This window comes from Toxorhynchites rutilus, chromosome 3 (assembly GCF_029784135.1).
Source record: "Toxorhynchites rutilus septentrionalis strain SRP chromosome 3, ASM2978413v1, whole genome shotgun sequence".
Lineage (NCBI taxonomy): Eukaryota > Metazoa > Arthropoda > Insecta > Diptera > Culicidae > Toxorhynchites > Toxorhynchites rutilus.
This window is the reverse complement of record NC_073746.1, coordinates 299366658-299438746: the sequence shown is the minus strand read 5'-3', so window position 1 is coordinate 299438746 and position 72089 is coordinate 299366658. Positions and strand designations below refer to the sequence as shown.

General features: G+C 40.1%; 2 protein-coding genes, 1 non-coding gene and 1 pseudogene across 5 annotated transcripts; 1 reads left to right on the top strand and 3 right to left on the bottom strand.

Moving 5' to 3' along the window:
* Positions 1–19665: 19665 nt before the first annotated feature.
* On the bottom strand, positions 19666–27800 carry LOC129778424 (CLIP domain-containing serine protease B4-like). Its single transcript, XM_055785314.1, has 4 exons — positions 27589–27800; positions 27199–27525; positions 20335–20437; positions 19666–20286 (listed from the first exon to the last, which is right to left on the bottom strand). Exons 1-4 carry the CDS (start codon positions 27677–27679, stop codon positions 19677–19679), a joined length of 1131 nt encoding a protein of 376 aa, XP_055641289.1. The 5' UTR covers positions 27680–27800; the 3' UTR covers positions 19666–19676.
* An 886-nt stretch (positions 27801–28686) lies between these two features.
* Positions 28687–29318, bottom strand: LOC129774971 (uncharacterized; annotated as a pseudogene).
* An 11274-nt stretch (positions 29319–40592) lies between these two features.
* On the bottom strand, positions 40593–40733 carry LOC129780771 (U4 spliceosomal RNA). Its single transcript, XR_008744025.1, has one exon. It is a non-coding gene; the product is annotated as a U4 spliceosomal RNA (small nuclear RNA).
* Positions 40734–44533: 3800 nt separating this feature from the next.
* LOC129779641 (uncharacterized) lies at positions 44534–62129 on the top strand. Of its 3 annotated transcripts, none has more exons than XM_055787229.1 (2): positions 44534–44615; positions 59902–62129. In XM_055787229.1, exon 2 carries the CDS (start codon positions 61118–61120, stop codon positions 61736–61738), a length of 621 nt encoding a protein of 206 aa, XP_055643204.1. In that variant the 5' UTR covers positions 44534–44615; positions 59902–61117; the 3' UTR covers positions 61739–62129. The 3 variants fall into 3 exon arrangements, with proteins under 3 accessions (XP_055643204.1, XP_055643203.1, XP_055643205.1); XM_055787228.1 differs by having other exon boundaries at positions 44586–44615; positions 59471–62129; XM_055787230.1 differs by lacking the exon at positions 44534–44615 and adding an exon at positions 49101–49138.
* Positions 62130–72089: the final 9960 nt, after the last annotated feature.

Genomic DNA, 72089 nt, shown 5'->3' with positions numbered 1-72089 from the left:
TTATAGAATATTTTTGCTAGTCCCAAGCGTCGTTCTGTGTGTTCTTTGTGCAATTTGGTTGGTTCAGGTCAATCACGGAGAGCAACTACGAATTGTACAGTCTACCCAAGCTCAAGCTCAAGCTCAAGAAAAATGAAAATAGTACATTTTTATCATACGAAAACAAAAATTGTAAAACTTTTCTTAAGTGTGGGGATAGAATGATCACCTGGTGGGGGTAAAATTGACACTTGCACATATCATACAAATTGGGACAGATTTATGCGTAGCTTTTTAATAATTTGTTCCAATTATTTTTGGAATAGTAGGTACATGTATGAATGAAACTGGACATATTCACCTAGATTTGTAAATGAAATTTGCTAATACCTACAAAAACGTAGTAAGGAATGTGTGACATCTATTACGGAGGAATCACCCAACGCGCTCTGCGAAGCCGAATCGCTCTTTCGTTCCCGTTGGTATGTCAAATGGGGCGAAGCTTGTTACTGTACGACTGGATGTGGGTAACGTGCGTGTGTGTGTGCATCAAGTATATGCATACAAGGTGGGATATTACTGTGAGGAACAACAGGCGATATAGGCCAGGTTATTATTATAGCTTATGGTGCCAGACAAGGAACACATAATGCATCGCATAATAATGTATGGTTTTGATTAGTTTCCCAGGATCAAATACAATGTGATATATTTTTTTTAACATTTTCAATAGTTAAGCCACATCATTACCATGTCGGTTGGTGTTATTTATATCCATATCAACCTAAATTCGCACAAGAATACGATTACAACAGTCATCGTGCACAAAACGCTTCAATATCAATCAATGTTACCCTCATTTCATCCCGGAAAGTCACTGCCAAATGCACAAAGGAAAACACCCAAAACAACAGCAGTTCTGCAACGTCAATCCGCACTTTGGCAACAACCAGCTGACGGCCAACTCAATTTAGATAACGCCAATAGTTCAGCTTTTCTATTTGACACATTTTGATGAATCATTCCGGCACAATTTGTTACTGACACGAAAGTAATTTTCAGTATGTGACACACAATGTACCCGATAATCATCGTCAAGTGTTGTTTGCTTGTTGTCCTTCTACATCGTCACTGCTCTGTTTCCCGGCATCCATAGATTACCTTTCAATTGCAGGGAAATCGACCACTTGCTCAACTGTTTGTCAATAAATCAATCGCTTGCCTACTGTCACTCCGATATTGCTCATCTCCATCCCCGCGCCCACTACCACCAATGATACCGAACCGGTAGTAAACTCAATAATAAACAGCCCCATCATCATCGCGATAACGTGACACCAGCTATTCCCGGGCGGCGCTACTCCGAATTGTCACCCGGTCTCCAGGGTCGGTTTTATTGCGAACCGAATGCGCGTGGGAGTCGACCCAGGTGCGACCCAAACAGTCGCGCCCTCACGCCTTCTGCGAAACTCATTTTCACCCTTTTTCCAAACGACAAACACACGTTGATTGCTGTCGCCCTAGTAGGCGAAAAACGGCCGCACAATTTCACCTTTCTTCTATGGCCATCATTACGAGCCATTAGAAGTGGAGTTTTTCACGGCGATGACTCGGATTGCTCGCGTGACATTCGAACATATGAGAAGGGTTGTGTAGATGTGTCACATGCCGTGACACCAAACTTTGCAACAAACAAATTAAGGAGAGCAAATTTTCGCATTTTTTTTTGACGTAGGACTACGTCTTTCATTTCTATACCGGGGTGTAAAACCAAACTTTCGAGAACGAAAGCGTTACGCCGGAGACCGAGATTTTGAGCGTTAATAGCTCTTAAACAACTGAACGAAATGGTATGATAAACACTTCATTTGAAAGATAAAATGTCTACGCGTCATATACTTGTTACTTTTTGATCCAAAAACTTGTTTCAATAGTCTTAAAATTGCTTTCAAAACAGGCTATTGAAATCAAAAATCGGTATATAAGCGAGCGCCGCTCGTAAACCCACTCAGTTATGATTGAACAGCGATTGGAGCATGTTGTCGCTGTTGTTGTGAAGCTAATTTCGTTTATCATGAATGCGCTGATGAACGGTGTCACCAAGAGCCTGTTTGTGCACCTAAGGCCAAAAGGGAATCCATCAGGAGGAGAGTGATGCCACGGTTCCGCTTGAAACATCGGAGCAGCCACCACACACACACACACATACACGCGCGGAATTCTCGTTGCTATCATCGTTGCTGAAAAATAATCTGCCAGTTCCCCTGGGAATTGAAAAATACAATCATGCGAAATAGTTTATTTGAATGTTTTCTATCCATATAACACTACAACCAAATACATTTGGTTTTGTTATTTTTCAATCAATCGCAATTAACAGGAAAGCTTCTGAATATTTTTTTCCCCATCAGTGGAAATTTTCATATCCAATATTGGATGCATAACATGAAAAACGGAAAATGTTTCACATCGCGAAAATCAAGTCATTTTCGAGCGATTATTTGCTTTCTACTCATATAATGCTGCGACCAAATACATTTCGTTTTTGATTTTTTCAATCAAGTGCGATCAACGTAAGACCACGTCTTTCGGCAATTTATTAGAGGTGCAATGAATCTTTAGGAATTCCCGCTCTACGCGCACTGGCAAACAATGTTTACTCAACAATTTCTCAAACTAGAAATGGGTGTTGTGAGGAAGGATTAGCGAACGCGAAAACGACAAACGGGAGAAAGATACGTTTGGAGGTTGAAGGAAATTGGCAGAAAACTTCTTCATTCTATCATTCAAATAATGTGATTAATACCACATCGTTTTGCCAGAAAGAGATTATTAATGCTCAAAGGAGGAATCGAGTCCTCCGAGGAAATTACCCAGCGCAAATTAGAGTCGACTATCAATTGCGGCATTCGTACACAAATAATTTTATAATGCAGTTTCACCAAAGTGATTTCTTCGGATATATTCACTACATCATATCATGTATTTCATATTCTTCATTAAGAAATCCATATCCATGGCACCTACCGGTAACGAATTATTATCGAAACCACGATTTTCGCTAAATGCTCCTTTCAGTTCGGCCTTTAAAAAACTTTTCTGTACTCTAATCCATCAAATTTGGAGCCCTGAAAAGGGCCGTTGATTATATGCTAAGCTAATAAAGCACGCTCTCCTCGGATACAATGGGCCAGCTGGATGTCCTTGGGCATGATGTGACGCGTTGCGTTTTGCATGGATAGCACACAAATTGGTATCTTCGAATAAGCCTCCTGCAGCGTCATAGCCGCGGAACTTTGGAAGCGCAAGTCGGTTTTGAAGTCCTGAGCAATTCCAAATAGCTTGCGGATCAGCAATTCGGTCGACTTCCGATAGCGAATTTCACGCAAAGTTCCCGGTCGATAGGCTTCTCCACCTATCCTGCTACTGGTGCGCTTATCCGAGCTGACTTCGTGTGCCTTACCACTGAAAGACTAACTTGCTATCTGCTTGGTCCCAAACAAACGAGTCGTCACGGTGCGAGAGTAGAGTAAGAAATGAACGAAAGCAAAGGAAGCGTCATTTTATAAACCATAAAAGTATAGAATCTAAATCCCACCCTTATTATATTCGTGAGTATACAGTAAGCTTATACAATAAAGAGGGTGGGGTTTACATTCGATTCTTTTATGCTTTATAAAATGACACTTCCCTTGCTTTCGTTCATTTCTTACTCTACTCTCGCACCGTGAGGACTCGTTTCATCGGGACTAAGCAGACAGCTCGTTAGTCTTTCGGTGGCAAGGCACCACGAAAGCAGCTCGGATAAGCGCATCAGCCGCAGGAAGCGTGAAGAAGCCACATCGCTATCGACCGGGAACTTCGCATGAAATTCGTCGCTATCAGAAGTCGACCGAATTGCTGATCCGCAAGCTACCTTTGCAGCATTTGGTTCGTGGAATTGCTCAGGACTTCAAAACCGACTTGCGCTTCCAAAGTTCCGCGGTTATGATGCTGCAGGAGGCTTATTCGAAGATACCAATTTGTGTGCTATCCATGCAAAACGCGTCACATCATGCCCAAGGACATCCAGCTGGCCCATTGTATCCGAGGAGAGCGTGCTTTATTAGCTTAGCATATAATCAACGGCCCTTTTCAGGGCTCCAAATTTGATGGATTAGAGTACAGAAAAGTTTTTTACAGGCCGAACTGAAAGGAGCATTTAGCGAAAATCGTGGTTTCGATAATAATTCGTTACCGGTAGGTGCCATGGATATGGATTTGATAATGAAGAATATGAAATATATGACATGTTGTAGTGAATATATCCCCATATCGAAGAAATCACTTTGATGAAACTGTTTACCGTTTGTCGTTTTTAATTGTTGGGAAAGGGCATTATTTCTGCTGACTAAATTCCAAGAAAAAATCCATTCCTTCTTTAAGCGTGATTCATTCTGCTTCGGATCAACGGAACAGTATGATAATCATTTCATACAAAAGATAAAATGTCCAAGAGTTATATGATTGCTATTTATTGAGTCGAAAAATTGTTTCAATAGCTTAATGATAGCTTCGAAAACAGGTTATTGAAATCATTCGTATCCGTATGTAGCGCGTCCACTTGGAAACCCATTAATCTTATTGGAATGTGAGATGGGGAAGCTCATACTTACGTCTATGCATTATGCTGTACACTACAGACTTTTTTTCTCCGTACTGATTAAGAAGCCGACCGAACTATCGGTCGACAAGTCAGTCTGCAGTCGGCGGGGGCTCTTAATTTCGTTTTTGCAGGCCGAACCGAAAAAATTTCAGTCGAGTTAACTCTTTTTTACAGTAATGCTTTTGAATCCGGACACTTTGCATTACATTCAATATCATACCACAGCCATAACATTTTTTTCATGATGGATTTATGCGATTAATAGTTGCTAATATAGTTACTGATAGTTTCTTGATAGTTACTATTCAATCGCATTAATTCAACATGCAGAAAATGTTGTGGCTGCGGTATGGTATTAAATGTAACGCAAAGTGTCCGGATTCAAATACATTACTGTATACTTACTTCGATGTTATTCGTTTCTCTCTCAGGGCAAGCAACGAATATAATAAGTGTGGGGTTTAGATTCTATACTTTTATGGTTTATAAAATGACGCTTCCTTTGCTTTCGTTCATTTCTTACTCTACTCTCGCACCGTGACGACTCGTTTGTTTGGGACCAAGCAGATAGCAAGTTAGTCTTTCAGTGGTAAGGCACACGAAAGCAGCTCGGATAAGCGCACCAGCCGCAGGATAGGTGAAGAAGCCACATCGCTATCGACTGGGAACTTTGCGTGAAATTCATCGCTATCGGAAGTCGATCGAATTGCTAATCCGCAAGCTACCTTTGCAGCTTTTGGATCGTGGAATTGCTCAGGACTTCAAAACCGACTTGCGCTTCCAAAGTTCCGCTGTTATGACGCTGCAGGAGGCTTATTCGAAGATACAAATTTGTGTGCTATCCACGCAAAACGTGAAACGTGATGTGACGACATCATGCCCAAGGACATTCAGCTGGCCCATCGAATCCAAGGAGAGGGTGCTATATTAGCTTAGCATATAATCAACGGCCCTTTTCAGGGCTCCAAATTTGATGGATTAGAGTTTAGAAAAGTTTTTACAGGCCAAACTGAAACGAGAATTTTCGTGTGGATGCCATACAGCATCGAGAAAATTCCGGAAAGATCTAATCGTTGCTGAAAAATAATCTGCCAGTTCCCTGGGAATTGAAGAATACATCCATGCGAAAGAGTTTATTTTAATGTTTTTTAATTATATGGCGAACACAGCGACCAAATACATTTGATTTCGTAATTTTTCAATCAAGTGTAATTAGCTGGAAAGCTTCTGAAGATTATTCTTTCCCATCAGTAGGATATTTTCGTATCCAATATTGGATGCATAACATGAAAAACGGAAAATGTTTCGTATCGCGAAAATTATATAATTTTCAATCGATTATTGCTCAGTCGCCGAAATTTTCATACTCAGAGAGTTCATTCTCCTCTAGTTTGCCTTCCAAATTGCCATCGTTAACCACGCCTTCTCTCGATTCAATCACGCACGAAAAGCATACTAAAATGATATTGTGGTGGTGAAACCGATTCATTTTTCGTGAGGCGTCGTGCACAAATTACGTAACGCGATAAGGGGGGAGGGGGTAGATGTTGCGTTACTTTCTGTTTATTAGAGATAGGAAATTGCGTTACGAAAGGGGGGAGGGGAGAGGTGGTTCAAAATTCGGATTTTTAGCGTTACGTAATTTGTGTACGACGCCTGAGGACATCGACAAGACAACATCGTTACTGAACGAGCTGAACGGCGAGGGATCGAGGGATTCATTACCTGGCCTGACCTGACCTGAAATGCAATCAGTTTGTTTTAACTGTGAGGGAGTGCAGAAAAGCCGATGCTGATACTCTCGTGACCAAGAGAGTATCAGCATCGAAATACGGTTCCTCGGGAAGACATAGAAGCAGCCGCCACACACACACACACACACATACACGTGCGCAACTCTTTTCGTTTGCTGGTTATCGAGAGGAAACCTGGAAAGAAATGATCGTTGCTGAAAAATAATCTGCCAGTTCCCCTTGGAATTGAAAATTACATTCAAGCGAGTTTATTTTAATGTTTTCTATCCATATAATACTGCGACCACATACATTTGGTTTTGTGATTTGTCAATCAAGTGCAGTTAGCAGAAAAGCTTATTCTTCAGAACAAGGTTTTTTGTATCCAATATTGGATGCATAAAACCTTGATGCTCCAACGTAACACTCTCGTTTTTGAAGTCACCCAAATATTTATTTATTCATTCATTCAGGATGGATTTAGATTCAACTTCAAACAAATGATCTCTAAATCAACGATAGTCCTACGTCACCCTTGCGGTTATACCATAGATATAACCCACTTCCTGTTTTTTTTTTGAGACGGACGAAGAGTTAGAGCTAGAAAGTGACTTTCACGACACCCAAAGGAGTCGTTTTCAAGCGGAAGCAGTCAGCCAAACGCAATCCATCAGATCAAATTTACCGCATAAATGTAATTTGATGACCCCTGTTTTCTCGATGATTGTTTCGCTTTCGCATATCGCATATATCCCTCATTTTTTTTTTAAGTTGGTTGTGTTCTTTTACAGAACCGATGACCGGGACCGGTCATTAAATTGATTCATGGGCAGCTCGTTTGCTGATCTTTTTTGTTGCAGCGCGGGATATCGTTCCTTTCGGTTTTGCTTTCTCGCGCTTGTGCCAACAACGAAGAGGTGTGGTTATTTATGGACGAGGTACAAAAAAAAGTGAAACATTGATCCAATTTTGTTCGCTCTTGGCCCCCTTGAGTGGCTGGGGGGTGATAAGGGGAGCTGTGTTAGGACAGTTCCGAACGAGGGGAATTGGGATTAAATCGTGAATGGAGAAAGATTAAATTGGAACATAAGGATTAAAGGTAGAAAAGCTTTGAAGTTCGCTATAAGTGAAACTAAGGAATGAAACAAGGAATTTGAAATAAATAAGTATGAACAAAATATGATTTACAGTTTCTATGTTGTCACGACGGGACCGCTCTACACAATATCACTGTTGATATCGGTACCATCGACAGCCCTATTTCGCTCAGTCAAAGGGAACACGTTTGCCAGAAACCGCCTGCTAAAAACTATACATAATTTTTTTTCTTAATCTCCATATTGGATCTAGCTCTCATCAAAACAAACCGTGTAGTAATTCAATTTCATTCAAAAGTTTTTAAAGCCGTTCAGTAAACTTACGATTCCGGAAATATTTAGGCCCATTACCGCTTCTGCAACCATAACCCATCAAATTTGTGAGAAATGAATTTAAATACGAAGTAAAATAATAAATAATAAATAAATTTAGCTTTAAGCATACACAGAAAATCATCGTGTTGCTAAAAAGAGTTGGCGATCAAATCCGAAACACGACATTCTCAAAGAAAACGGAAAACGGAACTGTCAGTCCTTGCCAATGTTTTCATCTGTTCCAAACTTATGCGTGCTCATCTATTTGTTGAGTTTTTGAAAAGTACAACAATTATACCTTCGGGGATTTTCGTAGCCTAATTGGTTGCGTGTCCGCTACTAAGGGAACAACCATGAGCTCATAACTCAGGACCCTCAATTGATCGACTTTGTGTTTTATTCTAGCTACTACGCCCAACAACAATCCCAGTCCCTTACCGCCCACATTACCGTCTGCTGCATCGGTAATTGGTGCTATTTATAACACAACAATGGAAGCACAGCAGTGGAATTCCATACAATTCACTAACTAAAAAGTGTCCACATTTTCATCGTTTGTTTACGTGAAGAATATAATTTTTTCAGGCACACTTGATTTGAGTGTGTATGGATTTCTAGCTGTCTTGACGCAAGGTCTTTAATGAAGAATGCTAAGATGGGAAGGTTTATATAAACATGTGTATAATTAAATAAGTTTATTCAAATATTAATATTGCCGTTCTTTAACTATTCAGTGCAATTTTATCGAAATTTGAAAGAGAAATTAAAAAAGGAATGCTTTTTTCAATATTTTTCTGAGATGGTTATTAAAAATCTATGATTATCTTTGCATTATTATTTACCCCTCATTATTTGTTAATTTTTCCTGCTTTTCGTGCTTTGACCTATCATTTTGACAATGTCTAGTAGTAACTTAAAAAAACCAAACTCATAAACGACAAAAAGAGTCTTTTTTTTTTTTTTTTTTTTCTCTATTATAGTGACTTTCAACACATTTCGGCTGGTTCGTCACTTTTACTTCCATTTTTGGAAGAATGTCGGGAGTGAGAATTGAACTCGTGATCTCTGCGTGAGAGGTATGGATGTTACCACTACGCCAGATCGCCTCCATCACAAAAAGAGTCTTTGATTGTGTATTTTTTCTATTTTTACAGTACACATTCGCTTATAGGCGTTTTTTTAGTTGGAGTGTTTTTTAATTGGTGGTTCGCTAGTTGGTCTTTGCTAGTCTTTGAATGTTAAACTCAAGAAATGAAGGCACAGTATAAAATTTTTATGTTTTGCAGTTTGTTTGACAAATGTTTTCGTTTAAAAATATATAGAAATATATATACAAATATAAAGTGAATTACAACACATCCACTATTAAAGGAAGTTGATGATGATACCTATATTTTCTAGCATCAATCCAAATGCAGTAATCCTAATTATTATTATGGCCGCACTAAAAGACATGAAAAACAACAAGAAAAACGCTTACTTTGAAATTTGTGAACTATTGCAGTATTATTTCAGTCATTCCATGCCAAACTGATACAGTGGTTTTCAGATTTTCGTGGAAATTGGTAGCGTGTCTTCGATATGGTAAAACATTGAACCTGTATTTTTTTTTGGGTGATTCGATTTATCCCAAAAATGACTTTTATCAAAAACTCATAACTTTTGAACCACTAAGCCGATTAAGATGATCGACACATAAAATTGAAGTAAATTAGCTAGTCTTTTTTGGGAAAATGTCAAACTTGCAAGAAATTTGAATTTTGTTTTCGTAATTATTATTTGTATCTTTCATAGTATTTTTCATAGTTCACATGGTCTCCCCAGCAAACATTAAATCGCATAACAAGCGTATATATAACATCATATGCCCTAAACTTTGGTTGGCATATAATGCGCCTAATTGGCATATGCATGCAAAAGTGGAGGCCATATACATACATGACAAATGCTTACCGAATTAGTTTGGATGAATATGCAACTTTGACCGTCTATAATAGCGATTATGTTGATATTAAATTGCGATCTAATATGAATATATTCATGAATTGTCAACGCACCTAATACGACTTTTGCCATACTCATATACGATTTATTACTGATATAGAAAAAAAAAACAAATGGCGCAAAATATTTTCGTAAAATGTTTATTATAGCCTCACGAATCGCTATTTTTATATATGAGTATTTATATTTGTAGAAATAATAATTATTAAATTTACTTGTGTTGGGAGTGGAATATAAATGTTTAAAATGGCACAGATTGCTGCATGTTCTATTAGAAGCATGTTTCATCGAACATCAGCAATTTCGAGTGCTGATATTCAGAAGTCCATTTTTGTAAATCCATAAAAAATCTATGGTTTCCTGTAATAGATTGAAATTGAACACGTTTTATGGAATCATTAAAAATTAAAAATAAATTACCATCATCAATGAAGTCATTGAATTGCTCTATTTCTGCAATCAAATCAAAATCCAAATTGTTTTGTTTTGGTGATTCATTCAACATTCCATTTTCATCTGTTAATTGGTTATGAGTTTCGCTCATATTTGTTTCGATCCGTTTAGCTTCTCTCCAGTGGTTGCGATGTTTTGTGAGTAATCGACTATAAGAGCCACTTTTTTTAAATTTAATTATTTTATTCTTCCGTATGTGTTCAGACATTGCTGTTCTGAAATTAAACTTGTCAATGTTAAAGCATTTCATTGACATTTCAATATGATGTCATATGTTCTTTATTACGATCTAATATGATTTACTGTTTCATGATTTTCTTCAGCATACAACACGATTTACTGCAGTACTGAATCGATTTAAATTATACGCTTATACGACATACAAACTGCATCAGCGTAATATACGCATATGATGTGGATTGAATATTTTTTATGACAATGTACATCATAAAACTGATGTTTATTATACCGAATTACGACTTAATTTGATAATGATATATAAAATCGAATTTTTACATTTTATGCGATTTCAAATATACACGATACATACTTTGATTGATATCATATGCGATTATTTATTTATTCTGATTTCTTGTAAGACCTAGCACGTGCAAAATTATACGATTTAATGTTTGCTGGGTTTGGACCAACGGCGCTTAATAATTTTCTAAAATGAGATGTGTTCTTTTTTTCTTTTTTTGAATCATAATTTTAACCGAGATGATCGATATATCAAATAAAAGCCAATGAGCTAGAATTTTTTGGCAATATTTTTCCATTGCGAAAAAAATTAATTTTGTTTTCATGATTAACAATTGTGACCGTTTTTTTATAGTTTATATGGTTTCGGAACACATTAAAAAATCAGAGGTGTAAATATAACTTTTGACTTCAATTAACTATGTCGATTATCTGAATCGGTTCTTTAAATCAAAAGTAATGAATTTTTTAAAAACGTTATTTTTGGAAAAAGGAGAAAAATGATTTTTTCGGTTAAATTTGAAAAATAATTATTTAGAAACGAAGAATAATACATTTTTGGATGTTATCTAAAAAAATTCACAGCTTTCTTGCAAAACAAATATAAAAAAATATAGCTCCCTTGGACAATGAGAATTATAAAAAAAGAAAGATGAACAATAATTAAAAAAACAACATTATTTTTTTCTAACAAGTGTAGTATTTATTTGAAAAAGACTAGCTAACTGGCCAATTTGATATGTCGATCATCTGAATCGGTTTAGTAGTTCAAAGATATGAATTTTTGAAAAAAGGGGAAAAACTAGATTTTTCGAACCACCCTAAAATGGAATAATATATATATATATATATTGCGATAGGGAACAAAACTACCAATTTACACGAAAATCTGAGAATGGAATATATATAACACTAAAAAATATAGTTTGGTGTTATTTTCCCCGGCTAAAAAGCTGATTATTAGAAACTAATTGATGTTAACGTTTCATTACCTTGTGAATTCTAGATACAATACCAACAGAGGGTATTTAAAAAAATTAAAATGGCTTTTTACGGGGTTTGAAAAAAATGTAATTTATTCAGAAATCTATTTTTATGTTGTTTTTTAAGCGTACATACATTACCTAGTCGTATCATTATTGTATCATTCAATTTATTTCGACGAGAATGCTTCAACTGATGATCTTACCACATTTTAATTTTTTATTCAATGTCCAGTTTCTATGGCGAAGCTTCATTCGTAAATTACACATTTGTCATCATTGGTGGAATAAGACCATAGATGTTGTTATGAATAGCACAGCAAGTTATGATTACAATACATATGGATTTATTTTGATAATGCAAATATTAACGACATTATACATAAACCGATGAAAATGCATTATAATATTTGTCCACAGCACTTTCGGCGTTTATATATATATATTTTATTCAATTTACAGTTCGTAATTTCTATCCCATTCGCCGTGTTTATCATGATGATGCTAACATTAATAACATTATATACGAACCTCCCACCTTATATATGACGTCTCCCACCGTTTTAGAGACATCTTAACATTATGTTCAATTTTTAGAGCGTAAACCATCTGTCAATTTTTTCACTGTTTACATTTTCTTGCCACAAATCGTTGCCACTTTTTTCTCTCATGTTCCACTTCTCTTCTCTGATGGAAGCCTCATATTGACAGTCCCGCTGTGTATATAGTCCAACTGTGAACATTCTTACGCCGAAAAAGGCGACATGAGTTGTGTATCGATAGAATAGGAATACTCTTACGCCTGAATGGCCACTGTGTAATAGTTAAAAATGTGTATCGATAAGATAGGAATATTCTCACGCCCAAAATGGCTACTGTGTAATATACAACATGAGAAAAATTGTTCACGATTAACTTGGCCCTTTTACAGCTTAATGGCTAAATAAATATTACATTCTACTAGAAATCAAGTTGGATCACGTAGCACAACTCATACTGTATCTTGAAAGTTTCAAACAAGCACTTGTGTTAATTAATGTGGGTTAATTTGTAGACCTCGCCACCAAAATCAATTTTCGTTCATGTCGACCCCTGAGAATCCAATATCGACCCCACTTTGAGAATCCCTGGTCTAGACAATTTGCGCGTGTGCGTTCCACTAAAGCTGCGCGAAGGTGGATCAAGGGATCTAATCGGAGCGAAATGCAGACTGGAATGGAGCATTTACGGGTGTGTTCCCAACGCATCAAACCAATCAGCGATCCTCGGCCTTCATATTGGGGCAGTATCCGTTTCGGAAAGTGATCTGAACGAACTGCTTCGCGATTATTTTACCTTGGAAGAGATCGGAGTAGGTGGGCCTCCACTATAGGATTTCAGGCGGACAAAAATCGGAAAAGTGACTGTCACCAATCTGTTTTTATATATTTGCTATAGAAAGAAGACACTTTAACTAAGAAAAGTTCAAAATTTCAGCACTCTAGCAGGTACCATACTTGAGATATTAAGAAATAAACATTAAAAATGCATTTTTTTTTTTCCAATAAAAGTGAATTACAAAAAACCTTCTTTTAGTCACAAATAACAGAATAAATTTAAAGTTCATTATATTCTTGAAAACGTTATTGATTGGGCTTTCCGAAAAACAAGTAGTTAACTAGTTTTATTGGGGAAAACTAGAAAATAAAGAAGAAAAAGAAGAAGAAAATAAGAAAAAAAATCATAATTTTAACTTTGTTGATCGGCATCTTTTTACTCCCAGGAGCCCCCGGGTCAGGTCCTTGATTATTTTCTAGTTTAAGGTGCATACTAACAAGTTCTGAAGAGTTTACATGCAACGACCTGCAACGAAGATATTTGAACCGTTTTGAAAATTTTTGGTTTTATAGAAATTATACGAAAGCAAAAATATGTTCATCAGTTAAAAAGTGATAAGTTAGTTGGTCGGTATCTTTTTGCTCCATGGAGTTCCGGAGTCGAGTTCTTGGTTATTTTCTAGTTTAAGGTGTATACTAACAAGTGCTGAAGAGTTTACATGCAACAGCCTGCAACGATAGCTGCAATGTAGTTGAAGAACTTATGGAAGATGTGGATGAAATTGAAGAACCGTAATATGTTTACAAATGATTTTAATCAACTTGGCTCGACCATACCAAGTAGAAAAAATGCCAATAGTGTCGATAAAATGATGAAAATATTTTTGTCCGCCTGCTTGTATGGAAATCCCCCATAGTGGCCTCGTGAGCCGCTGGAGTTATCAGACGAAAAACGCGCAAGACAGCTTTTAGAAGAAACAACTCGTCATTTGAAACTGGGCCACTATGGAAGACCGATAACAGGAGACAGCTATCCGATGGTCGTCTGACGTCTGGAGTCCTTAGAACGGATGAATACGGAATATGAGCGGAAGGGAATACATACGGCCAGCTTGATTGGGTTGACTTCGTTGAACCAAATTGCCTCTGGTATCTTCCCCTGGGCGTAGTTATTAACCCCAAAAGTCTGAGAAGATTAGATTGACGTATCGCTCAACTGTAAACTACTTAAGGGACCAGATCTATTGATACCTCTCCCGAAAGTCCTGTCTCAATTCCGCCAATATCCGATAGCTATTGGTGGAGACTTGATGGAGATGTTCCATCAGTTTAAGTTTCGACATCTAGACTGTCATTCGCAACGATTCCTATCCCGAAAAAGCCATCTGACCCCCGCAAGTCTACGTCATGGATGTCGGCGCCTTTGGATCAACCTGTTCGCCGGCCTCAGTTCAGTACATCAAAAACCTTAACGCGAAAGAACTCGCCAAAGAATACCCACGGACCGCGGCAGCAATCATAGATAGACATTACGTCAACGATTATTTGGACAGTTTCGAGGCGACTCAAAAGGCGATGGCCGTGGTGAACGAGGTTGAACTGATGCACTCTAAAGGAGGTTTTACTCTTCGTCGAATTTTATCAAATATAATTAGTATCCTGCAAGGAATCGACGAAATTGCTGAAGCGGAATCCAAAAGTTTGGATCTGGAACGTGGTGAGAAAACTGCGTCGGTGTTGGGCGGGAACAGGGAAGATCCACAACAGATCCTACACAAAGATCATGTTCCCCCTAAACGTGAGGTTGCCAAAATAGTCATGGGCCTGTTCGACCCTCTTGGCTTCATTGCATTTTTTCTTGTCAACGGTAAAATGCTCATTCAGGAGCTCTGGTCCAAAGGGACAGGAAGGGACCAACGAACACCACAAGATATTAATGAACGCTGGCGACAGTGGGCAGACCAGCTCCATCATCTCGACTCGATATGTATACCACGCACTACAGAGAAACTTCGATACAACGTACATTTTACCTCGATATAATGTACATATTATCAAAGTCCATAGGAATAATTTTTTTAATATTGTTTTTCTGAAAGAATAATAAATTATCTGTATTTTGATACTAAAGCTTGATTTGTACTTTTCATCAATCCCGAAGTACAACTGTTTAGTGATTCCGGATTCTAAATGAATCTAATTTCAATCAACAGTACGAAAGGAAACATCATGAAAAAGGTTGGATTCGTCTTCTTATTGAATTTATTTATTAACTTATTATTAACCAAGCCTTGGTATAATGCTAAGTTGGCTTCCATGAAACGAAAAAGGGATCAATATCTGATAATAGCAAAACGTACTGAAAGCATTGATAACTGGAACACGTACAAGATATGGAGAAAAATTTATGTGCGTGAATTAAAGAATTTGAAAAATAAATTTGTCCAAAATGAAATTAGTTCAATTCAACATGATCCAAAGAAGCTGTGGAAGAAAATTAACAGTTTATGCAATCCGGGCGGCAGTAATGACATAGACATTGTTTTTGATAATGGTACGGTCAATGACACCAAAACAGCAGAAAAACTAAATAAATATTTTACGTCAAGTGTACAAGAAATCCACAGAAGCATTGTTTTTCCATCGAGACAACTTAATTTTACTTTCCCTAGCCTGTCTTCCCAGTTGAGATGTTTCAGAGCCATTGACACGGAAGCACTGAGGAAGTTGGTGATGGATTTGAGAAACTGTGCAGGAGTTGAAGATGTCAGCAAAAAAGTGTTGATAGATGCTTTTGATATTATCAAGGAGCATCTTCTTTACATAGTAAATGAATCAATGTTCCGGGGCGAATGTCCGCATAGGTGGAAAAATTCTATCGTCATACCTATTCCTAAAATCCCAAATTCGTCTAATCCAGAAGACCGTAGACCAGTTAACATGTTACCAATGTACGAAAAAATTCTGGAAATAGTAGTTAAAGAACAGCTCTTGGAGCATATAACTAGAAACGGGATTCAGGAAACACCATTCGTGTGAAACGGCTCTGAATTTGTTGCTATTGAAATGGAAGCAAGCTATCGAGAAGAAGAAAGTTGTTCTGGCCATCTTTATTGATTTAAAAAGAGCATTCGAAACAATTGATCGTCGAAAATTAATAGATTTGCTTTCCAGTTATTTTAGGTACCGATTGTATATAAACAGCCCCGTGAAGCAAAAATAACAACAAACCTCAGAATATTCCGAAATATTTTAAGGAGTTTTTAAAGAATGATTTGGAATTGTGACCTGTTCGATAGTCAGTGTTATTGTGTAAACTGACGAAGTGATGACGGATAGAATCTTACTTTTGTATTTGTTTGTGCATGTGTTTTTGTTTTTTTTTGTCTGACTAAAATAATGATGGTATTTGGTTTAATTTTAGTTTTTTTTAGTTATTAGTTAATTTGAATATTTTGTGAAGTCTACAAAAGTTTGAGCATCGCGCGCGTTGACAGGCATATAAAATTGAGATTGAACAAATGCAAAAGAAAATTAACTTCCAAGAGTAATGAACTTCATTTAAAAGGGTCCAATGTGAAAATTGGAATGAAGCTGGGGATAGCCAAACCTGAATACTCGTAAACTCTTCTGTGTAGTAGAAGGTTACAACGAGATTTTTCAAGGTTGTGGCAGATCTGATTGCAGATTCCGATAAACACTTTTGTCCCTAAATTATGTAGAACCTGAAGCGTCAGTAAAACTCATTTGAAGGGTCTAATGAAGAAGCTGGGCTGATGCTGGGGATAGTCCTACCGGAATACTCGTGAACTTATCTGTTAAGTAGATGGTTATAACGAGATTTTTCTGGGTTGTGGCAGATCTGATTGCGAGTTCCAGTATACATGTTTGTACCCCGATTATGAATGGCCTGAAGTGTTGGCTAGAATTAGGCTCGGGTTTGCTCAGCTGTCTGGGCTCGATAACGATCGCATCAGCAGACCGTTATCGAGAATCTAGTAAAGCGGGAAGACCCTTGTAAATTTACGGCTCATAACGACATAGGTATTGGGTTCAATTCCCGATCGGTCAAGGATTTTTTCGGGCTGGAAATTTTCTTGACATGCCATGGATGAAATGCGCTCACGCAATGCCTTAAAATGTTCATTTGGTAAAATTTGTATGTCTGTGACAAAACCAGTCCGTTCTTTTATTTTTTTATTATCTTGCTTACTGGTACAGTTTGATGCTATAAAGGGAAATTCTAACATTTAATTATCTTTGAGATAACTCGTCCAGCTTAAATATTTGTAGGGAAATGAGGTGGGACCATCATTATAATAAAAAAAATTAACCTTACTCAAACAGCAACACAAGAAAGTAATATAAGCTACGTTTCTGAGTTCTTTATTATGCTTCGGTATAACGCACAATTCGATACAACGTACATTTATGAAAATAAAATGTACGTTATATCGAAGTTACCCTGTATTTCTCCTTGTCTTTTCAGAACGGCCTCGAACGTTTACAAATTTGTCTATTCGTCGACGCGAGCGAAACCGCGTATGCCTGCGTAGTATACACAGTATTTTCAATAAATGAAGGGACTTTTTATCTAAATCATGAAACATGTAACGCCATCTGCTGAACGTTGAGAACATTAGAAAGGTAAAGGTCTCACGTTTCAAACGCAGCCAACTTTATGTAAATCGGGTAAAGGTTAAAAAGTTACGCGCTTCCAATGACAGTATGTTTTGTGCTTGTGTCGTAAAAATACAATGGAACAAAGAGCAAATGATAAATTTTGTTTCGTGATTTTTTTTTGTAAGTTCGTGAATTTTTAATGAAAAAACAGATTTCATCAAACCTACCAACCTCCGTATTCTCCTGATATATCACCATGCGACTATTTTCTGTTCCAAGAATTTAAAAAATTCCGTAAACGGAAAAACAGCGAGATCCTGGAACTCAGCAATCTTATCAGCGACGAGCTCCGTCGAGCCGAAGAAGCACTCGTGAAGACGGCTCAAGGGGATTTCTATGCGGGCGAAATCAACACTCTTTACAATACACAAGGTTCGCCCAATGAACGCCAACCCACCGTGAATGAATCCAGCACTATATACACTAGAAGCCCGAACCCCTAAATCATGTTCGATTGAGCTGAAACTTTGCACAGGTCATTTTTTGGGCTAATAAACAAAATATACATGGTCGGTTCTTTGAATTCGATGATTCATTTTTTCCTTACCTTCATTGCCATACCTACCCTGGGGTCAGTGTTGCCACATATACAGATTTATCTTTAATGATACAGATTTTCACAATTTTTTTCGACCAAGAATCTGTATATACAGATTACAGATTGTTGAATATCCATGCAGATTTTACACAGATTTTGTAATAAGAGAACCTTATATTCAATTTTCTCATCATTCCAATTATTATTATTTTTTATTTGGCATAATTCTCTTTGTACTTAAAACTCTTAGTCTAATAAATTATACATTTTTGATCAAATTAAACCTATGTGCAGCAAAGAACTGCGTAGCAAACTTTTTGCATAGGCCTGAAAATTGAAAATTAGTTTTATTCAGCAAACTACTGCCAAGCAGCAAGTGATCACGAGTATAAAAATCGGGATAGTCAGAATATATACACTTTACTGCAAGTGTGCAATTCTTACTTCGTATTTAATTCCAACACAAAAAACCTTATCAGTTACAAAATCCGCAATACAGATTCCAATACAGATTGCAATACAGATTTTCTATTTTCTCAACAGATAAAAAAGATTGTTTAGCCCGAAAAAACAGATTTCATTGTGCCAACATTGCTCGGGGTGCTGATCGATGATCAACTGATCATCATCAGCCCCGTCGACTACGCTTGTAAAAAGTGAACGAACGCAATCCATGCCACTATTCCAACGATTCTAACGATTCTGGCCCAAACCGCAGCAAGAGCATCTTTTGGCTAGTGTACCCTCATCGATACTACGATACGGGGATACAGACTGGATCGCGGTGGTGGAATGCGAGGCGAGTCGCGAGCGCATGAAGAACCATATCATCGGAAGCGGTTTGCTTCATAGCCAGGATATAGAAAACAGGGAACCAGAGAAATGCGGGAACGCATGAGAGAAGAATCGATAACTAGGTGGAAGCATTGATGGAGTGCGACTCAGAACGGTAGATGGACACACAGGCTCATACCGATACTATCAGGCTAGGTGAAAAGGAAGCATGGAGAGGTAAATTTGTACCTAACGCAATTTCTGTCTGGTCACGTTTCCTTCAGGCAGTATCTACATCGGTTTGGACACGCCAAAGCGCCTCTTTATCCGGAATGCGAAAAAGGGGAAGAATCAGCGGAGCACAGCATTTTTATCTGTCACAGATTCATCGCAATGCTACAGGGACTGTCTGCTCTTGATATTGGTAATATTGTGAAGGAAAATGTGTCGTGACGAGGACATCTGGAATGTCGTGTACAGTGCAATCATAGAAATCATGCATTAACTTCTATCAACCGGTACTGTTATGAGTATAAGGAACTATTTTATAGTATTCAATAAAACTTAAAGTAAAAACGCTCCATTACCGCCAGTTAGCGAAATGAATCCACGAATGTGTAAGCTTGACTTCAACAATTGAGATCAGTTTAAATAAAACACAAAAGTGTACTTCCTCTCATATATTCTCCAGTATCCAGTCCATATACTTACTAATTCTGGTGTACACCCCGGGAACATTTTCGGTTCCGCACTTTTTCATCCCAAAACTAACAATACCCTCTAGAACCCACGCCGATATCCCATCAATCTTTTCGATTTTCATCAACGGTCCGCCGGCGTCTCCTCTGCATGAGTCTTGGTTCTTCACTCCTCCGGCGCAGAGTTGCGTATCGCGGATCGCAACCTGCACTCCGCTGAATGCCTCCCGGCAACGCGTATTATTCCAGCCCGGCATACCGACGTGCATTTGATACCGACTGGCCAGCCTGTGCTGTGTCTCTCCCCAGCCAGCGACGGTCAGTTGGAGACCTTCGAGGTCTCGGTTTTTCAACTCCTCTGTCGTCGGCAAACAGATTGGTTGGATGAATTCGGTGTAGTTGACAGACCTGTCCAGTCGTATAAGCGCAATGTCGTTGTAGTCTGCACCGTTCTCCTGAAAGTAGTCCTCGTGGATGAGGTATGACGCTATGAACACATCCTGGGCCGACTGGACACAATCATCTGGATCGTGCGCGCTGCACTCCACATCCGACTCGGAGTCGTAATCACCCAGTCGAACCATGTAGCTAGAATTAACAATTTTTGATGATATGAATGGTACAGAGATTACTTACATTTTCCAGGAAGCCGGGACGATCTCGATGCAGTGAGCTGCCGTCAGAACGTGACGTTCGTTGATGAGGACTCCACCGCAATGAAAACCAAAACGATTGTTCGCTGAATGGAGAAATTCTACTAAATGAGCAATTCTCTGCCAAATGAGTTAATGAATTGAATTGACATTGTTCTTCCAATGTTTTTGTTTTTGAGGTCAATGGAGTCAAAGGAAAAGACAAGTGACCATTGCACTACTCAGCTCTCAACTCTGTTGAACATTTGTGGGAAATACTGTATTCTGATTTTGGGTATAGTATTCAAGAAGCAAAGAAAACGATTTCTCAACAAAAGTTGCGAAATTCGATACACGACCCACGAACATCGATTCAATTACAGCATTTTGCATTGAACATTGTTTATCTTTTCATTTCAAAAATTAAATCTCTGTTGACAGTGCAGCACTTAAACTGCAGCTGGCAGATAATGAGCCAAACTCACGCTTAACTTTTCAATAGGACCTATCTTCGATCAATTCTCTTTATTGACTTTCTCTTTAGATAACAACTGCCTTGTAGACGCATTTTGTAATATTTTTGTCAGATAATTTGATAAAAAAGGTTCTCTTCTAGAATCCAGATCGTCGAACGCATCAGGAAATGCTTTTATCGCTGAGTTATTAACGATAGAGAATGTCGATGAAGAGAATCGATGAAAACAGATAGGCCCTATTGAAAAGTTAAGCGTAGATTCATCTATTGAATACTACCGCTCTGAATCATATTTCGGACACTTTGTTCTAATACAGATAGACATGATAGACATTCGTTTAGCCGCACTTGAAAAAAAACTTGAAACACTTACAAAACAACTAGGAATGTTCTTTTCATCGGGATACTTATTTGCTGTAGTGATAGTATATTTATGTCACTTTTATTGAAAGAGCGTGCGTCACAATCACACACACACAAGGTGGTATCGGTGGATATAAACATTCAAACGTCGTTTTTATCCGAGACATACGTTTAGCCGCAGGGCATAAAAATCGAGTTTTCGCATAATCACCAAGCCTTTATCTGTGTTTTTTGAAAAAATACTTGGGAATGTTCAATTTACAAGATAAATATTAGATGCAAGATGCAAGTCCACACGTGTCACGGTGAAAGATTGGTGAAGGTGTTTGTTGTTGCTGTCATCGGGAGTAAACGATTGGCCATTGGTGCTGTATTCATTCTACCTGATCGTAGTCGCGACGTGGATTTGATAGATGAACATGTGGCCTCCGTTCGTGATCTTTATGACAAAGTAACATGTGTGGATCAGGTGCTGCTCAGTGGTGATTACAACCAGCCACGCTTACAGTGGTTGCAGAGTACTGGTCGGTGACGATTGTAATGTAGTCATCAATACAGCTGCGGTTGAGCTGTTACCCTCAGATTTGCACCAACCACCATTGGAAATATCTCTTCCAGTACCTCGTACATGTCAGTCCAACGACAGGTATCCTGTTGACGTTTAGCACACTCCTGATTTTGGAAAAATAGACTACAATGCAAATCGTTATTACCTTCCTACTCTTGACTGGACCTACCTCAATGACTGTCAAAATGTTCATGTGATGGCCTCCGAATTTTGTTTCACCATTCAACGTTGTTTGCGTGTTCCCCCGTCTTCTTGGAGTACAGGATTACTCCAACAACAGAAGCGCGAAAAAACGCATCCAGCGGAAACATCGTGTTCTACGAACGTCTGACAGCAAACACAGATTTCAACCGGCGTGTAACGCTTATTGTAAACTGAATTCAGCTTTGTACAAGGCCCACGTTTTAAGAGTGCAAAAACTAATTTCCGGCGTAATCCGAAAAAATTTTGGAAATTCGTCAACAGCAAAAGGAAAAACTCAACGCTACCAAGTAACGTGCTTTATGACGACGTCGAAGCGAATTCCCATGCTGAATGTTGTGAGCTTTTCGGCAAATTCTTCAACTCTGTGTTTGACCAAACACTAGCCAGCGAAGCTCAAGCTGAGTCTGTCTCCTCGGGTGTCCCTTCGGACGTCTTTAATCTGACGACGTTCGCAGTTACTCCTGCTATGGTCATCTCGGCTGCAAAAAAATTGAAAAGTTCGCTTCCGTCGGGTCCTGATGGCATACCATCGGTTTTGCTTTGCCGCTGCGCTGTTGATCTAGCCGAGCCACTTTCTGTCATCTATACTCGTTCACTCAATCATGGTGTATTTCCTGAGATCTGGAAGGAATATTTTATGTTTCCTGTCTTTAGAAACGGTGATAAGCGGAACGTCAGGAACTATCGTGGAATCACAAGTTTGTCGGCTGCGTCCAAGCTGTTTGAAATAATCGTCAGCGAAGTAATCCTTACTCAATCTAAGGGCTACATCTCTACCAATCAACATGGTTTTATGCCTGGCAGATCGGTCACCACGAATTTGTTGAGCTTTACCAACAATTGCATTACTGCTATGGAGAGCAAGGCTCAAGTCGATGTTATCTACACCGATCTGAAGGCGGCTTTCGATAGGATCGACCTCAACGTACTTTTGGCTCCACTGTCACGTCTTGGATCATCTGCAATGCTCGTGTCGTGGATGAGATCGAATTTGACAGGAAGAAAACTGCACGTTAAAATTTACGGCTGCGTTTCCTCGAGCTTCTGCAATTCGTCTGGTGTGCATCAAGGAAGCAACTTAGGCCCTCTGTTGTTCACACTGTTTTTCAGTGATATTGCTGCGAAACTAGCGTTGAACTGCAAACTCATGTATGCTGACCTGAAAATATTCTGCGTGATCCGCTCAGCTGAAGACTGCGAACGATTGCAAGTTACTGACCTTGGAGTCGTGCTGGATCCAAAATTGACGTTTAACGCTCATTACACCTCAATGGTTGCTAAGGCTAACCGACAGCTCGGATTTATCTCGAAGATTGCGAAGGATTTTATTGATCCATACTGCTTGAAGTCAGTATATTGTGCGCTAGTATGACCAATTCTCGAAACTGCCTCCGTTGTTTGGACACCAAATGTGGTTTTCTGGACCTTGAGAACAGAGCGTGTACAACGAAGATTCATTCGGTTGGCCTTGCGCCATTTACCTTGGCGCGATCCATTGAATCTTCCTGCCTACCCGGATCGATGCAAGCTTCTATACCTGGACACCCTTGAGAGAAGGCGCAGAATACAACAAGCGGTTTACGTATCAAAGCTGTTAAATGGAGAAGTTTATTCTCCTCAGTTACTCTCACTATTGGACCTTCGTGCTTTTCGTCAGCGATCTTTGCTGCAAAATAGATTCAATCGTACCTTGTTCGGATACAACGAACCGCTGTCAACGATGATCCGAACTTTCACGTTGGTGGAGGACCTATTCGATTTCGGCGACACATCCTGCTGCTTCAAAAAAAGGGTGTCCAGTTCGTCTATTTTATAATAGCCTAGGTGTAGATATTTTATTCATTAAGACCACAGATGCAGATGAATCATAACTGAATAAAATGTGCAACGTAAGAAGTTGGTCAGATTAGTGATCTACGTAGAATCTAATGGAATGGCGAAAGTTATTCTATTGACGGAAGAGGGGCTCGATCGTAGCAAAAGTTGGTCTATCTGAGAAAGTGGTACGGAATTTCTACATTTATTTATTTATTTGCAGCGTCTTGAATGTTATAAAACAATTCCACAGACTGGATTTAGCCTAATAAAACCTTAATCCTATTCTTGAAGACATTTTTGACACATTAAACTCAAACACTGTACAAACATTATTGAACAAACGAAAACAAACATCTAACAGGTTATTAAAACCATAAGAGGTTCTATGTCGTCTAATGTATAATAATTCACGCTCACGAAGTTGACGGGAAGGTGCATAAACTGCAACACTGGACAACAATGATGGACAGTCGATGTTCCCCATAACCAAATCGAACACAAAAAGCCGTCGTAGATTCGAACGTCTGGAAGCTAGCGTTTCCATAGCGATGAGTCTACAGCGGCTTTCGTTATTGGGCATATTCGATGGGTCCGACCACGGTAATGAGCGTAGGGCGTAATGGACGAAGCTGCGTTGCACTCTCTCCATACGACGTGTTTAGGTTGTATGAAATGGAGCCCACATGGCATACATGGGCATACTCCAAGATACTACGAACTAATGAGCAGTAAAGTGCCTTCATTGCGTAAACATCCTTGAAGTTGCTGGTGCTACGTCGAACAAATCCTAGGACTGAGAACACTTTGGCGGTGGTTACGTCAATATGTTCGTTGAATCGCATTTTATTGTCGATGATCACACCAAGATCGCGGATGGAACCGACACACTCCAGGGGTACGGGTCCAATTGAATATACAAATTCGATTCGAGATTGTCGGCGAGAAAATGCGATGGACTTACACTTTTTCACATTCAGTTCCATACCGTTTTCAAGGCAGTCGAGGTGAGATGTACCGAATCTATGAATCTTCAAATCGTTGGCATAAAGCAGTTTTGGTGACCACAATCGAAAGCACAGATCGTTCACGAACAGCACGAAAATTAGCGGCCCCAGCACGCTGCCCTGTGGCACGCCAAATGTGATGATGAATGCACGAGAATGCGAACCGTTGATATTGACGTACGCCTGTCGCTCAGCCAGATAGGAACGCAGCCACTCGGTGGTCCACTGAGGGAAACCCAGATGACGAAGTTTCGTAACTGTGAGGTCGTGAGGAACTTTTTCGAACGCTTTGGAAAAATCGAAATAAATGGCGTCTATCTGGTGCTTTTTCTCGATTTCTGTTGATATGAAACTGGTGAACGCCATGAGGTTTGTTGTGGTTGACCGCTTCCTCACAAATCCGTGTTGAAATTCGGAGATGGTTGTTTGTGACGCTGAATAGATGACGTTGTGGACTAATTCCTCGAATACTTTAGCCAAGCAGCCAAGCCAATGCTTGGCAAAATGGAGATACCACGGTAATTTTCCACTAGGTGTCTCAAATCTGCTTTGTGTATTGGGCAGATTGAAGCTGTCTTCCATAGCTTCGGGAAAACACTGTAACGGAGAGATTAATTGAAAATTGTTGAGAGCGGCTTTTTTAAAGACTCTGCACATTTTTTCAGGAACAACGGTGGAAGAAATTAAATAGTGCCAGAAATATGGGATATAACTACCAACAAATGGGAACACCAAAGTTACTTTGCGTCTTAAAGGTCGAATAAGACACGAAGCAACTAGGAACGATGTCCTGCTCATACATTAAGGCAGAATCAGTTGTTCCAGTAACGAAGAGGCATATTGCGCGCATCTTGAATGAGTCACCAAACATCATGTGGAAGAAACCTCAAGGGAAGCCGAAACTGACCGCCACCCATAAGCAGAACCATCTCATTTTCGCCCGGCAATACATGGAATGGAAACTAGAATGGAGAAATGTTGTATTTCCCGGCGAAAAAAGTTCAGTTTGGATGGTCCGGACTGTTACAGTTGCTATAGGTACAATTCAAGTCAACGGCATGTCGTGAGATCGAAGCGAAACTTTGGGGGCGGAAGTTTGACAGTGTGGGGAGCCGTTTCCTATCACAGCAAGCTTTTCATTTGTTTCATTTTCACCCCAATAAACTCCGAAAAGTATCTTCAATTACTGGAGTTTTGATTGGCCATATTGAGAATAACGCTACCGTTATCGTTTTTTCAGCAGGATTATGCATAGATCCACGTTTCCAAGCAATCGAAGGCATGGTTCGCCGAGCAGGACATTCCGCTTCCGCTTGAATGACCTGCTGGCAGTCGATTGCAATCTCATAGAGAACCTATGGAGAATTTTGGCCGAGATAGTCTATGCAGACGGATGACAATTTGACAACATTTCCAGTCTCAAGACAGTAATTCAGGAATGCTGGGCTATAATCAAAATGGCAGCACTTTAAAAGCTGTCTGACTCGATGCCAAATCGAGTTTTCAAAGTGATCCGAAATGGAGGTGGACATACTAAATATTAGCTACCGATTGGACTCGAAATTTGCCGCACAAATTTTCTTTTATTAAAATTTTAGGATGCGGCTAAACGAATGTCCACCCTGATTCCACATATTTGAATTACTTAGAAAACAAAAAGTGAATTTATACTTTTTTTTAGAATGAATTCGATGAAAATAAACAATAATCGTCTTTTATGAGCAAAACTGTACAAAGAATTGACTTATTTTTAAAAATATTGAGGAAAAATATGATGCGGCTAAATGAATGTCTACCACTGTATCTTGAAACAATTAATGCACTGATGATATAACTATAAAATTAACATCACAATTACTTCTTTAGAGTAATCCCTTGGTTTCACTATCATTTCACATGAGATCTACATTTGAATTATAACATAATCGACAGTAATCTTACAACACTACTCATTATCGTTTGTGTTTGACGTTTCCTTAGCGTGAGCACGTAGAATTTATCCGTTCATCAATATTTAAATTTCTCCCGTGTTTCATCATTTCTCATCATCGGTAACAGTTTACTGTGATTGGTTTGTAAATGTTTCACAGTTGACTTTAAAATTAATTAAGTGTAATGTAATTTTCGTTTACAAAATAAATTGTCCGAATTTTGAATTCAATCTGTCCGAAATTTGATTTTTTTTATAAATAGTGTCCGAAGTTTGATTCTTATTCGCTTGATTTGAAAAGCATTTTATTTCAATGATTTTTTTTTATGTTTTCAATCAAATAGGTACCAAAGTAGAAAGCTTAAAAGCATATTGAACTAATTTATTAAAAATATCAACCAAATAATATCTTGCATAAAGTTTAGATCTGTTTTCTGCATCATATGCCTTAAGCGTCCGAAATATGATTCAGAACGGTATTTCGCACACAGAAAGGGAGTACTCACGCTTCATGTACTGAATCCTAGCCAGCCACGGATAATCACCAAGACCGGCAACATCTCCGCCGAAGATTCGGTTAGCGGAAGTTCTTCCGCACACTTGAACTGTGGGTAGCTTGGATCCGAGCCGTTTCTTTAGCTTCCGGGGCGAAGGACAGCAAACTGTAGTCATGTCATTCGTCGTATAGCCACAGCGCGATTTCACGAGATAAGTTCGCACAGCTTCGGAAAAATTTCCACGTTGCAGAAGATCTACGATTGGGTGGCAATTTTTCAGCAGTTGACATGTTCCCGCGAGGCCGGCACCGTCGGTGCACGAATCGCCATTTACCACTGGAGAGAAACGGACGTGTACAGAATATTTTTTTTCAAACGAAAGAAAAAAACTGAGCTTACCCGCCTGTCCAGCGATGATTATTGACAACGCTATCGATAGACCCAAAAGAAGGGCCATTTCTCGGGAACGACTTGTACGGTACTGAAACATTCGATTGACGAATAACAGCAGTCCAAACAAATCACCTCCAATTGGTTTTCCCGGAGTAAATAAAAATTCCCATCTGCAGCGGTTGTCCGGACCAATATACACAGTGTTCAGTGGTTGTAAAACGCTGAGATAAGCCATTAAACAGAAGATTTCAGTAAATCTCTGCATCCGCTCCTTGTAATTGATTGGTGGTGGGAGAGATTAGCGATAACCGCGAAGGTGACCCAGTGATAGTGACATCGCACGCCGTAGGGCAAGTGGACCAATAGTGGCGCATTTAGTCAAGACAATCAAAGAAATCAGTCAAAATCAAGCAAAATATATATAAATATTTATGTTGCAACACATCATTAGATTCAAAGTTTTATTGTTTTTTCAATAGTAACTTTTTTTAACACTGAAAATGCATGCATTTTGAGGAAAATAAGAGTTTTGTAAGATCGTTTATGTTCCAATAGGGGTGGCATGGTTCCTATAATGGTGGCACCGCGTACCTATAATGGAGGTATATCTGGATTTTAGGTAAAACTGATATTAAATACTTTTTTTTTACTTTAATCAACATACAGCAAGATTTTAAACACGGTTAAGATAGTATGCACTAATTAAGGAGTATCCATTTAGTACGTCAGGCAACATTTAACGAAAATAAACCTCCCTTCCCTTCATGACAACTTTCTTATATCTTTCATATTATTTATGACGAATTGTGAAACCCCCTCCCTTCTTACAACGTGACGTTATTAATGGATAGCTCCCTAAGTGATGCAATTTGTAGCTGCATAGTTTATGGTTCTCTCCATAGAATTTTAATTAAAAATACCACCGTATTATGGGACAAAACAAATGGTTTGGATTTATTATGTAAAAAGACTGTGCATCGTGCACAGTTGATTACAAATTCAATTCAGTATTAAGAGATTCAATCATTGACTACAAGTCTCATTAATAAAGAACGAACGAAAAATAAACTCCATGTAAAAAAATCAAAATAAGCAGCCAGAAGCTTAGTTATGTTGTTTCAGCTTCCGTGCCTCAAGCAACTCCAGCTTTTGTTGTTTCTGTTGGTTATGTTCTCTCAGTTTACTCTGCTTCTTGTTATCTTTTTCCTTCTTTCGTTGTTGCACTTCTTCCTGCTTCTGCTTTCGGAGTTTCTCTTTTTCAATTTTACGTTGCTCAACTTCTTTTGTTTCTGGTTTCGACTGTCTGCTTTCTCTTTCTTCAGTTCTTCGGCTTGTCGCTAGCTCTCTCTTCTTTGCTTTGGCTTTCTCCTTCGCTACTTCGTTCTACTTTTCTTCTTCAAGTTTACGAATTTCCGCAAGCCGCTCCGAAGCTGTCAAGACTGGGTGAAATTTCCTTTTATAATTTCGGTGACTGATGCTTCTTTTTGGAGTTGGTGGCGTCTGAAGCAGTTCCGAGATGCTCATTTTACGTCTTGCAATGTTGTCTCCATTTACTTCTTTCAGCGCTCTGAGTGGTGTAATGTTACGCTCTTCCAACAATCGTCGCCCATCTGCTCGACAAATGCTGGATCCTCTCCAGGGATAGGGGGCCTGATCACGAACTTCGCGGTGAAAACGAAGTGAATTGTATACAACCTTATTACGGCTGTCACCGTGTGTGTAGAATCCAGAAGAGTTCATCCGTCGTGACAACTTTGATGAACTCGTTGTTATTATGAAATACCACGATACTGTCATTTCATGGAGAAAAACAGGTATATTTGTCACTTGTGTTTCAGATGGTGGAAGCTAGTCACGCGGAATGGAGTAAGTTTAATTTCGTATTTATTTAGCTTTTTTGCTAACATTTTACATCTTGTCTTGTCTTGTTTAAGAAACAAAAGATAAACAAACAGCAATTTACCTGCCTGGTGGCATTTTTAGAACGAAATTCTGAGGTATCCAGAGGGCGTAAATTTGTTTATTTAGATTCGGTAAATGCGCTATGGGATGTAATTAAGGAATAAAAATGTAGTTCCCGTAGACCCATTGAAATATTGCGGAGGTCTACTTCCGATTGTCCTGAATGAACAGAAATTTTTTGTTTCTATTTTTAGGATTACACTAAGAGAGAGTTGCAACACCATAAAATGGCAATGGAGGCCACTGGCCGAAATACGATCATGATTGGTTATGTATAATATTGATTTGTTGATATTTTGAATATAAAATATTGACTGGAAAGTTTTTCCAACATTGCAGAGTTAGTTTTTTGTAATTCAAACATTTACAATTGGCGGACCAGAATCAGGACGATAGTTATAACTTTTTACGTTATAGATATTTTCAACGGTATTGTTTTGAAGACATACTTTGAATGGAAGAATATTTAAAAAGTGATAATAAGTTTCAAACAAGGAAAAAATGAGTCTATCTTTGTAAAGCATTCACAAGATACTGTTTTCAAATTCTTATCTGGTTCTTTTTCCATAATTTTGATATCCGTCAAAAGAATATCTGAATCACTTTCCGCTTTTGTCAAATTCCTTGAAATCCATCAGATGTTTTCTATGAGGATTATGCTTCTGACCGGCAATGCATCTCGTAAAGCTGTCGAATGATTTCTTCTTCGGATTTGACTGAGCCGTCATTGAATTCGTCTATGCGTTCCCTGCCAATACATTCTATCGCAGATTGGATTGTTGAAGTTGGAATGATAATCGAATCTTCCAGAACATGTTGACTAACAATATATTCGTTTAATCCATGACCCTCGACCACAACGGATGCTACAGGATCCTTATGAACTCTCTCGGAAGCATCAGATACTGACGGACTAGCCTCATTCGCGTATACTGTCCTAGCAATGCCTTGATTGTCCTCAACCGCATCGGATGCAACAGGATCCTTCTCAGCTGGTTCATGAGCATCGGATACTGCAGGACGGTCGTCATCCTAAGTTACTGTCATGGCAATGCATTTCTCGTAGTCAGCATTATCAGCGCCAAAAGGAAACAGACCGCAAACTTTGATTCCGTTTTTAATGCTTTTCTCTTTGATCCCTTTATTTATCGCTTTTTGCAACACGTCGAGAAAGTCTTTCAGCGAAAGATTCGAACCTTCGTTGTTCATCCGCCATTGCGATATGGCATCTGCCCAAGCGCTCTTTAGAGGCCCAAATATGACAACGTCTGCCGGCTGCGTAATACGCGTGGTATTTGGGTATAACGCAATCAATACGATACACAAATCCAAACAAAGTTCGGCCATCTCCGCAGCCTTATAGGAGGAGTGTCCATCCACAAAGTACAACACCGGTAATTGAATGTTATTCTTCAGGAGATGTGGATAGGAAACATTCCTGATGTATAACATAAAATTGGTAGTATCCATCTTTTTGGGTTTTTACCGATACCCCAGTCGTCAGGGAAGCTCCGCAAGACCTCCACAGATAAGCGCTGCATAGTACAACACCTAGTGGTACAACTGATCCATCCGCACCCAAAGGAAACATGACGGTTATGTTCTTGTGACTGTCTGCGTGTTCAACTTCGTACACATTTTTGCTGCCGCGAATAGCAAGCACGGCTTTTGTCTGCGGATGTAGGTAGAATGAGGTTTCATCGCCGTTGAACATGCGACTTGGATCCAATGCTGCTGCCATGAGATTGTTATTCTCCAGATGGGAGCCAAGCTCCGCAAAATGTCCGCGTATGTCAGCCTCTTTGACCTTTGCACTGGCGGACGTTACTGCTTCCGGTGTGCGGAAGGTAAGATCGCCTTGTCGATGAAGGAATCCTTTCAATCATTTTCGATCTACAACCGATAAGGATATTCATAACACATCTCTATTAAAAAAAAAAGATTGAATACTAACCTGGTACGTTGTTTTTGATCGGATTGGGACGAGAATTGGTTTCGAAGAAAGTCTTTACTTTATGCAGCAGCAACTGTTTCGTCACCGGAAATCCTTTCTTCTGCATTGTAGCCAAGTATAGGACGAGCTTCCGCTCATCCTGGTCGGTAAGTACAGTCTGCCGCCCTTTCTGAGCTTTTGTTGTCCACTTGCCACTAAGCCGGTAACGCACGGTATATTGAGGAATGCCGTAAGCTTTGCATGCTGCGTAAAGAGTCTTTTGCTTGGAGGTCACTAACTCCATGCAGCGGGAAATGGTCGCTTCACCGTATTTCCGCACAGTCTTCATTGACAAATCCGTTCTGTAATAAATTGGGGAGTCACTATATGTATTTTCATGAGTAAATAACTGTTTCTTACCCGATATAACAACGAATATTAATCAAAACTTTCACTGTCTACGATTTGTTTACGACCGAATCTGCAACTGTCTTTTGTGAACATTGCGATGTGCCACTATAGGAACAAACATACTTTTATGTGCCTATAATGGCACAAAAGGAAAAAGCAGAAAAAAAAAGTAATTTTATATTAAAAACACTTTCCCTGACTTGAAATAAGTCATGTTCTTGATAAAAAACAGTAACGGGATGGGGTGACCGTATTTTACTACTTGTGAAAGCGCTAAGCAAAATTGGTATTCGGTTAAAAAAATTATAAGAAATTGTATAGATTTTTGCGCCGAGTTTTGAAAACAGTGTTTGGGAATCATTTTGTATTATAAATCATTATTACCTCAAATGTGACGTAAATACCCAGCGAACGTTCTGTTTTCAGTTTATTTACCTTAATTACCGTTAAATTTGATATAAAACGACTTTTATTACTATACAACCACTATTGGTACTACCTTCACTATAGGAGCACTTGCCCTATGTCTATATTTTTGACGTGAAAAAATATAATGAATTTTGATATGGAAATTGCGATCAGTTATTTACCGAATGGGTTTGATAATGTTTGATGTGATACAATGAATTCAAACAAAAACGAAAGTGGCAATCTGCATGTCTGCAAGAACCAACCCAGCAACATTATATTGGCAGGAACCGATATGCAAATTGACTGCTTTGAAAAACTGTCTGTCAATAGGGACACGCAGTAAAACCTGCGCCAGCTTTCGACTGGATGAGACCAACAGATTATCATCCGCCAGACAGCTTTTTCCCCTAAAACCGTCAGCAAGTATTCACCTTTTTCTCGCATCCTTTTTTCCTGGAGAACCATTTGGTCTAATTTATTCGGCGTCGTTCGCAATCATTTTGGTCCGCACGAAGCCGTCTATCATCCCATATGTTAAATTATAGGCGCATCTCTTCCATTCGTGTGAGCCTTTTTTTTCGGTGTCTCTCGGAAGCCCCAAATCACCGATCTTGGAGTCAACGACAAGGACCAATACCTCCGGTCGCAGCTAAATAAATTACTTCTTGCAGGTTGAGGAGGGGCGAAAAACAAAAGCCCAGCCAAATTGCGAGCTCTGTTTGCAGAATCGATTGTGTCGAATTAGTGCAAAACGTCTAAACACGAAATGATACACATTAGGAGCTGCGACTCCAATTTGGGCAAATTATACCACTGGCGAAGGACAAACCGCCCCACCTGAGGTTGAACCCGAGCCCGGCCCGAGCGGAATTTGCCTAATGAATTCGACTGCTCGGCCCTTCATTCGAGGATGCTTTCGAATGTTTGGAGCGCTATTCGGAACGCGAGCGGTCGGATTGGCTGGCACTCGGACGACTTACGGCATCCGATGCTTTGATGCGTTGGCCGGGCGCTTTGCATTATTGCACCATTGAATTGGAGGAATCTATTTGAAGCTGGGATTTCTTTCGATATCGATCTATAGCAGAAGGATATTTCGACTGCGCTACAGGTTGGTATTTGGCAGAGCATTGTTTTAGATATTTTCTTCTTTACATTCTTAGAGGTTATTTGTATAACTATGCATTGTACATTGGAATTACCTTTGTCCAAAAATATTGGTTGTTGATTCCTACACATATGTTCCAATCTCAAATAATAAATATTCATCTTTTAAACTTTTAGTTTGCTCTAATGTCATCTCGAAAAAAAAATTTGGCCGGAAATTGACCATCAGGCAATGTCCCAAAAGGTCGATTTTCGGCCAAATTTTTTTTTTTTCGAGATGACACTAGATCTCGACGTTTCATGCATTTTTAAGTCATTTGGCATCGAAAAAAAATCGATTTTCTAAATTTCCTTTACTCCTCCTTTGGAAGAATTTCGAGGATCAAGAAATCCAAACTTTGAGCGCTTTGAGGCACCCCTAAATCATGTCCGATTGAGCTGAACCTTTGCACAGATCATTTTTAGGGCCAATAAGCAAAATGTACATGGTTGGTTTTTGAAATTCGATGATGTTTTTTTTTCATACATCCATTGTCACCCTAATATTTATAGAAGGTGTATTTGCATAAGAAGTAAAATTCTGATCATACGCGAGCGTAACATAAGCAAATTTATAACACATGCGAATTGGGGCTCTTTTGGTATTAACAAGTTCTTCCGCACAGTAACTCGATGTTGATAGTTCCTTGATATTTTCCTTCGTTGATCGTATTGTTTTCACATATTCACGTTGGAGAGCCTTAACCCTTCTCTTCGTTGGCCGAGGCATTTTGATTGAATGTAATACTTTTCCGTTCACTATTTTTGAAACCATAGACAGCCGTGGCAGTGTTCCTTATGCTTTCCCTTTACCAACTTCTCAAAAGAAATGATATCTCTGTTTGATTCCTTCCCTCCTCATCAAACCAAATTACCCTCTCGCTACATCCTAGTCCTAAATCCTAATCCTGTCCAATTAATCTAGTGTCAGATTCAATTATTGCTGAATTGTAAGTCTTAATTATATAGAAATTGAGTTATATTTTAAGGTGAAATTTGACTCTGTAAACGTTAGATAATAAGTAATTGAGTCGGATTAATAAAAGTTTTTGGAAAAAAAATCCCCTAAGAGATTCTCAGTAAGCTATTTAACGACATGTATAGCAGAATCAATAACCTTGTAACGGGATAAAATAATATTGAAGAATTTCGACTTATGAAAATTCAGTCGTATACAAAAAAATGGAAATCAATTCGCTTGTAATTATATATAATAAGATTCACCTAATTATTTTTAAATAGGTAACTGTTCGGTAGAAAATTTTGGTTATCCTCAAAAAGCCGATAGTCAAACTATCATAAGTTTACGAAAGCAGCTGAAAATTGTTGATTCAATTGTTGAATTGTTCTCGCGAGAACAATACGCAAGCCTGCCACATGACACAATTTGCCTCCTTATGTCAATGTACTAGGTTTGAGCGTTCTTTCGAAAAAGATCGATCTTCACGAATCGACTTCTTTAACGGCGTACGGATCTTTTTCTCCAATTTATCTACTTACATATTTTTTATGGTCCGTGTTAAGGGAGTATTCTAAATTAGAAATTCGAAAAAAATATTTTTTTTCCTTCATATTTATGTAGTTTAGACATACAAAAATATACCCTAGAAAGGACTTATCGAAGATCCTTTTATTTACAGAGTCAGAGCCATTTAAGTGATGCGGTACCTAACCTGGTACGGCCATAACAATGACCTTCAAACGCGTTTTCTCGAAACTAGTAGTATTGAACCCTCCGACTTTATCAGCTCTTAACTATTCTAGTTATGAATGTTTGTTTCTCCGTTCAATTTTTGTTTTATTGTTAAAAGATAGATGAACAAATAATGATATAATAGATAGTAAAGATATTCTTCGTTTTATTTTTACGGAGCTCGAAAAAAACGTCCGAGATTCATGTCTCTACACTAGAAAACCTCCTTAAGTCAGAAGGACTCAAACCACAAAATTGAAAATTTCGAGTTATTGATTGTATTAGGTTAAGCATTTCGTAGACTACATACTACATTTATCAGATTTAGAAAATCACGCGAACAGCAGAAATAACGTACCGAAATTGCCAAACGTCAATTTCATTTTTATTCAAACATCAAAAATATTTTGTTTTGTTCCTCAGCATATAAAAGTATTCTCCAGGACATGCATCTTATGGCGTTATGGATTCTTCTTCTTCTTGGATGGCGTTAACGTTCCCTGTGGAACTTTTGCCGTCTCAACGTATGCATTAATTAGCGTCATTTGTTAATACTTAGTTGAGATTTCTTAAGCCAAATAACACGCCTTGAATGTATTCCGAGGGGCAAATTCGTGAATACGCGTGACCACAGTGCAAGTCGAAGGAAATTTCTTTGACGAAAAATCCCCCGGCCAGAACGGGAATCGAACCCGAACACCCGGCATGATAATGTGAGACGCTAACCACTCGGCCACGGGTGCACTACTCGTTATGGATCATTTCATTAAAAAACTAATTAGAAATTCAACAACTGACATCTACCAGTTCTAGAATACAACCTTTCGGCTGGAACTGATACCTCCATCAAGTTCAGTGATCATATGAGGTTGCAGTAACTGACGCTCCAAAGTAACTGTCGCTAGTTCTAATACTGTCAGCTTTTGTACGGAAGTAAATCGTAGAAGAACTGATTTCGTCAGCAAGCTTCATGAAACTATCTAAATGTTGAAATTACGTTTATAAAATCTGGTGTAGGTAGTCTTTGTAGAAGTGCTCCCATAGCCGAGTGGTTAGCGTCACACATTATCATGCCGGGGGATCGGGTTCGATTCCCGTTCTGGTCGGGAGAATTTTTCGTCGAATAAATTATCTCCGACTTGTACTGTGGTCACGCGTATTCTAGAGCTTGTCACTCAGAATGTATTCAAGGCGTGTTATTTGACATAGCGTTAGGGATTATGTTAAGCAGGGTGACCGGAATAAATCGCCACAGTAAACAACTGCAACAGAAACAACCGCTTAGAAAAAGTGTAGTAGGCTAGAAATATTTGGCGCGGGAAAAACATCATGTGCCTCACATTTCTATTATAAATTTATTCTCTTGTTCTCGTTTTTCGAAATTTATTCTGAGGACAATGTAATGGGGACGAAGTCCCCATTTGGCGAGGATAAGGAATCGAGGCGGCCCATGCCGCCAAGATGACGCAATCCGAGTCCACCGCCGACCCGCCGTCGGAAGCGGCGGTGTCTCGCACGCAAACCTGGGATCCACTGATTGCCCGGTTAGTTTGAAACATAGGATACGATCCTTTAGCAATGTCCGACCGAGCTCTAGCGAGCGTCGGACGGTATACGTCTGCCCGGGGCGTTACGTTTGCCTGGGGCGATACGTTTGCCCGGTTAATTCTTGTTTTGAAATACAATACCGCGCCACAATATTTATAGCCTACTACACATTTTATAAGCGGTGGTTTCTGTTGCAGTCGTTTTCTGTGGCGATTTATTCCGGGAACCGTTAAGCAGAAACTAGCCAATAGGACAAGCTCGCGCCAAAACGGCGCGTCATTAGGCAAATAAGCTGAGTAGACACTTTATCGTACGCGTATGTAATAACTTGGAAATCTCAACTAAGTTCTAATAAAAATGACGCAAGTTATACTACATTGAGACGGCGAAGTTCCTTTAGGAACGTTAGAGCCATTTAAGAAGAAAAAGAAGAAGAAGTCTTTGTAGAAATTAAAATCGATGTACACTGAAAAACAAATCTTCAAAACATTTTTCCAAGTTCGAAAAAATCTATTTTCGCAAATTTTTCGAGTACAAAGGATCGATAAAAAATCGGTACGAAAAAAAATTATCTTCAAATATCGATCCAACATCGCTCAATCCTACTATGTCTCATTGCATCGAGTATTTATCTCGAACGCTATCGCGGTGGCCTTTTTTGCAGTTTAATCACTCAATCCCAAGCGGTTATATTTTGTTCCATCAGTACCATTATTCCACATTTTTGACCACCTCAATCTACATTTGGCAACGCATTAAAAAAGAACAATTCTGCATGTGATCCAAAAATGCAGAAGCACTCTCTCCACAAGGCGCCATGGAAAACGACGCGGTGCTTTCGCCGAAAAAATCACTGTTTGCAACATATTCCATTTTCCTTTGTACCAAGCAAAACCCTCGGCAATAATTTTTGTATAGGAAAAACGGGGGAAAATGATTTTTTGGACCACCAGTTAACATTGAACCATATCTAAAAAGCGAAAAAAATAGCATCTCTGATATCAAGATATGTTATATATACAATCCTCAGCTTTCAAGAAAAAAAAAACATATAGCGCCCTCTAGCCCAAAGCCATGAAAACAATAAAAAACCACTACAATTAATAATAACGGAAATAGAATACATTTTCTTTTGCAAGTTCAATATTTTAAAAAAAAAGGCTAGGCCATTAGCTGCAATTTGATATATCGGTCATCTAAATCGGTTTAGTGGTTCGAAACTTGAATGAATGAATTTTTCAAAAAAGTCATTTTTCGGAAAATGCGGAAAAAAAATGGAAATGGCCACCCTAACGAAAAAAAATTCAAAATACGGGTCTAATATTTTGCGATAAAGAACAAAACTACCACATTACATGGAAATCTGAGAACCACTATAGCGGTTTGGCATGGAATGGATGTATATATATATATAGGGTTGGGGAAAAATAATTGTCGTATTTCTGATCGAAATTTGACGCTTTATTTAACATACTTAAAATCATCCAATTTAAGTCATATATGCACCGTTTTGTTCGCATTATCCCTCAGGTACTATCAGTTAGTTTCTTAATATTGAAAACTCTAAATAATGCCTATATTTGAAGATTGAAATCTGTTACTATAACCGCGAGTAAAAACTGGCTATTCAAACTAGTGCGGCAAATGAATCATCAAAAGTGAGTTCGTACAAGAATTATAATTAATTATTAATGAACAACATGTATTTCTTAGGAAATTTGTAATATAATTTTAAATAAACTCCACTGTTGGTAGAATAAATTGACAAATTTGAAGACTCATTTGAGACCGCGCAACAGTGCTTCCTACCAAATTTTCAGTAGTCTCAAATGAATGGTATTAAAACGCTGACAATTTGATTATATGGTAACTTTTTTCTGGCTCTCTTCATTCCAGCGTTCTAGCACCACTTTGCGTTTTCATTGCTTGAAAATGAGTTCAACATTACAAAACACAAAACTTTCCTGGGGGAGACACGTTGCGCATTTGAAACAGAAATGCCAGCAAAGAATCAATTTTCTCCAAACAATAACCGGAACATGGTGGGGTGCCCATCCAGGAGACCTCATTCAGTTGTACAAAACAACGATATTATCAGTGTTAGAATATGGCAGTTTTTGCTTCCGATCAGCTGCCAGGATTCATATTCTCAAGCTGGAGAGAATACAATATCGTTGCTTGCGTATAGCCATGGGGTGTTTGCATTCGACACATACGATGAGTCTCGAAGTTTTGGCAGGAGTACCCCCGCTTACTCTTCGGTTCACAGAATTATCCTACAGATTTCTCATCCGTTGCAAGATCATGAATCCATTGGTGATTGATAACTTCGAAAATCTACTCCAACTGATTCCTCAGTCAAGTTTTATGTCTTTATACCATGAGTACCTTACCCACGACGTGCACCCTTCACCAGGCATCTCCAATCAAGTTTGCTTCCCATACTTTTGCAATTCCTCTGTTATTTTTGATCTGTCCATGAGACAAAAAATCCATGGAATCCAAGATCATCTACGCTCCAATGTTATTCCGTCGATACTTTCGAAAAAATATTGGAAAGTTAGATCTGATAAAATGTTCTTTACTGACGGTTCATTCATAAACGGGTCCACTGGCTTCAGCATCATCAATGAAAATTCCAGTGCCTCTTTCAAAATCAAAGATCCTTGTTCCGTGTATGTAACACTTGTAATACTAACCAGGAGCCAACCGCGAGTAATCGGTTACATATTACTAACATAGATAATAAGAAAAACTGTCAAAATATTGAACTCCCGGTCCCGTCAGGCTAAAACCATATGAGTTTTAATAAAAATATATATTTTGGAAAAAAATTACAAAACAGGAAATTTTAATTAAATACTTATGGTATGTTTATCCAAATAAGCTATATAAATTGAATTTACCTGTTACCTGTACTGCCGTAATCTCGCAAAGTGACGCAAGCGCCAACATTGACATTTTACGTTTTTTGTTATAGATCGATAAAGAATACCAAATCCTTCCAAACAATTGTGAAAATTTACAGAAATGTGAAAAAATGACCCCGTAAAAGCTAGAAAACGGAGTGGCGCAAGCGCCATTTCCCCTATGATGTGACGTAATTTGATAGTGATGCGATGTGATTTTTTTATCTGTTCTGATAGACGGGCAGGGACAGCAAATTTCACATGACAACATCTTCCGTAATGAACGTTTAGCATAATAAAAGTCACATGCCTTCTTTCTTGTAAAAAAAAAACACTTTTCCGAAGAGCTTGTCATGCCAAATATTTTAATCAAAAACAGTCCATCCCCATATAATTTTACTTTTATAATAGCAATTTTGTTTCAGAATTACAAATCATGTACTAAGAAGCTCACAAAACCACGTACTTTAAATCCATAAAATCAAACTCATCTTAAAGTAAAGTTTATGCTAGATTGAAGTGTATTGCTGTTCTCACATATAGCTCATAAAGATTAGAACTAAATAGTTCAAACTCATTAATTTAATTGTTGATTACAAGGATTCCCTAATATGTAGTGTCTTTTTTCTGCAGGCATCAAGGGACAAAGCTTCTTGACGATGTTTACTTTCCTCGTCTGTTCAATTCCTCTTTCGGATAAATTGAAGCCGAGTGTTAATTGAAGGGTAAATGTCGGATTTGGTGAACAGCTGCACTCTTCTAAATGCTCCAAACGAAACGAAACGCATCTTGTAACAAAACTCAAATATTTTCAAAAATCAAGCCGATGGCAATGTTTTTCCATCAACAATACACATTTTGTACAGATCAGATTTTCGTAACGTACGCGTATGCTGATTATACATGCAATTTAACAAAAAGTCCCGTACTGAAAATTCTTACCTCTGGTGCTTGCGTCAGTTTGCGAGATTACGGCAGTGTAGTAAACGGCAAGCCGTTATTTGGAAAAAGTCGGGATGGTTTTGAACCTATTTTCACAAAGGTGGTTCTAAACCGACCCCCAGGTTTTTCTTTCAACTAGCAATAATCGCAGCTCGGATGTACCTCATTGGTTACGATATCGCCACTGCGCAAAGCTTACCCCCAGGTTTAACATCGTAATTATTTAACACGTTCACTCTGGCGCCTGTCATCACTGGCTCGCACACGCCTGGCTCATCGAGCGGCGCCCACTGCCGACAGAACGCATTTGATTTTGCTATCAGAAACATTTGATTGACTAACTTATGTTTGCGTGTTGACGTTGATGTTTGCGTGTGAATTTTTATGTGCACTTTCTTTATCTAACTCCACACTCATAGCTCTAAGGCAAAGTTCTTTCCATTCGAACATTATCTGCCTCTCGATTAACCCTTTCGTTACGAGCGTCGTCTATAGACGACATCCGCACGACGGGCTGTGTGTACGAGCGTCGTCTTTAGACGACATGAAATTCAAACTGCTCTTCGATCACACCATCGCGATGTGCATACTTTTCGGCGCAGTGTCCCGTACAGGGGTAGCACTTCGGCGGAGAACACTGCCGTAAATCCTATCTGCTCACTACAAAATTTTATTTTCTTTTTTCATTATTCTTCGTGCACCCGTAGATGTATGCTAACACTATCATTCCCGATCGTATTGTGGGATTTTAAGGTCTTTTAGATCCGTTTTTTACGAACCGGAAGTCACCATCCTCGTTTCAAAAATGACATCGGAATATGCAACCAACACCCAAATCGCATGGGCTTTCCATATTTTTTGTCATTCAATACTAATATCAGCAAACCGGAAGTCGGAACAAGATTAGATTCTATATTCTGGAATCTACGTTCATCTACTGTTGACAAATCATAGAACGAAGTTCATTTGGATGTTTTGAAACGGAACTGTAATCAATTCAATTAATAATTAATGTTCAACAGTCCGAAACTTTGAATAATATGTTATATAACTTGCTTTGTGAGAAAAATTTGAACTTTTCTCACGGAGATTCGGCAGTAAGTCGGTTCTCTTACATGGGCCTCCCCCAGGGCTCATGTTTAAGCCCCCTTTTGTACAACTTCTATGTAAGCGACATCGACAATTGCCTTACACAAAATTGCAGCCTAAGGCAACTAGCAGATGATGGAGTGGTGTCTGTCGTAGGATCAAACGAATCCGACCTGCAAGAACCCTTACAAGATACTTTGAACAATTTTTCAACCTGGGCCATTGGGCTAGGGATCGAATTCTCCACGGAGAAAACAGAGATGGTGGTTTTTTCTAGGAAGCATAAACCAGCAAAACCAAAGCTTCAACTTTTGGGTAAACCGATCACTCATGCTATGTCATTCAAGTATCTTGGGGTCTGGTTCGACTCTAAATGTACTTGGGGGGCCCATATTAGGTATCTGAGTAAAAAATGTCAACAAAGAATAAACTTTCTCCGTACAATTACCGGCACCTGGTGGGGAGCCCATCCCGAAGATCTTATAATGTTGTATCGAACAACTATTCTCTCAGTGTTGGAGTATGGCAGTTTCTGTTTTCAATCAGCTGCCAGAAACACAACTCATTAAACTCGAGCGAATTCAGTATATCTGTCTCCGTATTGCGTTGGGATGTATGCCCTCAACGCATACCATGAGTCTCGAGGTTTTGGCAGGCCTACTCCCACTAAAAGATCGCTTCAATTTATTATCTCTTCGGTTCTTTATCCGGTGTAAGGTCATGAACCCATTGGTGATCGGAAATTTTGAGCGGCTGATCGAGTTAAATTTTCACTCTGGATTCATGAGTTCATATCGAGGATCGCTCCAACGATCTTCGATGCAAAGTATGGGGGTATCAATTTTGATAATATGTACTTTACTGATGGGTCTTCTATGAATGAGTCCACAGGATTTGGAGTGTTCAACGAATTTTTTAGCAGCTCCCACAATCTTCAGAATCCTTGCTCATCAGTGTATATTGCTGAATTGGCAGCAATACACTGGGCGCTGGACAGCGTCGCCTCACGACCTGTTGAACACTATTACATTGTAACGGATAGTCTTAGCTCTGTCGAAGCTATCCGTTCAGTGAGGCCAGAAAAGCACTCGCCGTACTTCCTTGAGAGAATACGAGAAATTTGGAGTGCTTTATCCAGACGCTGTTATGTCATTACCTTTACCTGGGTCCCTTAACATTGCTCCATTCCGGGTAATGAGAGGGCTGACTCATTGGCAAAGGTAGGTACAATTGAAGGCGATATTTATCAGCGTCAAATCGCCTTCAATGATATTTATTCTTTAGTCCGCAAAAATACCATCGCTAACTGGCAACGCGAGTGGAATGAAGATGAATTGGGCCGGTGGTTTCACTCGATTATCCCTAAGGTTAGCCTCAAACCGAAGTCTGGAATTGTGTCGGGACTTTATTCGCACCATCTCCCGACTCATGTCCAATCACCGTTCGTTAGATGCACTACTTATCCGTTTCAATCTTGCCAGCAGCAATCTCTGCGTTTGTGGTCAAGGTTATCACGACATCGAACACGTTGTTTGGTCGTGCGAAGAGTATCTTGTTGCCAGATCGAATTTAGAAAACTCCCTTCGGGCCCGAGGAAGACAGCCCAATATGCCGGTGAGAGATGTGTTGGCTCGGTTAGACCTTGATTACATGTCCCATATATATGTTTTTCTTAAAGCTATCGATTTTCGTGTGTGATTGTCCCTATATCCTTATAACCTTCTCCCCTTCCTTTACGGGTAGTTCGTCTCCTTGCTATAACTAGTAGAATAAGTTGAAATGTAAATACACTATAGATATGCGAATAGATTAAAGAATTGAGTGTTCTTCAACATTGTTACAATTTCCTTATATCCCATCCTTCTCCTAAAAATATGTCATCCTTCTAATCTCGAGTACACCGCGAGTAATCGGTTTTCCACCTTACTAACCATAGATGTAAGAAAATTGTTTATATATATATATATATATATATATATATATATATATATATATATATATATATATATATATATATATATATATATATATATATATATATATATATATATATATATATATATATATATATATATATATATATATATATATATATATATATATATATATATATATATATATATATATATATATATATATATATATATATATATAAGTTATCAACATCCCCTTTCCCAAAGGATAACTCAACAAGCACATTCACATTTCCATCATTCAACCAACGCACCAAGTAATGTTGACGAATCACGTCATCCATCATTATCCACGAATATCCGAAACCGCTGATCAACCAAACATCAACATTTGCATCATTTACCCTTACTTACGAATCAGCAAAACCACGCCATCCAACATCATCATCCAGCCCTTATTTATCACCAAAAAGAGAATATGTTTATAAATAAACTGCCACCAGCGCATCGAAAGAAGATAACAGCGCATCATCATCCAGCCCTTATTCATCACCAATAGGAGAAGATGTTTATAAACAAAATGCCACCACATCGAAAGAAGATAACAGCGCATCATCATCCAGCCCTTATTCATCATCAAAAGGAGAAGTTGTTTATAAACAAAACGCCACCAGCGCATCGAAGGAAGATAACGGCGCATCCAGCATCATAGGAAACCAAGGCCACGATTATTTCACGGAATGCTTTCATAGACAAATTGATAGGTATTTAAGGAGAGTTCAGACAGGAATAAAATCAGTTTTAATTGTGAATTCAAAGATTTTTAAAAATTCGCTCAAATCCGAAACTCGGATAACTTATATATATATATATATATATATATATATATATATATATATATATATATATATATATATATATATATATATATATATATATATATATATATATATATATATATATATATATATACTGAGCCTGAGCCTGTAAAAATAAACGATGTGTAGTTTGTAGTGAGTCAAAATGTTGCCACGTAACGCTGGAATACTTTTCGTGACGTGACAACAACTTCTGGAGTGAGTTGATACTCCTCTATTTGTGAACCGAACTTAACCAAATTTTGTGGGTTGTTCACCCTCACTGTTTGCTCAGGGAACCCAAGTATAACATAGTTTAAACTTAGGTTTATCCGATAAACTAAAAAAGCTCTATTTTTGTGACGTGACAACGCATCAAAATACCTATTTTCCAAATGCTTGTTTCTCATAATTTACAAGAATAAACCTTGGTCTACCCACGGCTCTTCAAACAAGTATTTAATTATCCATTCAATGGAATGGATAATTCAATGAAATTCGATGGAATATTGGAGTTTGGTTAAGCGAGTGCAGAGATATCTCAAGAAAGAAATTAACAATAGTGTAAACCTAAAATATTTCAAATATAATTATGCAGTTTTCTAAACTCGCCTTTCTCAAAGGCTGGTGTATAGAAATCAAATTCTTTTTGAAGAATTTATGCTATAACTAGTCCTTATCCAAATAACGTTTTCAATTTTCTCCAAAAACTAGAATGGAAATTTGGTTCTGGTTGGTGCATAACCTCATGGAATGGATCACCACTGCATTTGAGTGCAACTGCAAAATAAAACATCCGCTTGCGAGTGATATGTTTTGAAATATCTTTGCATTAGCTTTCGTAGGGGACCTCCGACGCCAAGTCGGTTGGTCATCTTTTTTGACAGATGAAAAATGTCTTCCACGCCCCTTTCATTTCCGAGGGCCAAATTACCGAAGTGACTTTCCGTTTATCTCTCTCTACCCAGGCCCAGGTTATGCTTCAGCCATCGGAGCTGCTTATACAGCAGCTTCCCATCAGGATTAATGTTTTTGTTTCGAAACCTAAAATCATAAAACCATTCGACGAATTTCGCGAAATGGATGCTATAATTTCCAATCACCATAAATTTGACTGCAGACTGCGCTGATGGTTTATTGCGTGTGTTGTTGTTTTGTTCTTATTTCCCCTGGTTTCATCCTCCGAGGAATTAGAATCCGTTCCCAAGTGATACGATCTCGGCCCGATCTTCGATCGGTCAGGTACCGGATGACTTTACACTTCGGAGCGGACTTAGTTTTCCCAACATTAGACGAACCAGAGAGTCCTTGAAAAGCTTTCTGTTGGCCGCAACAAATCATTACGAGAAGTACCGATTGTTCGCACCTCCCGCTGATTCCGGCCCGAGATAGCTGCCGTAATTATCAGTCATTTTCCCGCGCACGATCAAAACATATGTGCACACTGCAAGAGGATGATAATGTTTTGTTTGGGAGAAAACAACTCAAGTCATGACTCTACGGAATGTCCGTTGCCCGGCCCGTCATCGAGCGCCATCCCGGAGTGATGCTGGCGGGATGGGATAAGCCACACGGCTTTTGAAAGTAGACAAAATTGGACCGGGATCCTGCTGGGATCGATAATGAAAACATTGCCCCGAAAGGTGGTTCAAAGCGGTTTTTGCCGACTTCTTGCTCGTCTGCTCTCGGTGTGTTCGTGTGTGTGCGCGCGGAGATAATTATTCAACGTTACTTTATGATTTCCATGGCTCTGATGCTGATCATTTGAATAATAGAACTGGGTGAGCAAGAAATATTCTGTCATTCCAACACTCCTCCGAATAAAACAGGTTGACGAACTTTTTTTTCCAATAATCTTCCAACATCCCACTAAACAGTAGATTATTTGTAAAATATTACTCTAGATTAGAACAAACCCTCTCCTGCTGGCAAAATTATTAGACAAACGTTAGCCACGTGCATTATTCATCAATTTCAATAAAAACGCGTGCATCACTTCCTCGTTAGGGAGAGAGGAGACTTTTTCAACTCAGTATTCCTTCGTCAAGACAATACATACTTTCACTTGCATTTTGGATGTCCCTCAGCGGGGTGCGTCACCCCTCGCTTTTTTATGAGTTTACGTTCTTTATTTTATCAATATCATTGTTTTAGGTAGAACAACTTCCGGATTCCCGTGATTTCGACGTGTGCCACTTTCTGGCTTAGGTTGCGATTCATTCACATAAAATAACCCCGAATGACGCAAGATTGGTGAGGCTGGATGCGGATGGTCGCATGGCGAGGGATTGATCGGGAGTTGACTGTATCAGTTTGGTGAGGTGATTCTTTTACCGTTCTCATTTCGTTTTCTCCATCCACTACAAATTATTATTGAGTAAGTGAAAGGACGAATAAATTTGATTCTAATCCTGTGATATTGTGATTCGATGTCATCACCTTGTTTATGCTCGCAACAGTGGGAATTCATTAGCAGGATATTGAACGAATATGATACGATAAAATCTTCTGTCGTTTTACGCCAATTTTGTTTTATTGCTTTCTCTTTGGGATCACAACCTTTTGTGTGACTTTTATTATTTAAGAATATAACATTGAAATTTGGTGACATGATGGAGTCAGTAAAACTGCCATTATTAATATGAAACATGTTTTATTTGCATTAATTTTCATCAGCATTTGCTCCAGCTCCAGCTCCAGCTCTGAACAAAAAAAAAAGAATAATCTGTTATTTCATTTTTCATTTACCAATTTTTTATGCATACAAACGATTTCAACCCTTCCGGATATCCAAAACAAAAAAAAAACCAATAGATTCTTAATCAGTACACCGCTATGATATGAACCTCGGACAAGTCAATGTCTTCAGCCAAAATGACGGAAATACATTTACAGCTTTAGATGAACTCCTTCGTATTACTTGTGTTCATGTTCTTAGTAGAGATTCCGATCCCAAATAACAAGTTAGAAGCAAGCTCAAACACGAAATTCGGTCACGGAAACCACAAAACCAATACTTATCCTTTGAATATTTCGTAGAACTGTAACTTGCAAAATATGATACTATGCTTTTTTTTTAATTACACATAGACCACAATTGATAATTTTTTTTTGTTGAAATCAACAATAAGTGAAATCATTAGCGGCATTACATAAATTGTTCATAGAAAATTAAGCGCCCCTCTTTCCCGATTTTCTCTCATTTTCAGAGATGCGAATTTAGTGATTTTTTTTCTCTCTGAAACATTTCCTTTTATTAACATTCGTAATGAAATAACAACGATTCGTAATGAGTTAGTTATATTTTTTTTTGTGAAATTCAAGAAAAAAATCAACTTTTACTTAAGGTGTCCGTCTTTACCACCCTTCCCCTGGGTGAATCTAGCACTCGAAGAAAACGCCGGGTGAAGCACATCGAGAGCCTTGAAACTTTAATTAAGAAGACGGTGAAGTGAAGGCATTGTGGAGGATTGTTTCAGCATCAGGTGTTACCCGTTAAGCCATTTTCAAGCAAGCATGCGTTGGGAATGAATCAAAAGCAAGGAACTAGGATTTCTTTTGATTTGATGCAAAGGGACATTGAGAGTCGTTCTTTCATCTGAGAAGTACTGCTCCAGCGGCTGAAAACGAAGCGTTTTCTTCTTCGCATCATGAAGGATGATGGCAAACGAACTTTGTAACCTAAACCAACCCAAAAAAGGAAGTCATGAGAGGAACAGAAAAAGATAATGTTGCCAAATCCGTTAAAACCCACTTGGAAATACACGAATTTCATGCCACCTCGTCTTAGGAGTTGGAAGCACCATCTCAGATAGCAGAGAAACATTGTGGGTGTAAAGACATGAGTCATTTAAGCAACTCTGCATACTTGAAATATTCGAAAAAGAATTAGACTACTTTTTGGAAAAAGCCAAATTTTTATTCTTAATTTTTTACAAAAATTTATAACTTGAAAACCTACCAAATTCTTGTAAAATGAAAAATGAAATGAAATGTAGGAAATTGTTTAAATTTTTACAAAAAAAAATACCACAAATTTCTTTGAAAAAAATTTTGATGACAAAATTGTTATTTTCAAAATTACAATTCATTTTTCTCAAAAAAGTATTTTTTTAAATTTCCAAAAAAAAAAAAAAAATATATATATATATATATTTATATATATATATATATATATAATTGGTAAATGAGGGAGGGTGTAAATAATTGGTAAATGAAAAATGAAATAACAGATTATTCTTTTTTTTTTGTTCAGAGCTGGAGCTGGAGCTGGAGCAAATGCTGATGAAAATTAATGCAAATAAAACATGTTTCATATTAATAATGGCAGTTTTACTGCCATTTATATATATATATATATATATATATATATATATATATATATATATATATATATATATACAGTCATATATAGCCCCTAAAATTTCCAACAAGTGGTCCATACATCGGAAGATGGGCACTTTCACAGGGAAATAGTTTTTCGGACAACAACTTTTTCATGTTTTCTTTAAAAAAAAACAACTTATCTTGATTTTATTAAGATAGCGATATAGTGTATTCGACAAAGTTTTAGATCTTATTAAAATATGAACTTTTATCGAAGACATCAACTTCCTATTTTTTAGTTTTTTGGAGTATAAGTCATTTTTGTATGAAGACTCCTTTTTTTTTTAAATCGTTTATTTTTACAGGCTCAGTTACATAGGTTTAAAGGAGCCGAACTCCTGACTGTATTGTTACTAGTATATATATACATTTTCCTTAATTCTAATGTTAATAATATAGGAAACCGATTACTCGCGGTCAACTCGAGTTTAGAAGGGTGACATATTTTCTTCAGGAAAAGGAGGGGATATGAGGATATGTTGACAATGATCACACTCACACTCTCAATCACACTCATCACACTCAATTCTTAAACCTATGTTATATCTAATATGTATTTACATTTCATCTTATTCTTAAGAAGGGATCCGATCTCTCACAAAGGAAAAGGAAAAGGAAAAACAAAGGGTATAAGGACAATCACACACGAAGATCGATAGCTTTAAGGAATACATATATATGGGACATGTAATCAAGATCTAACCGAGCCAACACGTCTCTCACCGGCACCATGGGCTGCCTTCCTCGGGCCCGAAGGGTGACTACTAAATTCGATCTGGCGACAAGATACAGCTCGCACGACCAAACAACGTGCTCGATGTCGTGGTAACCTTGGCCACAAACACAAAGATTGTTGTCGGCAAGATTAATACGAAAGAGTAGCGCATCTAACGAACAGTGATTGGACATGAGTCGGGAGAAGGTGCGAATAAAGTCCCGACTCAAGTCCAGACTTTTGAACCATGGTTTGAGGCTAACCTTAGGGATAATCGAGTGGAGCCACCGGCCCAATTCATCTTCGTTCCATTTGCGTTGCCAGCTAACTATGGTATTTTTGCGGACTAAAGAATAAAATTCATTGAAGGCGATTTGACGCTGATAAATATCGCCTTCAATTGCACCTACCTTTGCTAATGAGTCAACCCTCTCATTACCCAGAATTGAGCAATGTGAAGGGACCCAGACAAAGGTAATGACATAACAGCGTCTGGATAAAGCACTCAAAATTTCTCGTATTCTCTCAAGGAAGTACGGCGAGTGCTTTTCCAGCCTCACTGAACGGATAGCTTCGACAGAGCTAAGACTATCCGTTACAATGTAATAGTGTTCAACAGGTCGTGAGGCGACGCTGTCCAGCGCCCAGTGTATTGCTGCCAATTCAGCAATATACACTGAGCAAGGATTCTGAAGATTGTGGGAGCTGCTAAAAAATTCGTTGAACACTCCAAATCCTGTGGACTCATTCATAGAAGACCCATCAGTAAAGTACATATTATCAAAATTGATACCCCCATACTTTGCATCGAAGATCGTTGGAGCGATCCTCGATCGTTGATAATCTGAATATCCATGGATATCTTGCTTCATGGACAGATCAAAATGCACAGAGGAATTGATGTAGTCAGGAAAACAAACACGGTTGGGAATATACGAAGAAGGACCAACCTGCATGGAGATGAATTCATGATATGAGCTCATGAATCCAGAATGAAAATTTAGCTCGATCAGCAAAATTTCCGATCACCAATGGGGTCATAACCTTACCCGGATGAAGAACCGAAGAGATAATAAATTGAAGCGATCTTTTAGTGGGAGTAGGCCTACCAAAACCTCGAGACTCATGGTATGCGTTGAGGGCATACATCCCAACGCGATACGGAGACAAAGATACTGAATTCGCTCGAGTTTAATGAGGTGTGTTTTGGCAGCTGATTGAAAACAGAAACTGCCATACTCCATCACTGAGAGAATAGTTGTTCGATACAATATTATAAGATCTTCGGGATGGGCTCCCCACCAGGTGCCGGTAATTGTACGGAGAAAGTTTATTCTTTGTTGGCATTTTTTACTCAGATACCTAATATGGGCCCCCAAGTACATTTGGAGTCGAACCAGACCCCAAGATACTTGAATGACATAGCATGAGTGATCGGTTTACCCAAAAGTTGAAGCTTTGGTTTTGCTGGTTTATGCTTCCTAGAAAAAACCACCATCTCTGTTTTCTCCGTGGAGAACTCGATCCCTAGCCCAATGGTCCAGGTTGAAAAATTGTTCAAAGTATCTTGTAAGGATTCTTGCAGGTCGGATTCGTTTGATCCTACGACAGACACCACTCCATCATCTGCAAGTTGTCTTAGGCTGCAATTTTGTGTAAGGCAATTGTCAATGTCGCTTACGTAGAAGTTGTACAAAAGGGGGCTTAAACATGAGCCCTGGGGGAGTCCCATGTAAGAGACCCGACTTACTGCCGAATCTCCGTGAGAAAAGTTCAAATGTTTCTCACAAAGCAAGTTATATAACATATTATTCAATAGAGGCGGCAGACCCCGAGATTGTAATTTGTCTGACAAAACCTCTATTGAAACAGAATCAAAGCCCCCCTTCATGTCCAAGAATACTGAAGCCATTTGTTTTTTTTCGGCGTAAGCCATTTGAATTTCTGAAGAAAGCAACGCAAGACAATCATTCGTCCTCTTGCCCCTGCGGAACCCATATTGTGTATCTGAGAGTAGGCCATTCGTTTCAACCCATCGATCAAGGCGAAACAAGATCATTTTCTCCAACAATTTCCGTATACAAGACAGCATTGCTATTGGGCGGTACGAATTGAAGTCGGACGCGGGTTTTCCGGGTTTTTGAATAGCTATAACTCGTACTTGTCTCCAATCATCTGGAACAATATTATGCTCCAGAAACCGATTGAATAAGTTCAACAAGCGATGTTTCGCCACATCAGGGAGATTTTTCAGCAAGTTGAACTTAATTCTATCCGATCCCGGAGCAGAATTGTTACATGAAAGGAGAGCAAGAGAGAATTCTACCATCGAAAACTCGGAATCAAGATCGCACCTATCTTGTGGTATATCTCGAATAATTCTTTGCACTGGAGCGGAATCGGGACAAACCTTTCGTGCAAAATTAAAAATCCATCGATGTGAATATTCCTCGCTTTCATTGGATGAAGAGCGATTTCTCATGTTTCGAGCCACTTTCCATAATTTTTTCATTGACGTTTCTCGTGATAAACCTCCCACGAAATTTCGCCAATAAGCACGTTTTTTCCCTTTGATCAAGTTTTTAAATTGATTTTCAAGGTCCAAATACTTCTGAAAATTTTCAGGGGTTCCACGTTTCCGAAAAGCTTTAAATGCATTCGATTTATCTCCATAAAGCTTGGAACACTGGCCATCCCACCATGGATTGGGAGGCCTTCGACGAATAGTGGAACCTGGGATGGGTTTCGTTTGAGCGCGAAACGCGCTGTCATAGATCAAACGAGAAATGAAGTTATACTCCTCCAATGGAGGCAAACCATCTCTGGAATTGATGGCTAGAGCAATCGCGTCCGCATATTTTTTCCAGTCAATGTGTCTTGTGAGGTCGTATGCCATGTTTATTGATTCAGAATTTGGTTCTCAAATGGGGATCAACACTAGGGTAGGAGCCTACCTGTTGGTCTCAAATGTTCCTATCTCACGCCTCCACGAAGATCATATGACGACATTTTTAGATCGGGCGTGAACTGGAAACACACACCTGGTCTTGGCTCCGAGAACGGGTGTCGAAAGTGGCTAAGTGAGGGGGTGCGAGCGAGTCAGAGCGCTATATCTCTCCCGGGGAAGGCCTCCCGGGTCATGGAGGCCTTGCCAACCCGCTGTCTCCCGGGCAAAGGAGATACACCCAGACAATGGAGCTACGTTCACGAAGAGTAATTAGAATGCGATCACCCGAGGAGGGTCCCCGAACTGGAGCTGGTCCTGGAACGGGCGTAAGAGCGAGCGGCCAGCGGCTGGAGGGCGATGTGCAAGAGCGGGCCACCAGCCGGGTCCAACCCGAAGAGCTACCGCCACACGGAAACAGCAGCCATCGACATCACTCAAGAAACGCTGCGCCTACGAGACGTGTTGCGACTGCCAGACGACAGTCGTCCACACTTGTGGGTACCACTAGGCGCCGGATCATGTGGACACACGAAATGAATGAATTCGTGATCCGCGCCTATTACATCTGCACTGCTTTGGAGATGGACATGAGCGGTCGCCCTCGAATACTAACAATGTTCGAGGAAGCGTATCCAGAGTTCGTCGGGAGGCTTGATCAGAACGCGATGAACGCGAGGCGTAGAGCGATAGTACGCAACAACATGCTCTCCCAAACGCAAATCGACGAGATCAAGCAGCAGGTGCAGAGAGAAATAAGCTCCAGGAACAACAGAGCAAGCGATGTGTCGAGACGAAGTTCAGTACGGCTGAGCAATTCATTCGCGAGTGGGGCACGCGAATCAGCACCAGTGGAGGCCACAGTACAACAACCCCCTGAGCCGGAAGACCCACAGCCAGATCAACAACTACTACGCGATCTGGTCTTCCACTACGACGAGGCGATCTCACAGTTCCGCGACACAGACCCATTGTCGCGCCCCAGGATCCCGAAGTTGCAGCATTCCCGCAGGCTGACAAGTGCAGTAAAGCTCATGAACGAGCACGTTCTTCCGCTGCACTTGGTTGATGCTGAGAACATGGAGGAGCTGCAACTGAAAGTTTACTGTGCTGCTGTGGCGACCGCCAAAAGTTTAGGATACCGTATTAGGCCAAGAGGCGGACTGCTCCAACATCTCCGTGAAAGGCGTGAGCCTCCATGGCGAAGGAGATTGGAGCAACGGATCCTAAACAAGCGCGCCGCAATTGGAAGACTGATGGCGTACAAAAGAGGTAGCAGATCGGCGAAATTATGTCGCCAAGTTGCTGTGATCGTGCGACCTACTGAACTTCGCCAGCTGGGAGCTCACCAGCTGACGGAAAAACTCGACACACTGGTACAGCAATTGAGCGTCCTAACTAAACGGCTGAAACGTTACTCTGACTCTGCAAAGCGCCAGGAACAAAATCGGATGTTCAGAGATAACGAAAAAGCGTTCTACGACCACATTAGCGACGAGAAGCCCGACTACCGCGAAGGTTTGCCAGATATTAGCGATGTGACGAACTTCTGGGCTGGTATTTGGGAGACCCCAGTACAACATCGCGACGGGCAAATGTGGTTAAGACGGGAGGAGGAGAGTTGTGGTGAAATTGGAGAGATGCCAGCTATCATCGTCGAAGAGAACGATGTCCGCGAAGCCTCGCGGTACCTGAGGAACTGGGCAGCACCGGGCCCCGATGGTGTTCAGAACTTCTGGCACAAGAAGCTGACCGTCGCACATCAAAAGATAGCTGAGTGCTTCAACAAGGTGCTACGTGACCCACACAACCTCCCTGAATTCGCCACCCGTGGCGTCACATTCCTCCTCCCGAAAGACATCAACACATTGAACCCATCAAAGTACAGGCCGATAACGTGCCTATCGAGTCTGTACAAGATATTAAGCAGCATCATAACCGCCAAAGTTTCTGCCCACTGCGAACAACACCATATCATCGCAGAAGAGCAGAAAGGATGCAGGAAAAATACGCATGGCTGCAAAGACCAGGCCATCATCGACGCAGCCATAGTCGGCCAGGCGGTATATAACCAGCGGAACCTAAGTATGGCCTACATCGATTACAGGAAGGCTTATGACTCCATACCTCACTCGTTTCTCGTCCGGGTATTGGAGCTCTACAAAATTGATCCCGTCGTCGTTAGGTTCCTGCAGCATGCGATGAGGCAGTGGAGCACGTCTCTGCACCTTAGTGATGGGGAAAATGTGTTGCAGTCTAGAACGCTGCAGATAAAGAGGGGGATATTCCAAGGCGACTCTTTCAGCCCGCTTTGGTTTTGTCTGGCACTGAACCCCCTCAGTAGGACGCTCAATAGAAACGGTCATGGCTATAAAATAAGGTATGGCGACGGCGCCCACGAAGAAGTGACCCATACCTTTTACATGGACGATCTCAAGGTCTACGCTGATTCACGTCAGCGTCTAGGTGTAGCTATCCGGGTTGTCGAAGACATAAGCAGGGACATCTGTATGGAGTTCGGCCTCGACAAGTGTCGCTGTGTCCACCTGCTGAAAGGACAACTTACCGAATCCGGAGGCTACGAGGTCTATGACGGCGAGTTTATAAGAGACATGGTTCGTGGCGAATCCTATAAATATCTTGGATTCCGACAGCTCACCGGGATTCGCCACTCCGACATCAAGACGGAGCTGCGAGACAAGTTCTTGAGTCGAGTGAACTGTGTCCTGAGGACTTCCCTCAACGCGGGGAACAAGGTACGCGCGATCAACACATTCGCGGTTCCCCTGCTGACCTTCAGTTTTGGTGTAGTCAAATGGAGCAAAACTGACCTAGAGGACCTTGAGAGGAGGATGAGGAAAGCATTCAAAGAGGCCGGAATGCACCATCCTCAATCGGCACTGGAGAGAGTTTCACTACCACGCAAAGAAGGGGGACTTGGAATCGTCAACATTTCTGCACTGTGTGTTGCCCAGGTACGACAACTGCGCGAGTACTTCGCAGAACGCGCCAACCAAAACGCGCTATACCGGGCTGTCTGCGCCGCTGACAGAGGATACAGCGCTCTGCACTTGGCGCAAGCGGAGTACCAACTCAACTGCAATCTGCAGACAGTGGAGGAGAAGATTGCAGCTTGGAAGCAGAAGGCAGTGCATGGTGCCCACCCCCATCAACTGGACCGGCCACACGTCGACAAGGCCGCATCTAATCTGTGGCTAACGCGTGGTGAACTCTCTTCAGTAGTAGAAGCCGACATGATAGCCATCCAGGACAGGATAATGCCGACGAGAAACTGCAGGCGGTACGTCTGGCATCAAGACGTTGATGACATTTGCCGGATGTGCCATCAACCAGGTGAAAACATAGAGCACATTATGGGAGGCTGTCCCGTTTTGGCCAACGCAGCCTACACCGAGCGCCACAACAACGTGGCCCGTATTGTTCATCGACAACTGGCGCTCCAATGTGCTCTACTGGAAGACAACGTACCAAACTACCGGTACCTGCCTGCACCTGTCCTGGAAAATGACCGTTTCAAGCTGTACTGGGATCGCACTGTTCTGACCGACCTCTCGATCCACCACAACCGCCCAGATATAATGGTTTACGACAAGAGCGACCGCAAAGTCACCATCATCGATGTCGCTATTCCACTGAACCAGAATCTGGAGGAGACCCACGGTCGCAAAATCTGCAAGTACCGACCATTGGCCGTGGAGCTCAAGGAACTGTGGGGGCTAAGGGAGGTCCCAAGAATTGTTCCAGTCGTTCTCTCTGGAACTGGAATTATCCCGAAGACACTTCTGGAAGCGCTAAAGGTGTTGAACATCGAGAAGGAATTGGCCGGCATCCAAAAGTCGGTCATCCTTAGCACCTGCGCGATTGTCCGACAATTCCTCGGTCAGGACTAAAACAGCACGAGCATGCAGATACGTGCATTCCGCAGAGCCTAGTCCCCCTTTGGCATTCAGAAGCCCGGGGGCAGGTGAAAATTCTGGCTAGGTTCGCCTAGTTAAGAAGTGAGATAAGTCTGCCAAAAAAAAAAAAAAAAAAAAAAATTACCGTAATAAAAATATAATAAATATTATCAAAATTACAATAAATATGATCAACCTGAAAACGTCATGTAAATTTATTAACCGTTTGTAATTGTAATGTAATTGTAGAAATAAGCCCAACGTTTCAAATTATTAAGAATTATAGCTATCACACCTATTAATATTGAAATCTCCAATCAGTAAATTTATGTTACTAGCGTCAAGCAACGTCTCGAGTCAGTTCTCCAATTTTTCAACTAAACGCTGGACATTAGATTTATAAAACTTCATGAGTACCCATCTTTCATGCTACGTTCATATGTAATACATAAGAACCAGTTACATGATATGACGGCACAGTGTAAAAATTGAATTAGCGGCTCCCCAAAGCTTCTGCGATTATAAAATATTTGTTAGTTTGCTTAGCTTTTACTGAATATTTAGAACAAAAGTTTTCATCTCTATATTTTTTATTTAAAATAAGTTTTACAGTGTTTTTTTAATATTTTGTTTCATTTATCGATGGAATACACCCATTAATTTTCCAAAAAAATATATTCACTAATTGAGGTTCAAAGTCATATTTCAATCAAACAAGCTGCGTGATGCTCGTTCCGCGTGATGCTCGTTCCGCGTGATGCTCGTTCAAGAACGGCAGCAGGATTTTATCGAGGCACTCTTCTCGATAGATTTGTTGGTTGATTGCCAGACCGCTCGGCTTAAACCAAGGCTTTGAAATGCCCCGGTCGGAAATGGCGATGTACAACATAACCTTTTTTTCAAACTTGTGCTTGAACTTGTATTTCACTTCAGGCGGTGTGGATGACTTGTCGCTGGAGTAGTAATTATCATTTCCTGGAATATGCGTTTTGGACAACGGAAAATAGCTTTCGTCGTCCAGAACGAAAGACGTCCCGCGGTATTTTTTGGTCATCCACCGACACTGTGATTTAACCGTCTCAATCTGCTGCTCCGTGTACTCCGGCGACCTCGTCTTCTTCCTGCAGACGATTCCTTCAATCTTGAGGGGGAGGTTTATGGATCAATACGTGGGAGCAGCCATATTTCCGACCGGCGTCACGCAGGCTGGTTGCGTCCTTGTTGTCAAACAGCTTCTTTAACGATGTCTTGGGGGCCTCCGTAGCCACATTGGTTGCGCGTTCGCTTAGTAAGCGATCGATCGTGAGTTCAAAACTCAGGGCCCTCATTGACCATCTTTGTGTTGTTACAGAATAGCTACGTCCACGCAACAATCATCAGCGATGGAGATCGATCCACGGTCGAAATAAGATCGATTCATCCATACAACTGCTCTGTTCTGCAAGACACATCGGGCTGCTGTTCTATAAATAACTCAACAATGATCAATCAACTGTCTCCGCTGTCCGGTGGTCCAACTGGATAATGGAAGAACAGAAAGAATACATTTACGCCTAAATGGCTACTGTGTGAATGTACCATATGTCATGGTATAGAAGGAATACTGACGAATGACAACTGTGTAATGTGCTAATTATAGATATGATAACCATGTGACATGTCCACGATTAAAATTCGGCTCTGTTACATCTAAAATGCTAATGAGCCTTAAATAAATAAATGGGATAAAAAATGGGTGGGTTATATCTTAGACATAACCGCAAGGTTGACGTGGGACTATCTTAGTTTAGTTAGTTAGGGACTATCTTAGTTAGTTAGTTAGTTTAGTAATCATTTATTCGTATTGAATAACTATTTGATTGAATAAAATCATTCCCGAATTGAATTTAATTCAATATATTTGCTTTGTGAGTAAAAATATTGAACAAATGCCTTGTAAGGTCAATCCATACATTGTGACAGATTATGTTCTTCATTACGAGTACATCAAATTACTGGCCTTTTACGTTTTGTATGATGTCTAGGACTTATAAAATTGTCAACTAAAGAGTTATCAAACGATTATTGTATTTTACATTTCCCTCTGAAGTTTGTATCTCTCGTGTGTACGCACTTCTCGAATACTGAATTTACTTGATTTGATGAACTTCAGGCACTCATTTTCTATTTTGACATGTACTTCGAGCGCATATTGTTTAATCAATACGCGTTCTCGCAGCAAATGGTTATCAACATTTTGCCTAATCTTCCAATGATATGCGTAGAAATTCAGATAGCAGAAGACAAGCAGGCATATCCTTCAATGCAATCTTGAATAGCTGTGCCAAAATGTTGTGTAATCCGTGTTAGGAAAACATTTTCCGGAAAGCCAAAAAAAAACATACGGGTGCAAATATTATTCATGTACTATATTCCAGTCTGCACAATGGCAAGCGAGTACAAAAGTATTCGCAATTTACATTTATTTGCAAAGCCGATTTCCCCAGACACCTTGGTTTTGAAGTCTGTGTTAGGGAAACAACTTTCAGTCGGAACAAAAATGCCCCCACTTACATGAATGTGCAATGCCAATTTTCCCACGCTCCATGGATTTGAAGTCTGTGCTAGGGAAACACATCTCAGTCGGAACAAAAATACCTCCAACTTGCATGTGTTTGCAGTGCCGATTTCCCCCAGGCACCTTGCTTTTGAAATCACATTTCGGTGGGAACAAAAACTCCCCCTACTTTCAGGTATTTGCATTGCCGATTTCTCCAATGCTGCTTGGTTTTGAAGTCTATGTTAGGGAACACATCTCGGTGAGAACGAAAATCTCCCTACTTTCATGTATTTGCAATGCCGATTATTTCAAGGCTGCGTGGTTATGAAGTCTGTGTTGGGGAAACCGTAAATCGGGCCAATCAAAACGAGGCAGTTAGGGCGTTTAGATAACGCTTAACGTTTCACAGTTATTCAACTGTTTATCTAATGAAAAATATGATTTAATTAATTGCGAAAGATGCGTAGAAATATTCCCTATTAATTGATGCAAACATCTTTCCGATCCAGTATAAAATGTTAGAGAAATAAGCATTCGAAATCTTTCATTTTTTCCTGCATGTTCTGTGTTTAGATTTCCATTTTACCCCCCATATATTCCGGTTAGACGTAGTACCACGTCAAAAAAAAACAATGGTTCCTCTGCTTCGTCATTATCGTCACCGGACGACCACTTCCGACCTTCCGCTCTACGTTCAGGGAACCCAGGATACGATATACCGTACTGACAGGTACATTTTCTTCCTTAAAATGTGCCACCGTGAACTTTTTTCCTTGCTGGAAATGCGTTTCGTAGAACCGTACAATGCGTTCGCGGAGCACGTGCTGTTTCGACGCCATCTTTGCTTTGACTAAATTCAAACTAGCAAAACCAAAGACGCCTACTGTTTCTAGGGAGCCCAAAGAGCAATTTTCTTGGAGAAAGAAAATTTTACGCTCTTTATTTGAGTTACTGAAAGGTATTGAAAAAAATCTCATTTTTTATTTAACACCCGTTATTGAAAGTGTCAACTAGAATCACACTGGAAAAGAAATTAGAAAGTAGCAAGTACCGTGGTTGGCAAATGACTGGACTAAGCGTACCATCGTAACTCCGCGTACCTGCAGGCATAAAATAGATCCCATTCGTGGTCCTTAGCTTCTTGTCCAGTAACTCTTATTTCTACATCCCCGTGGTGCCGGCTGGGGTACGAGTAACCATAGTGAAGATCGAGTAACCAACCCCGGTGGGATCTTGGTCGTATGCTGACGAACGTCTGTTCACCATGGAGATGCGGCTCAAAACAGCGTCTGATCCCCATGTCAGAGGCGGCTGATCACTGTCTTCGTGCCAACGGGTGATTGGCTGGTGGCCGATCAATGAAAGAATGTCCAGATTGATCAGAACTATCAACGTCCACAGCCCCCATCTAGCTGGAACCGATGACGATAAAGAAGAACTCTATGCGCAGCTAGAGCATGAATACGATCGTGCTCCCAAAACACGACATCAAAATCGTCATCGGTGATTTGAACGCTCAAGTCGGCCAAGAGGAGGAGTTCAGTCCGGTAATTGGTAGGTTCAGCGTCCATCAGCGAACTAACGAAAACGGCCTAAGACTTATCGACTTCGCTGCCTCCAAGAACATGGCCATACGTAGCACCCTCTTCCAGCACAGCCTCCAATACCGTTACACCTGGAGATCACCACAGCAAACGGAAACACAAATTGACCACGTTTTGATCGACGGTCGGCACTTCTCGGATGTCATCGACGTCAGAACCTATCGTGGCGCTAACATCGATTCAGACCACTACCTGGTGATGGTCAAACTGCGTTCTAAACTGTCAGTCGTCAATAACATAAGACACTAGCGCTCACCACGGTACCACCTACGACGACTACAGGAGCCGAACGTTGCTGGAACATACTCGCAGTGTCTTGAGGCTGCTGCGGGTAGACGAACTGGATGCTACTCCCCTCGATGAATGCTGGAACACATTGAAAGCAACAATTAGCAGCACTGCATAGACCGTCATCGGGTTATGAACAACGAGGACAACGGAACGAATGGTTTGACGACGAGTGGCGAGCGCTCCTGTACGAGAAGGATGCAGCACGCGTAGCCATGCTGCAACCAGCGACTCGACAAAACGTGAAACGATACAGACTGAAGCGAAGGCAGCAAACACATCTCTTTCAGGAAAAAAGCGCCGCCTGGAAGAGAAATAGTGTGAGGAGATGGAGCTGCTTTATCGTTCTCGAGAATCGCGGAAGGTCTTCACGAATCTAAACGCCTCGCACAAAGGCTTTGTGCCGTGGGCCGAAATGTGCAGTAACAAGAAAGGAGGAAACTTGACGAACGAACGCGAGGTGATCGAAAGGTGGAGGAAGCAGTACGATGAACACCTGAACACCGCTCAGACAGGAGACCAAGACGGCGTTGAGGAGGACTACACCGGTGCAGTGAACAACGATGACGTACCACCCCCGACGATGGTTGAAGTTAAGGAGGCCATGATTCAGTTCAAGAACCACAAAGCAGCTGGTAAGAATGGCCTCGAATTTGTCTACCATGGCTCATTGATAACAATTGACAACAACAACAGCTGTGAAATTCGAAGACGCATAGTCAATGGAAGTCGTGCCTACTACGGGCTCCGCAAATCTTTGAGATACAACAAACTCCGACCCCGTACGAAGTGTACCATGTACAAATCCCTAATTCGACCGGTTGTTCTCTATGGGCACGTAGCATGGACGATGCTTGAAGAGGACTCACAAGCGCTTGGTGTAAACGCCGAGTGCTCAGAACAATATACGGTGGTGTACAGGAATGCGGAGTATGGAGAAGGAGAATGAACCACGAACTGATGCAACTCTACGGCGAACCCAGCATCCAGAAAGTCGCCAAGGCAGGACGAGTACGATAGGCAGGGCATATTGCAAGATTGCCGGACAGCAGCCCTGCAAGGATGGTGTTCGCATCGAATCCGGTAGGAACAAGAAGGAGAGTGAGGTGGCGAACGAGGTGGTTGGACCAGGTGGAGCAGGACTTGGCAAGAATCGGTGCAGCCGGGAGTTGGAGAACTGCAGCCATCGATCGGATTTACTGGAGAAGAGTAGTGTATCCGATCTAATCTCAATGGGATGTAGGGTAATAGTAAATAAATAAATAAATAAATAGAAAAGTAAAAAGTACCGTGGAATCGCTTGTTTTTTCTTCAAAAAATACTATCAATCCATACATCCTTTCAACGGCTAAACTGCTCTGTCTTGTGCGTATTGGGAATAGAAAAAAAAATCTGTAAAACAAGAAGTGTCTCAAACTCATTTCTCAATGGGATCGATCGTCGAGGTGAGACGCCGAAAGGCAGAGCCCCTCGCGAGAACGCCGGAACGCGGTCGAAGCGCTGGCATTCCGGAGCCGAGAGTGTCCAATTATTATAAGAGCATGCACCTTAAAATAATGCCAATTATCGGTATGTTGATGGTGTTTTAGGAAATGGAAGTAGAACCATTCATTAAATCGAAGAAATTGTGTAAATGAAGAGGGCGAGAGAGAGAGAGAGAGAGAGAGAGACAGACGAAGAAAAAAAGGCGAGCGATCGCGAGTCAGAACAGCGTATTCAAGAATGAAAATCAATTTTCGATTATTAGTCGGGAAGGGTCGGAGCCGGGTACAGTATTTTTCTCTCAAATTTTTCATCGCAAGCTGTGCCGTTGCTATTATTAGCATTTTTCCATCTCTTGTTCGGTGGTACTGAAATTAAGCCACTACTTAGACGATCACGTCGGCCTCCCGCATCCACCCCCGCGCAGCAGCATCCCGCGGGCGGCTGGTGGCGTAAAGGAAAACCGTTTGCGTCTGCTACTTTCTTGGTTTGGTTTCCAATTCTTCGTTTCTGTTTTAGTTCTTCGGTGAGGCAATCGGAAATGTGATAATGACACCTCGATGATAGGTAATGAAGCTTCTGTCTTCCATTAATCAATCAGACGAGCGCTGCGGTGTAAACAGGAAAATTTTCCCCCGACTGCTGGCCCGTTTCGTACAAACACCAAAACCATTCTGCTCAATCAATGTTTTAATAAGTTACTGTCAATCCGATGCAATAAAGCTACCGAATACACGATCCACATTGCGTCGGAGGATAGCATAATTTATGCCGAAACTCAGCCGCGCAACCCCGCCTCCCATTGTGCGCATTTAATCGAAGAGAGGTAATCAAATCGCATTCGACGACCGGCTTTTAGCTCTGCCCACCGGAGGCTCATGAAAATGCCGTAATCTGCAAGCGGCATAAACTGCAGAAATAATCCGTCGATTCGAGCCCAATGCGATGTGTATCGGCCATTCCACGTGCACACAATCAAACATCGCATTGGATCACAAAATTAGCAAATTGATGTGGCATTGTTCGAGAGCTGGCAGTCGACGTCGAATCGCAAACCTGTCCGTTACCATTTACCGGGGCGATGTTCGACTTGTGAGTTGTGGGGGCAGCAGCAGCAACAGCGGAGTCACCGATTTGATTAGCTAGCATTAGCAAATCACGTCCAGCTGGAAATCCAATCCGTAGCCCCACACTTTCGTTTTCTGATGCTGTCAGCCGCAGATGGAAGCGGGTGCTCGCGCGTACTCCAATTTGCCCCGGAGCAGAACTGCGGCTGTTGTGGGGCGGGGTACGGCGCGATTTGCCCATAAATATCTCAATCTCAATTAATGCTGCCGCCGTTCGGAGGAGGCCTATTGGATTCTTCTCTGTGGCAGGGCGGCATAATCTTGCTTCCAATCGCTTAACCACTCGAGTGCCACATTGTATCTGAATTACGACCACGCCGGAGAACGGAGAACCCTTAGCGTTCCGAATTATGCAACGACATTATGTTCTGCGCACAGCCAAAAAGACATAACCGTCAATCTCCCGGTAGCAGCTCATGGATCCATACAACAACAAAAAAAACCAGAACTGGGTGTGGCCGTGTCCAAACCTGACATTAGCGGAAAAGATTGTTAAAATGCAACCCGTGCGATCATCGGCGGTGGCAGTTTCTCCCAAACAAGATCAATCGATCGGTAGATCGGTTGGGGACCCTTCACAACCAACCCTAGCCAGTGGCAAGATTTCTGCAATTTGATAGAAACCAAACAGCTGACTGACTCGAGTAGCGTTCGTTGGTCAATGATACTCCGAGCTGACTAGCAGCAGCATCAGCTAAATATCACCACCGAATGTCGAAACATGGGCTGCCGGGCTCTGCGCTACCAAAAGTTAAACACAAGCGACACATTAAGAAACAAGGTAAAACGACACCCGAGATTGGCGAGGTGCGCCTCGGGACGACCTTGCCCAAGTCGCGGGTCTTTCGGTGAAGGCCATTGACGTAAATTGACGACAAGAACAGGACCCATTAGCAGTGGATTTGAGACGTTCTGTGTTCCACATAGATGAAATTGGATCGAGTTTGGGGTGTGATCAAAAGTCAAAACACGGTGGCAAAAATAATCACCGAATGGGTCTTTACGGTTCTTCTCCGATAGAAGTTTCTGCTATACAACGCTGCGATGATTGAAATAGTGGAGCATAGAAAACCAATTCAAGTTGAACAAGTAAAAACACACACTCTTTACAGATGCACGGGCCGAAGGTTGGGCAGTCCACTGATCATTCAACAAGAGCCAAAGGTTGTACCGCTCATGACAACTCTACACGAGATGATGATGACGGCTAGTGACCATTCTATCTTGGATTCCTCGAGTCGAGAAAGACGCACCACGCTAGATATGGGGTACAGACTAGGGGGGCGTTGCTGATTAATGGTCAGCTGCATCCCAATAGGAAGTATCCCGTATCAGGCACACGTACAGAGCATCGAAGACTGCAACATACCAATTATGAGAACACTTGTAATATTAACCTCGAGCCAACCGCGAGTAATCGGTTACATATTACTAACATAGTTGTAAGACAAAAATTGTCAAAATATTGGACTCCCGGCCCCGTCAGGCTAACGCCACATGTGCCTTAATAAAAAATATATTTTGGGAAAAAAAACAAAAGTAAAAACACTGACATGATCAAGGTTCGAGTTGAACTTAGGTTTGAATTAGGATTTACACTTTCAAGCGTATCAAATATCGAAGATATTGTCGATATTTTTTTTTTTTTGACATCGAACTCCACCGTTTTTTTTTTGTAAAAATTGGGACCTTATGCAAAAAAAAATCATTCTTATTTTTGAAAGCACTTCCCGTCACTAGCCACAGGTGTTTCCCACCTTCCTGGTGGTATTCGAAACGATCCACGAATCTGTGCAATTGTTGGTCTCACCGTAAGAATAGAAGTGCTGGTAAGCAAGGCCATGTGCGATCTATCGGAACGAATCGGGGTCGGAAGAGATGATATCTCGAGAATATGGATTAGGATATTCAATTAAAGTGTTTAATAGCTTGAGCAAAACGTGACCAAGCTTTGTCGTGCAGCAAAATCACCTTATCGCTCATATTGAGACCGCTTTTCCTTCAATGATTCTATTTTTCGGTATTAGAACATGGCATTCAGTGAGTACATAATTTTAAAAGTCGCAGACTGTTGTGAATTATATACAATCGATAGCCTTTTTTGATTCATTGCTTCAAACACCTGTTGTCGAAAACAAAACATCAATATCCAGAAATCTTAGAGTGACTCAAATTCTAATTCGTACACCACCATGCAGATCTCTTTTCACCAGTTCCGAACGTCGAAAACAAGCTTTCGAAACATTCTAAAGGGTGTGTCCCATCAAATTGCATCACGGAAAAAACGCTGTAGAAATTTAGTTTTTAGGAATTTTATCTTCAGCTTTCGCTTATAATCAGATAAGAGTGTATAGATCACGTTGGCCATGCTTCACTGTCAATTTTTCGTAAATTTGGAAGAATGTCGTCGAACGAAAAAGAGCGTCGTGAATTAATCCTGTGCACTCATTTCGAGAATCCGGAGTTGTCACATCGGGACATCGGTAAGATGCTGGGAATCGTCCAATCCACGGTCAGCAGAGTACTAAAACGATACTTCGAGAACCTAACCATCGACCGGAAGGTGAAGAACGGCAAAAATTGATGCTCCGTCAGTGAAAAAGATCACAAGCGCGTAGTTAAGCAGTTTAGACGTGATCCGAGAAGTTCGGTCCGGGATGTCGCCAATAAGCTGAATTTGTCAAGTTCATTCGTCCAGCGGCCAAGCAGTGGGAGGGCCTGCGTACATACAAGGTTCAGAAGGCTCCTAACCGCGACGAAAGGCAAAACATGGTGGGGAAGACGCGAGCCCGGAAGCTGTACACCGAAATGCGGGTTCGTCAGCATTGCCTGGTAATGGACGACGAAATCTACGTCAAAGCGGACTTTCGTCAGCTGCCGGGCCTGTTGTTCTTCTCCGCAGAGGACAAATTCAGCGTTCCGGAGGAGATTCGCAAGCAGAAACTATCCAAGTTTGCCAAAAAGTACATGATGTGGCAAGCGATCTGCTCTTGCGGAAAGCGGAGCGCCCCCTTCGTGATGACCGGCACGGTAAACGGGAAGGTTTACCTTAAGGAGTGCCTACAGAAGCGCTTACTACCACTATTGAAGCAGCACGAGGGCCCGACCATCTTCTGGCCGGATCTCGCTTCGTGCCACTATTCAAAGGACGTGTTGGAGTGGTACGAAGCCAACGGGGTCACCTTCGTGCCAAAGGAAATGAACCCGCCCAACGCGCCGGAGCTTCGCCCAATAGAGAAATATTGGGCGATTATGAAGCAGGCCCTCCGGAAGAACCCAAAAGTTGTCAAATCGGAGGCGGACTTCAAGAGAAAATGGATTTCTGTTCAAAAAAAACTACAACCTGACGTTGTACAGAACCATATGGACGGGGTAAAGAGGAAGGTGCGAGCATACGGGCTTAGGCTCGAAGTATGAATAAAAAGAAATCGCCAAAAGTTGTTTAATAGTTTTTATTTTACTGTCTAAAATTTTCAAAAGGATCGGTCTACTGGGCGAATTTCTACAGCGTTTTTTCTGTGATGCAATTTGATGTGACACACCCTTTATTTAATAATGGGATGTACATATTTTAAAACTTGAGCCTTCAGCTGTTGGAATTTTTTGAATAGTTCAAATATTTTTTAAATTATATTTTATCATATTTTTATCTTGATTTGTGTAGATTAGGATTGAACGATCTTGGATCGATATTTAGAAGATTGATATTTTCCGGTTCGATATCGGATGTTTTGGATCGATTCTTTGTACTCCAAAAAACAATTTAAAAAATATTTTTAAGTTAAACGGTTTATTGAACTAAAAGCTAGAAAATAATTAGACAAGTTGCAGTTAGTAGTTATCACATCCCTTCCTTCATTATTCCAGTGCAATGATGAGACTAAAATAGAACCGTGGGGCACGTCGGATTTGCGATATCCACAGTTAGTTGTTTCATCATATTCCCACGATTTAATTGTAGTCTCATCATTGCCCTAGATTAAAGAAGGAAGGGATGTGATAACTACTAACTGCAACTTTCCCAATTATTTTCTAGCTTTTAGTACATTAAACCGTTTAACTTAAAAAGTTTTTTTTCCTTTTTTTATTTTCTAGTTTTAGTACACTTTCTGTATGATTACAATAAAACCATTCAGCTTTTTTAAATTATTATTTCTTACCTATTTTTTCGGAATATTTTGATGATGTACTGTATTCTATTAGTTAAATCATTTCATTCGATACCGATAGTGAGGTGATAAGAAAAAGAATACATACACCTTTTTGAGTTTATGTTGTTCATAATGTAGTGTGTTCGCCAAGTCAAGCCATTCAGCCAATTTTTAGCGGCGTTCAAATTGAATTTCTAATTTTTATTAACGTGGGACAACCTTACAAACACACACACATACATACAAACAGGTCAAGTTGAATGAAACCGTTTAAAAAGTAATTGTTTTTTTTTTGTTATAGCGGCCATTTTGGATGTGAATTTTTCATAGATAGCTACTAGTCAACTAGTCAACCCCTTTTCATTTGATACCTATTTTGATGAGTTTTTGAAAAATCATGTAATCCGACATTTTATGGTGGCGGCCATTTTGGATTCTACTAGCCAACCCCTTTCATTTGACACCCATATTGATGGAGTTTTGGGAAAATGTATAAACCGCCATTTTGTGGGGGCGGCCATTTTGGATTTGTATTGCTCATGAATATATGTGTTCTACTAGTCAAGTCCTTCATTTAATACCCATATTGATGGGGTTTGGGAAAAACCCATATTGAATGGGTTTTGAGAAAATATGTGATCAGCCATTTTGTAGCGGCCGCCATCTTGGATTTTTAGAATCATGAAATACGCAGTCCTATAATGACTGCAGAGATTAATGTGTGTTCCAAATTTCAGATCAATCGGTCAACAGAAAGGGGTTCAATTTTCTATTAATGTGGTAAAGCGCTACAGAAAAACATGTTACAAACATACAAAGTACAGGGCAAGCTAAATAAAACCGTTTAATAATAAAAATTGCGAAAATCGATCTTCGATCTTTCCGACCATTTTGATCGCATTTGTAAATTTGTTTTTCAGTGAACATTGGTTTTAGTCTCACAAAAAAACCACATGACAAATTTCATAAACATGGATCCCTATCAAGGTCCACAAATAAGTGGTCGCAAATTTGGGAGGAAAGGTTTTGTAGGTTTGATTATTACAAAACAAGTGGCCACAAGCAGGGCCCGAAATCTTCGAAGGTGAAAAATGAGGACCGACTCTACTCTCAGCAGCTTCGCTTCGACTAGAACTGCTTCGGCATTCACCGGCAACAAAAAGAGACTTGACTAGAAAATTAATTGACTAGCGTTGACTAGCGAGGATGACTGGTGAGCTAGTCCAATCAGTGGTTATTATAACTAACTCGACTAATGAATACAAATCTGCCTCTTCATTCAACTGACTTCAATCCACACTTCCATTTCCCCCTGACTTTAAATCATACCCGCGTACGCAATCTTATTTTTACGTCCGTAGAAAGAGGAACAAAAACATGATTGCTAATGCAAAAAAGAAGTTACCCCATCAATGGACGGTTTATTGTCTACCCATCGTGAACTCAAACCAACGAACTTAGACATTTATCAAGTATGCTATAAGGGTCCTCGCGTTAGTATTAGTTAGTATGAGGCGTGCAAAATAGCACACACACTGCACGTTATCTTATACGTATAAGTATAAGTAATATAAGTAATTTTCGTGTACGATACAAAAGAATCTAGCTCACCTGTAGTGTATGTCAAACCACGGTAGAGGGAGATAGCGACTAAACGCCCGACTGGCTGTTTAGTCGTTTTGGCAGAGAAACTGCGTGAAGAAGCTAAAAGTCATTACTAACTGAATACGGGTATAGTCAGTCAGATAGTCAGCTGACTATCCTCAGTTGACTATGACTATGCAGAGCCCTGATAGGGACCGCACAAAAAAAATCGCATAAAAAAATTATAGGAGGTTGTATCAAAGATACGAGCGCATTGTTGACGTAGAACTACGCTGTTATTTTATATAAGTCGCCACACATTGGTGGCTTGAAACTACTAGGAATATAAACACTTCTCATCATTTTGCGCTATTCTCAAAAGAATCGCTTCTGTTAATATTACTGGCCTCAAAAAAAGTTACATTACTTTCTCATACTCGAGAGAAGCGCAGCTGTCACCCTTAGTGGAGGAGGTTTTGCTACTGGCAAGCGAAACCTAATCACATACAAAATCCCAGAACGACATTTACTTTCATGGTGACTAAACAAGCGAAATAAACTCTTTTTGTTAATAACAACCTCGAAAACAGTAGCATTGCTTCATTATGATCAATATTAGCGCAAATGCAATCCTAGTTGAAGGCAGTTTTGCGACTGGCACGCGAACCCAAATAACTTATAACATTCCAGTAAGACATTCAAGATGCTTGGTATTCCCCAAATATTTTTGGCGCACAACCTTAACGCCTGCTTCGCCATAACGTCAGTTTAATGCATTGATGCATTCTCAAAGGCACCAACGAAGCCCTTATGATGACGGAAAACAAACAATGTTAACAGCTTGGAAAAAGACTGAATTATGCCATACAGCTTGTACTCTGCTGTAACACCCATTGATGCGAGTTCGCTGATGAGTTTGTCAAGAGTGACCGCCTTCACCACCAGCGGGGAGAGCTTCTTGGTTGCTACCTGGGTAACGACGTTTACATTTTCTGACTGACGCGCCGAAATCGCCTACTTCGCTGTTGTTCGATGCGGTGTTACACTCGCGAAAGCTCGGTCCAGTGCGAGCGTTTTTCACTGCACTAACATCGCGTGCACCATTAGATTATGCTTGCCTCGAAATTTTATTGCCCCTGGCAATGCGTTCGTTTTTTGCAGGGCTCGAGCCTGCCTTCCTCTTCTTCTTGCTCATCACACAACGTCCAATTTATGACGCGGAAATAAAAAACACACGATACGAATAACGAACAGAAAAACCAAACGACGATATCCAAGTTGGATTACCACTGGTGGGGTCCAATCTTAGACCGAAGCGCAGCGAAAGCAAAGTGAACTGGATTGCTCAACAGTCCGATGCCGAATGTAAGTTTGTCTCAGCGATATCCACTGTTTATACTCTAGGCAAGTATTCCCCTTCATTCTTCTACTTTTGCTTTGTTCACGGAGACTTTCAATCCTACGATTTCCCCACCGTTGGTCGTCGATAAGTTGCTCGTTATTGACAGCTCTGATCGGGAAAGCACACAAATGGACAAAACAAATGTATGGGGAAATGGAAACGCTTAAAGTTTTCATGAATTTTAACCATTTACAAACCAGGAGATTCTAATGTATAGCACATTAAACAAATCTTACGGAATTTCCGATTCGTTTAGTATGTAAATTGCCAGAATCCGTTCGCGACAAAAAAAGTTATTTACGTTAAATTTATTTCATAAAAACGTGACCTGTTTTCTGATTTGGCACCCTTAAGAAAGACGTAGTTCTACGTCAAAAATCGTGCGAAACCAGTTGGTTTAAAAAATCGTGTTCGGTACACATTTTGAAAAAAAAAATTTCGTGCGGTAGATAGGGACCGCATAAAAAAAAATTTCCCCCAAAAAAATAAATCAAATCCACGCCGTTGACCGTTGAATTTCCTTTTGTTTCACTGCTTTGCGATGGGATAGTTTGCCTTTTGGGTTGCGCGTGGCTGTTTTGTGCTTTTAGTTGCATGTCGAAACGTGTTGCTGTTGGAAATCATGTCATGCAAAAACTTAGAGCATTTGATGCGAGGAGGGGAATGATTTCAGAATTTGATAATTGAGACGCAAATGTGCTTTTTTCGCACTGAAATGCATATAAATCATCGAAAAAAACTAAATGGACGATAACTTCGTGAAACATGCTTCTTTTCATATACCGCACAAAAAAAATCGCACAGAAAAAACAGCACAAGAACAGAAAACCGCACAAAGAAAATCGCACAAAAAAAACCGCACAAAAACAGGTTTTACTGTATATAGATTGTCAGCGAGGCTCTGGATCAGTTGTTGCACTTGGATCATTGTTGAACTTCTTATAATAATTTCCAATTACTTTATTTAATTTTATAATTCGCCCTGGAAAATAAAAAAATGTCTGGTCTTTCAAGTTGTTTTTGTGACCTTCATGTTGAATATTAATCAATAAAATGTCTTTGATGTTTGAAGAAAAACAAATGCGAAATTTTCTTCCATGTTTGTAGAAAAGACAACACTTACCCCTATCATACGATCTATGGTGAAAAATTTACTTTTAGTTTTTTTGCATGCTTCGAGATAAAAATTTTAAAAAAATACTGAAAGTGCATCTTACTATGGTGTATTGAGAAATACTATCAAAAAATTTTCCATCAAAAATTTAAGTAATAAAAAAATCCTCAAATATTGAATTTTTTTTGGAGAGACTTAAAGTTTCAGTACTCCACTAATTCGTATTCAAATGTATTGAATGCGGTTGACCGTTCTGTGAATGATCATTATCACAGCAAACATCAAATCGTTATCGCCGACCACACTGCTGGTTTCGAAACATTGTTGTTCTTTTTAAGTGGGTATTCAGTCTAGAAATTTGTTTAAAAATAAAAAAATTCTTGAACGGTTTTTTTAGCTTGCCCTGTAACATGTTTGCAACGTGTTTGTCTGTAGTGCCC

Bases quoted from the DNA above. Each gene is read 5' to 3' on its own strand.
- LOC129778424 (XM_055785314.1), bottom strand. From the start codon at position 27,679: ATGTTTCAGTACCGTACAAGTCGTTCCCGAGAAATGGCCCTTCTTTTG. The intron at 27,526-27,588 runs GTAAGCTCAGTT...GTTTCTCTCCAG, and splicing joins AATCATCGCTGGACAGGCGG to TGGTAAATGGCGATTCGTGC. The intron at 20,287-20,334 runs GTAAGTAATCTC...TGTTAATTCTAG, and splicing joins GTCCCGGCTTCCTGGAAAAT to CTACATGGTTCGACTGGGTG.
- LOC129779641 (XM_055787229.1), top strand. From the start codon at position 61,118: ATGGAGCTGCTTTATCGTTCTCGAGAATCGCGGAAGGTCTTCACGAAT.